Source organism: Anguilla anguilla, chromosome 7 (genome assembly GCF_013347855.1).
Source record: "Anguilla anguilla isolate fAngAng1 chromosome 7, fAngAng1.pri, whole genome shotgun sequence".
NCBI classification, from domain to species: Eukaryota; Metazoa; Chordata; class Actinopteri; order Anguilliformes; family Anguillidae; genus Anguilla; species Anguilla anguilla.
In genome coordinates this window covers 46376099-46448187 of record NC_049207.1, presented here as the reverse complement: position 1 = coordinate 46448187, position 72089 = coordinate 46376099, and the positions used below count along the sequence as shown (strand labels likewise).

The 72089-nt window shown below is 41.9% G+C and overlaps 1 protein-coding gene across 2 annotated transcripts; it reads left to right on the top strand.

Annotated features, from left to right (window-relative positions):
- The first annotated feature begins 37355 nt into the window (after positions 1–37355).
- LOC118231122 (protein Wnt-7b-like) lies at positions 37356–66418 on the top strand. Of its 2 annotated transcripts, none has more exons than XM_035424640.1 (4): positions 37356–38178; positions 46407–46633; positions 57997–58268; positions 61555–66418. In XM_035424640.1, the coding sequence occupies exons 1-4, from the start codon at positions 38108–38110 to the stop codon at positions 62032–62034; spliced, it is 1050 nt and encodes a 349-aa protein (XP_035280531.1). In that variant the 5' UTR covers positions 37356–38107; the 3' UTR covers positions 62035–66418. The 2 variants fall into 2 exon arrangements, with proteins under 2 accessions (XP_035280531.1, XP_035280530.1); XM_035424639.1 differs by lacking the exon at positions 37356–38178 and adding an exon at positions 40351–40898.
- Positions 66419–72089: the final 5671 nt, after the last annotated feature.

The window sequence follows — 72089 nt, the reverse complement described above, 5'->3', positions numbered from 1 at the left end:
TTCCCCCCCAGTCTGATACCATTGCCCTGTAAGCCTTTGTGACTGGAAGAAATGCAAATAGCGTTGACCTGCTCACATGCAGTACACTTCAGGCTATTGAAATGAGTTCCCTCCTCCCCCTGCAACAGCGCCCCCTGCTGCCAGCAGCATCCACAGCCAGAGACGACAGCATGATGTCTGAGATCCAGCCCCCCCGCCCTGAACCCAGAATCGACATACTCCATGTCCTCCTCCGAGACATCCTCCTGTCTCTCCCCCAACCCAATATCACTCAACACCCCCTCTTACTTTGAATGGCCTAATACTCCATCTCACTTATTTTCCCCCCTCCTCCTTCTTCTTCTTCTTCTTCTTCTTCTAATTACTTAATTAATTATTATTATTATTATTATTATTATTATTATTATTATTAATATTATTATTAATATTATTATTATTATTATTATTATTGACACGCAATTAAAAAGGGATTAAATGGTTTTTTAAATGTCCTCATCAGATGAGTAATTTATATGTTCTCCTTTTTATTCTCATTTGCTCTCCTTCTATAAGTATTTAGTCCATGCTGTTCTTCACACTGCGCTGTAGTCCTGGATGTTTCTGTTAGGTCTCAACAGGTTTAAGCAGTGTATTTTTTCACTTATTATCATAACCTGCACACACAAAACTTAAGATTCTTCTTACACTGCCAGTGTACACATGCAGGAGAAAAAGCTGAGTACACAAAGATATTAAAGCCGCAAGATCTAACAGCGATCCTCGACTGACACAGTGAGACTGTGCACATGCCAAGTCCTTTCAACACTGGTACAGTGGTTATAGAGTTCATTTTTTGTTTTGTTTTTGGATAATAAAGCGTGGCTGTAAGAAACTTCCCTCTAAAGTGTGGCTGTTACAGACTTTCCTCTGCAGTGTTGCTGTTAGGGACTTTGCTCTAAAGAGTGTGTATTACGGACTGCCCCCTGCTGCAGATTAATGCAGGGGGCCAGATGCTCTGGTGCAGCAGAGCACAGTACACTGTCAAGGCCATGCCATAAATCTGCGATATAAGAGCAGTACATTCTCTACAATTCCTCCAAAACTGGAGCCCCCCTCTCCCCGCCAAACCCTACCTGGGCCCTCCCCAGGGGTCTCTTTCTCTTGCCTGGAATGGGAGATTACTGTTCGTCCCCAAACGGGACACGTGCAGCGGAGCAGAAACATCTGGAGAACACCTGCTGGGTCACATGACCCAGGCCTGCCCTTGGAGAGTGTTGGAGCAGCATGAGGAGAGACGGCGAGAGAGACACTAACCTGCTGATTCAGCGCCTCCACACTCCTCCGCTCTTATCTAGCATCCGTTACCCTGTGCTCTCATCTAACCTCCATTACCCTCTGCTCTTAACTAGCCTCCATTATCTTCTGCTCTTATCTAAACTCCATTATCCTCTTCCTTTATCTAACCTCCATTACCATCTGCTCTTAACTAGCCTCCATTATCTTCTGCTCTTATCTAAACTCCATTATCCTCTTCCTTTATCTAACCTCCATTACCATCTGCTCTTAACTAGCCTCCATTATCTTCTGCTCTTATCTAACTTCCAATATCTTCTGATTTCAGCTGTAACCTAACCTCCATTACCCTCTGACCACCCCATGTAAATATCAGTACTAATTTTTATTCAAGGAGAAATAAGTTACAATTTTTACAAAAGAGGCCACATTACACAGTAGAAGGAAAGAGTTCTAAAGAAACTAATAAAACAAACAAATATGGCAGTAAATAATATGACTCTGGCCTTCTGACCATAAGTACGGACATGCACAGTAATGCTTCTTTATTGCTGTGTAAAATTTCATATTAAAATATATATAGAGAGTACAAACAGGAAGTGGACAGAACTGTGTGAACAGATGCAGCTCTGTTTGGGGAGGGGCAGCTCAATTTGGTGGGGGGGAGGGGGGGGTGCAGGAGGGTACAGCTCAATTTGGAAGTATTTAGAGCGGTTACAACCACCACTCTGTACTTCCACATTTAATAATAAAATAAACAGAAACGCAGCCATATTTCCAGTCATTAAAATGATATTTACCACCCTGCTCTCTTGCGGAAGGGCAGGGTGCTATTTCCCATAATTCTAAGCCAAGGGTATGCAGACCTGTTTGCCCATGATGCTTAGTTGTCTCAAGGGGGTGGAGGGTTGTCTAGGAAAATTCTGGAAAAAGAGCCATGGGATAAGGCCAAACCATCTCCTACACATCCACCTCCTCATTCATGAATACGGAATATGATGAAACTGACTTTTCTGCACACTGTGTATGGAATGGTACTGCTGCGTTTGGAATGAGCCACAGTGTGTGACTTCAGACAGTGTTTGCTGAGCAATACTTGCCTGTGGCTGATGTTCATCACTGATGTGTCTCAGCAATGAAAAAAGTACCCAGTTTTCCCCCAGAACTTCTATATAATTAGATTGGTTGAGAACGCACAGACATCTACAACTCAGGTGACGTCAGCAGCAGCGAGTGGCAGACTCTCACCTGTATCGGTGTGAGAATTCTCGGTTCTGGAGTGCGTGTTGGGATCTGGTGCTCTAAGGGAAACAAAGACAGAGGGAGCATTAGTTCCATGAAAAAACAACACGTCTGGCTTTTGCTCTGCTGATGACAGGCTTCTAATTTGTGCACGTAATCGTCCCCTGGTTTAATTTTAATTGCCTCATTATTTCCTCCCGATCCAGCTCAGCTGATGTGTGGTGACTGTTCTGGGAGCCTCTGCAGATAATGATACATCTCTGACTTAAACCTACACACACACTCACACATACACACACACATTCACACAAACACACATATGCTCAGGCATACATGTGCATGCACATGCAGAGACATACATGCAAATGCACACACACACACTCAAACACATGCATGTATGCGCATGCACACCCAAAGAAACACATGCACACACACACACACAATTTGTGGCTCTCCACAGGTGTACCCTGAGGGTCTGTTGCTCTGTTTTTTGGATTCCAAGACAATTGTTTCATTATTTCATTAAACCCAATCACATCATCTGACACTGTTAATAAAGTCAAGAGCTACAGCTGCAGAATGCTCGTTCATCCCTGGCCTGATACTGCAGTGAACCAGAACTGTTGTATACAGCTGTTTAGAAAATTAAGCCAGAATAGTTGGTTTGCAAAAACCAATAAACACACCGGTCCCTCCAATAGCGGAGTCTGCCAGACCTAATTCAAACCCAAGATTTGGGACGTGTTAAAAAAAAACCTCTATATTAATTTGCAGATTCAAGCATAAATACATTGAAAGGACAACGATAATAGACACTCCTGGAGAATAACATGTTTTAGAAGAAATCTTTGGAACACAGCAGATTTGTAAATTTGGTGAGCGCTGACCACCTTTATTTAACGAAGAGACATCACGCTGTTAGCCTCTGCAATTGCTCGCGGTCTGCAATTACTGTCGGTCTTGGAGAGGAATTTGCAAGCATCAAAGCAATCAAAGCAGTTTTCGAGCGTCACGTCGTGCTCAGTGGCCATCTGCTACCTGTGCAATAATTTCTTTCCAGTTTCCACGGTGAATTACTTTGCAGCATTTCATTCGTCGAGAACAAAAAAATGACAGCAAAATTTGAAAAGATCAAAACCGGCGTTGCTAGATTCAGTGATGTAGCCGTCTCACTCTCGGACCGTGAACCTGTACAGAACTAGCATCAGAGAAGCATTTCAGGATCACTTAAAATAAAGGAGGTCGCAACCCCGCTTCTTCAAAGCCTGTTGGGCTTTGCAGCACCACGACGACGCAAACAGAGCCGTTCGGAAACCCGGCGGCGCGGGTCAGGTTCGTGCGGCGCGTCCCCCCGAGACTCGAGTCGCCACGCGGCGAGGAGCGAGCGAACCCCCCGGCTAAACGTGTGAAGCCGCAGTCCGGGGAGAACGCAAGACCGCCAAACCCGCTCCGCGAAGTCCTCTCTCCCCCGTAACTATGACAGCAGACAGACGGTGTCTGGGTCAGGGGCTAAGCTCGGAGGGAAAGGGAGGCCGCGTCGCGGCTATCTGCTGACAGTTCATAAAGATCGACCCGAGAGGGCGCGTCTGCCGTCACGGGTCACAGGTGCCAAGACGAGGAGGAGGGAGAAAAAACGAAATAAATATGTGACTGAATAACCAGTACCTATATATTCAGGTCTGTAGGTGCGTTTATAAACAGATCACCCATGCCAGTAAGATAAGGCATGACAATACCAAACAAAACATCTGCAATAAATGACCAAGGACCATTTCATGTCATATTTATTGCATTTACGTTAAATGTAAATGTTTTCTACTTATTTATACATGCATGTTTAGTATTACTCCATTTTAAGTTGACATCATTTGTTCTTTTAACGTTCATGCTTTACCATTGGAAAGCCAACATTATTTATCAATTTATAATATAAGTATGTATTGTATGTAATATACACATTAAATAAGTACGCATGTAGTTCCATTCCTTTAACACTTCAGTGCTTCAAAGGAAGGAATTCGAGGAGCTGAATTGTTTCCTGAGTGCTATTAAATGCCTCCATCACGACTCCTTCAGACATCTGACCTCAGATATTTGAAAAATCAAAAAAAAAAACCAAAAAAAAAAACACAAGACTAAAAAGAAAGACACTCAAGAGAGAAGCAGAACTGGAGATGAGAGGTGAGGTTAAACTGGAGAAAAATAGGCCCCTTGGGGCAGCAAACACACACATGCACACGCACAGACACATACACACACGCATGCGCGCACACACACATACAAACACATGTGCACACACACATGCACTCACACACACGGACCCTAAGTGTGCACCTGGCTCTGCCCAGGTGCACTCTTAGGGCCTGTTGGTCTGTTTTTTTGGATTCCAACACACGTCTTTGTCTGGTTTAATAATTAACAGAATCTTAGCCTCTCCAGCTGCGAGATGGCTGTTGATTACCATGAAGCAGTAAGAATACAGAAGAACACAGGCTGACACCAGGAGAGAAACTCAACAGTGTGAGTGTGTGTGTGCGCGCGTGTGTGTGTGTGTGTGTGTGTGTGTGAGCCTGAGATTTTTCACTAAACTGCTCTCCTTGTTAGTGCCCGTTTCACTCAATCCATGTATTCTCTGTTCCAAACGTTTTAAAAATGTGAAACACCTAGAGAAACAGGTGATGCCACATTCAGTTACAAATTCCTGTTCAAAACGTGATGTGAATTATAATTCTTGGGGGGCGGGGGGGCAAAAAATTTTTTATCATACTGTTCTTTGCCTTCTGATTAGAAAATGACTGATATCAAATTGACCAACAAACAATGATATTGTCAGCAGCTGAAAGACACCTGGAGATCCGCTGTGCTGTATAGCTTCAGGTTCATGGTGTCATGTCCTTCAAAGATTGAAAGAAAAATATAAGGATGTTAAAAACAATGATGTGACACCAGCAGACCAGAGCAAAGCTAACAGGATGGATAATAATGATAATAATAATAATAATAATAATAATAATAATAATCTTTGCTCAGCTCCTTGATCTGCACAATAGCAATCTGTTTTCTCTCTCTCTCTCTCTCTCTCTCTTTTTCTCTCTCGCTCTCTCTCTCTCTTTAGTTGCTATGATACAACTCATCTGAAACACTGGCTTTAATAAGTCACCACCGCATGGGAAAACACATCCAAACACACGAGGGAAAAATACCAAAAAAACGAAAAACAACGTGATGTCACAGATGATTGGCGAATCACACTTATTAAAAGAAGAAGGCAGTCGTGGGTTTATATTCTTCTTCATGTGCCAGAAGATCTACCACCCAAATCAAGAGAAATGCAGTCCAGCCAGGAGTCAACTTCTGGCACATTTAAAATCTTACTTTAATATCCACCTTCGTGGACTTGATCAAAATTTCAAAACACTCATAAAAATTATACTTTGCACCTGTTTAAATCATTAAAATATGCTACACTATTAATGTTTTTCCTAAATAAATCCAAGTGACACTGAAAGAAAGAAACCACTCTGTGATTCTACAATTCCTACTAACACAGATGGGCGAATAACACATACTGAATAAATACAAATCGTGTTCTCACATAAATGACTACAAATTGTGACACCTTAAAATCCATACTATAAACCAGGTCACCAGCAACATTACATAACAGTATATCTGACATATTTGTCATTATCATTTGAATACCAGCCCATAAAATTCCTGCCGTTCCTTCTTGTGCATTTTCCACAGAGATGAAGGGAAACTGAAAGCATTTCACACAGCCTGCTCCTCTCCTCAGACTTAAAGTAACTGTTGCTCGAGCTAAATAAGGCCCACTGAAGCCAATTAACTTTCGATTGTTCCATATCAAACAGACAAAAACATCCATGGCTTGCAGACGAAACAATCTCAGGGAGATGTGAGTGTGTCAGTGCTTCAACTAACAGTACGGTGCAGGACCACAAAGAAGGAACAGCCTTAATGTCAGGACCCAAACGTTCAGCATGAAGGCGCCGTTTATTTGAAACCATACACAGTACTACACGTGGAACCAGTGACTATTTTACACCCTACAGTACTACAGGAAGCAGCAGTGACTATTTTACACCCGACAGTACTAAAGAAGAGCCAGTGACTATTTACACCCTACAGGACTACAGGACGAGCCAGTGATTATTTTATACCCTACAGTACTACAGGAGAGCCAGGGACTATTTTACACCCTACAGTACTACAGGAGAGATAGTGACTATTTTATATCCTGCAGGCCATACATAGTACTACAGGAGAGCCAGGGACTATTTTACACCATACAGACCACAAACAGTAATACAGGAGAGCCTGTGACTATTTTACAATCTACAGGACTACCGGAGAGCCAGTGACTATTTTACACCCTAGAGGTCACCCAGTTCTGCAGGAGAGCCAGTGACTATTTTACACCCTATAGGTCACACACAGCACTACAGAGAAGTGCTATTTATTAAAGAACTTGTATCTGTGTGGGCATAGAACATTTTTTTAAACTGCTGACAACTCGCATTCTGTAACTCCAAAAGTTTTCACCGGTGTGGGACTTACCTAATCAACTTCACTTCTTTTTTTTAATTAAAAAAATGTATCTCAACGCAGAAACAGCTCAGCCCTCTCTGGTACCAGGAGCGGGAAAGAACAGCCAAACCCCACAGAGATTTATTCCATTAGCCTCTGGGATGCAGTCGACTCAGGACCTGGCTCTTGCTTGCTGTAACTTTAAAGGACCTGAAGTTGCTCTGGCAGAAAAAGGCAGAACTACAAGTTCAGCCAAAATAGACAATAAAGCTGTTTGGTGGAACACGCCAAAATGCAGCAGGCCCGTTTGGTCCAGAGACCCATTTTTCCTAAATGATTCACAATGGAAAGAAAAGCACTTTTCTGTCCTTAAATGAACTTTTTGTGCTTTGCTGTCAAATCTGGCAAGGAAATATTCAGGGTAAAAAAATGTGTCTCTCTGAAGAAACCATTAATTGCAATTTTTTAAATAACTATATATATTTTTCTTGAATTTATTTTCTGCTCCCAGTAAAAATTAATTCAGCCTCATACTGCAAGACAGACATAAATACATTTGCAGAACTATGAGCGATATCCAAACCCTACTGTACTTTCTGCGGTCATATTTAATCGTCCACACTGGAGAGAGAGGCCGTAGCATGGTGTACATGCTCATGTACATCTGCCTTTCCAACAGTGAAGTTCATTCACATGGAGGAAAACCGCGCGGCTCCAGCGGAAAGCCGCCATGCTCCGCGCGCAGTGCGTACACGTTTCCTCTCACTCTACAGCAGATTCACCAGCCTCCCCCCCCACCCCCCGCACACACACACCCCGCCCTGAGCTTACTCAGCACCTGAGCAGAACCACAGCCCCCTGAGACCAAGGCGGGAAGGAGTGAGAGAGAGAGAAAAAGTGGGAGGGAGAGAGGGAGGGAGGGGGAGAGAGAGAGAGAGAGAGAGGGAGGGAGGGAGAGAGGATGAGAGAAACAGACAGAGATAGAGAGATGTAAAGAATGTTCAACAATTAACTCAGTAATTAGATAATAAAGGAAGCAGAAGTTTGCCATTGTTCCACTGCCACTTTAACATTAACGTGTTTATATTCTTCTTTTTTCCTTGTTCAGCATTTTCCAGTATTGCCGTGAATCTGAACTTGGACTTGGGGGAGAAAGGGAGAAAAGAGAGAGAGAGAGAGAGAGAGAGAAAGGGAGAGAAATACAGACTATTGGTGGTTTGTGTGCGCTTGACTGAAGGGATGTAATTACCCTAAAGATTTGAGTACGTGCCACAGAAAAGCTCAATGATTAAAGTCACGTTGGATAAAGGAGTGAAACACTTTTTAAACCCCCCTTTAGCACCCAGTACACCGTCTCTAAAAAAGCAAGACAGCGAAGCGAATCAACACACCAGCACTGAGCAGCTTCAGAGCAAGCCGATAACACAGATAAAGCCAGAGGTTTTATTCCAATTTTCCACAGATATTGGCATAAAAAGTCTCTAATATTTTGATTCATATCACTGGCATCATAAAATCCCTGTATATCCAAAAAGGTAACATTTTTTGGAGTTATAATGTTTAACTATTACATTACATTACAATAGGCAAGTTCTGTCTACATTGTTTTTTGAATAAACTTTATTGGTTCCAGAGCCATGAAAATCTGACAGTACACAGAAGATTCAAGCTTTTCATTTATATAAGCACCCCGAAAATGGCAGAAATTGAGCCGTACAGTAGGTTTTTATGATGCTGATAATATAGGACAACAGAGAATTCACATCCCACAGGAACAGATCCTCAGTGGAGAAACAGAGTGAGCAAAGAATGTACAAAAGAGGCAGGATTCACAGACACAATTAAAGTGAAGAAATTCAATCATGAGATCCATAACTGCCAGATTATACCCAAACTGAGCTCCAGAAAGAGACAGCAGTCTGCCTCTTCAATGTGATTCCATTTTCCTGATGAAATGCTGTAGTTATGGAAACACGACATATTTCATTCCACAGTGATATGGTTGATTTAAAGAGAATTAGAAGAGACAAATTACAAGTTTTCAGCTGTAGTAATTTTTTATACATGTGAAAACTATTATATATATATATATATATATATATATATATATATATATAGTATAATACATACAATTTATTGCAGTATCTATAATAATGAAAATTATATCTAATTAAAACAGCACTGTGGTTATTTTGATTGATATCATTCTTGGCACTTAAGGACTATATTTGAACTTGTCAATCTGCTATTATAAGATCATTACTGACATTAGAATAAATGTAACTTTAGGGAAGTGTTATTAGCACAGTATCACTCTAAGTAATGGCTAAAGTATTTGTTTTTGCCATTTTTGCTTTTTTTCTGATTCATTTAGCTTTTAGCAATTCAGTGAATGCAAAAGTGAAAAACTGCTACATATTAAACCATTATTCTGACACATAAATCAATTATGTTTGTCCAGAAAAAGATGACATCCATGCCTTGATATTTAAGCTATTCAAAGTTCTCTCACACACACAACTGTGAAAGTAGACCCCCAAACCCTGAGATACTGGATAATGACACCGTTCTAATAAGAGGTTCTTTTTTGAGGAGATCAAAACCAAAAATGTCCGCTCAAATCTAAACCCGTCCCGCGCGCCTGAATCCATGCACGGTCCTCCAAGGAGACGTTTGCTGCCTTCAAAAATTTTTAATCGAGTCGGAAGTGGACACGCAAGGAACACGCAACTTTCTGTTACACGTGCCCAGAGTAGCATGATACCACGCAGACAAATAATCTTAAGACTCGGTTGTGGAATTGAAAAAGGCCGTAAAGGAACTGGCATTCCCTCACATAAATAAATCAGGTGAACAAGTTCCCCTTTAAAACGAGCTAGCTGTGCAGGTTAGGATTACTAGAGAATGTCTGGAGTCGCTGAGGGACAAAAATCCCCACCAAATCGTTCAGGACCAGAAATCTTAGGGCGATAGCGTAGGTCAAATATGTATAGACCATAACCCATGAGATAACAGAGGCTAAAACGATATAGATGATAAACCATAGGAGATAACACAGGCCAAAACTGTCTACACTATAACCCATAGGATATAAAGCGGGATAAAACTGTCTAGACCATATATCATAGGATATAAGAGGCCAAAACTGTATAGACCATAAACCGTATGAGATAACATATGCAAAATCTGTATAGACCACATGAGATGGCATAGGCCAAATCCATATAGACCATAAACTATAGGAGATAACACTGGCTAAAACTACATAGACCATACATTATAGGATATAACAGACCAAATCTGTATAGGCCAGAAACCATAGGCGGTAACACACAATAATTCTGCATAAAGTATAAACCACAGCAGACTAAACAGGTAACAATAATACTATGAATATTAGTGGGACTCTAGAAGCCTGATGGATGGACACAGTGAATAAAAATGTCCCAGGTGACCTTTATGCTAACGCAGGTACAACTGGAGTCCAGTGCAGACCAGTAAAAGAGCGAAACAGGTATGTCATCAGTACCTTCAAACCGGTGAGGCTGCATTTCTACTGCACAAACACCAGTTTAATGCTTAAGTAACACTATACTGCTGTAAAACCGGGTGTCATAGGGCACAACACACAAAAACAAAGTTATAATAATAATAATAATGCAACAGAATGGTGCTGAAAAATGTGTAAAAACGTATATATTGTTCAGCTTTTAGCTAAAATTGGCAGACTTGATAATGCACAGAGCTGAATTTTACAGCAGTTCATTAAAACTGATAATGACAAGTACAGTACAGAGATTTACAATGTGAAATGCAGTCTTGCAGGTCGCTTTGGCTGAAAGCATCTGCTAAATGATTAAATTGGAAATTGCAGGGATGTACTATATATAATATCACCATGTAGTTATTTTTTATTGGAAAGAAAGAATTTTTATTTAAATCATCTCACCCAGAGTGAAGCTTATGAAGAGGTTTGTAGCTACAGCATCAATCTCTTGCCATAATGTAGTTCTCCTTAGACACATCTGGGATAAACAAAAATGATATAACATTTTATCAGAAATATTAAGCGCCATGAACAACATAGTAAAAGGCTTCGATGGCATATAGTTAATTACAATGAAATTCACTTACAGCTACTTTTGACGAAAACCTCTTGAATAAAACCACAGAACATACGATAAGAGACATATGCATTCAAGTGCAGTCACTAAACTTTAGACCACAATCATCTTAAATTGGCAAACTGAAAATCTGATATTTGTAACGTCTCAAAGAACACCTTGATTTAAAAACACTATTGCGAGAAGGCAACAAATGAAAATGTTACCGTGTGGAAGCATCTGTATCCCTTGTACACCAGTAATTCAATGTCTGACTAACCCTGTACCTATAAGTTAAATTGATGTATACACCTCATTTTTTATGTACCGTCATCTTCAGAAAAAATACATCGCAACAATTATCTCGCCTTTAGTTAAACATCTTAAGCTAGTTAGATCAAAAAGCCGTTCAGAAAATACTTTTATACTGGAATATCAGACAACCTTAAGATGGAATGCATGACTTGTGAATCATAAAGCATTGTAATTCAAATGTGTGTTTGTTACCTTATAGAGAGAACAAAATATGTTTGGTTAATCTTTTAATCTGAAAACAGAATTACTCAAGCTGCAGAAGCTAACACTATAATACATCAGGTGCATGGTATTGGCGTTGATGCATATTGTTAATGACTTGCCCACGATTGGAGGATTATTATGACAAATTAGCAACACTATCCTCTATAACATAAGCAAAAGCAAAATCGTAATAATAACAAATAAACACCAATAGTAATAATTGCATTAAGTGAACAATAAGATGACCACCTCGCACAAATGTGTCTTCGTCCTGCGGGCGATTTCTTTTTTGTACTTAAGAATATTTAACTATGCTGATACTACACTAAAATGTGGAAACTAGTAGGTAAACTACACTAAAAATGTTAATAGAAAAGAGCAGCATGTCCGCTCAAAGCACGCCCCTTCACTCCTTCACAAAAGGTTCAAAATATTTTTCACGACAGTAGGCTGCTCAGCATAAATAACTGTGGTTTACTGTATTAATGACGAAGAGAAGAAAAAACATAGGCTACACTAAAACCTGAAAGAAAAAAAAATACATTCAAGGGTTCAATACCAACCAAAAAATAGGTTACAAGAAAACTTACGTAAAAAGTATATCCGCGCTGCTCCAAAAAAAAAAATCAGAACATATTTGACTTGGTAAAGACACAACCGGGCTAGATAAAGAGGAAGCGAAGAAGAAAAATAACTCGAATTTTAATTCCCTGCTAGTAAACTGTTGTCTTCAAGTTCAAGATCAAGTTTGTATCCGCCCCGATCTCTGTGCCGTGCAGAAATGTCATTCTTCACCGTCAGGTTTGTTGTCCTCTCGGTTACTTTCGCTGGCTTAAAGCGGTTGGACGACAATGAAACGCGTGAGAAAGGCTGCTCTGCGCCCCGTCCCCTCTCCCCCGGAGCTCGCTGACAGTGAACCCGATCTGCACTAGGCATTCAGGGCGAGTGACATCCACCAACAACGAGAGGCCCTCTGTCTGGAGGCAGGCTTTTATTCCTAAGAATAGCTTTTCATCTATCGCCACATCAGCGACGGCTTTACCCTAGACTACGGCTTGCCGTTCCTGGGGACGATTAGAAAAGTTCATTTAAGGTGAACTGAGATTCAGAGCGAGACCATCTGACGGGAGCCAGTCTGCGGGCTACCCAGCTAACGTGAACTGTCGTGAAACACGGATTCTAATATTTTCACAGAATATTACTGTAGCAGACAGGATTTTGATATTGTCATTTTTGTTCAGACCAAAAGCCAAATGAAAAAAGACGTCTATGCTTAAAATTGTTTGCTTGCAATGTTTGCTCGCGGTGAAATTCATGCAATTCGTTTACATCAAATCCCGTAGATGGTAACATTGGGTTTATTCTTTTGTTTATTTTTCTGTTATTTACACGCGACTAGTGATTTTATTAACCAACAAAACATGTGGACGTGCGTGCATCGCTGGGCTACGTGATAGGAAACCCACCCATATTTGCCCCTTTTGCGTTGAATAGCCTAACTGTATTTTAAAAGGAAATCCAATGCGTTAATATTGATAAACACGTTTAGGAGCGTAAATCACTGGCGCAGCGTGATTTGCGCTGAGAATCCGTGGCTTTTCAAGTCAATATAGCGAGTCCACCAAGAGACATACCATGTTCTGTTGCTATTACAGAGGAGAGTGGAGCCGCCATTCGCTTAAGTAGAACGACAACCTCCTCCACGTTCGAATTATTATTTTCTACACCAAACTCGACAAGAAAAATAGCCTTTGTTTGTAACATTTAGTGCATGGCAACACACGCCTCAGGAAGCAGAGGCGCGCAGATTGCGTGTTTGCACCTGTTGTTTACCTGCTCTCCCGTACCCTGGCCCAGCGTGGATATCACAGCACGTGTCCACAGCAACTGGGCCGCTTTCTTGCTGCTGATAAGCTAAGAAATCTGCAGAGCGCTTCGGGTGATTTCTTGCCCAGACTTGTTCTGACTCGTTTATCTACCTATTTTCCACATATATGGTTCACTGCTTTAGTATCCTGATAATTTGCAGTGGTCTGACCGGACAGTAGTAATGCATTTTTGATCATTTTCATCATGTACAGTTAAATGAATTAATGTCCATACAAATATAAACATATAATATTTGTACCTTTAAATCAGCATGAATGCAACGATACGTTTTGGTTTAGGTTAATAGATGAATATAAACAAAACCGCTTTATATGCTAGTTTTTTTAGCATAGCATTTCACCCCAACTGAAAATACTGAATTTTTCTTATATATTCATGGGCACTATACCCACATACAGAGATAGCCTACACCTTACCACCAGTTAAATACTTCATTGTTATAAAAGTAATTGTAAAACAGTGAATAGCAATGGCATATGGTTTTATTCCTATAACACATTTTATTGGCTTATTTTCCAATAATAATGTGTTGACTATGGTTATTAATGTGACTATGAAACTTGACTGTAATATAATGATTTGATATATATATATATATATATATATATATATATATATATATATATATTAGTCGGTATATACTGTATACATAGTTAGGAATTTTGTTTCAGTATCTCGTGTATGGTAAGAATGATTGTATATACACGCGTGGCTTTTTACAAACAGTAAAAAGCTCGGTGTTACCGGTTTATAGTCCAGGAGGGATCAAATGCACTCTATTACAGTGAAAGGTACTCTTTCACAAGATTTTTTTTTGTGAAGGTTTATGTGGGTCTGTGAAAATGTATTGTATCCTGTGCACCTAGACACCTGTATATCAGAAAGCTCAAAGGAAAGGAGATATATTGCTGCATATCAGGTATGTAGCTCAGTCTCCGTTAAGACTATAAAACGAAGTATAGGTTATTACACCATGGTTACTGCAGCACTTTTTAAATAGACAATGACCTTGCATATCCCCATATCAATCATTTCCTACCTATAAGGGCCACAAAATGACAAAATCTGAGTATGTGTTTCCTATTTAATTGGCAAATAAACACACAATTTACGGTTCAGTTAGAATTAAGCATTGTGCTTTGAAGAAGTACTATTAAAAAAGACATAAAACTGTCCTTTCTGGGCCAATTAAATCGGCTCTAACAGATTACAGTTATAATTTAATTATAATTATGTCAGTATTTCTACAATTCCATGCTAAGCACCATACATTTCAATTCATCAGCTAAACAGCTATGATGAACATTATGATTTATTTATGGTATTTTGAAGTTTAAATTTAATTTCAAAACTTTTCTCATCTTCAAAGATTTACAGACTTACAATTTTGAGATGATATTTTTTGTTGTTGTATATTATTGGGTAGCAGTGTGTGTTATTGTCACTGTTGGTAATAAACAAAAGAGCTGGGATTCGCTTTATTTCAAAATTGTGATTTAGACTGTAAAATGAAAGAAGATTTTAACTTTCACATAACTTTAAAGTGTATAAAGGTAGTGTAGTGTATTCTGCAGGTACAACCTTTGTGTAATAACTGATGTTTTTGAAGTGTAAAAAGAAACTACAGCAATATTTAAGAAGTGTGCATTGCATGTAAAAATGAAGCCAACCACAATTTTTACATTTTTAGAATAGTTCTGTTGGTCAATATGCATCCTACCTCGCTATATTTGATCTTTATGATACATATTTATTTACATAATATATAAATCACCTTTTTAAAAAGTCATTGTTTAAATTTATAAATGAAGCAAAGCTGATTTCTTTGATCTGATGTTTCTTCCGAAGCTGTATAAATTCAGCGCATTCCATAAAGAAACAGACAGGCCAAAATTCAATCCATATTCCTCCTGAACCTCGGTAAACAAATAAGAGAATGAACAGAAATACAGAATTAACTCACTGAACTGTCTCCGGGGGTGGGGGTGGATTTTGTAGGTCATCTTGAGGACAGATTGATCCTGACTGTATTGAGAAGTGCTCTGAACAGTTCGACAGTAGTTTAGCTGAAATAAAAACTGATCCAATTGTTGACTGGTCGGTCTACGGTCTACAAGGCAGACAACATTACAAGTGGTGCAGAAATCCCAGAGAGAGAATTGTCCCCTAGTTCTGCTTCAGTCTGCCTCCTTTATTTCCTTACTTTAAAAAACAACTATACACTGAAGCTAGGTACTCTCTTCTCCCCTTCCACACAGGTTGAAAGTCCTTAAAGAAAAATGTAGCCACATGTAGAAAGATCTGTCCTCCTAGTGTGGGGGGTGAATAGTTCAGTACTGTACAGAAAGTACATATCCTTTCCAACTGTCCAGTGCAAGGTTATTAGCTACAGCCCATTCTAGCAAAGTAGCTTCATTGTTTCAATATGTATCTGATCAAAGTCAATCACTCACACAGAATAACCTGTAATAGAATTGCCATCGACGTTGCGCGGGCGGCTCGGACGTTTACCTGAGCTGAACCCGCCGAGGCAGATTAAAAAGAAACTTAAGAGCGTTTGGTTTCTGACGTCATTTTCTCCCGAGCGACGCCGTGCACTTGCGCTGCGGGAGGGAGCGTGCGAGCGAGCGGGCGGCGAGGACAGGATCTAGACTAGAGGGATTAGACGGGAGAGGTGAACAGATTCATGTGACCCGACGCTCAGGTCATACATCGGGCAAGAAACACGGGAGTTACTCCCTGAAAAAATAGAACATCTCAGATGTTCATGTTAAAAGACATGTTCTCTTTGCGCGGCTAACTAAGAAATTGATTTTAAAAAATTAAAAAAACTAATAATTTGAACAGTACTGTTCACGCTTCTCTCAAAAGTAGAACTCAGTGAATCTATTCTACCATAAATTATTCGGTGTATTCTAACCGTTTGTGCATGCCATTAAAATGTAGCCTACAAGCTGTGAAAACATCCTCATTATCGCATGACAAAATAAATGCTTTCTTATACTGAGATTTTTTTTCTTCTTCCAGCAATATAAACTGCACCTAAATAATTTCTCATCCATAATTTAAATTGTGCTGATTTCACTGTTGTTCTGTTAATAGCCTGCAATTGACTTACAATGTAATGGAACAGTGTAATGTTCCATTACACTGCAAGTCACTGTGGATAAGAGCATCTTCTAAAGGAGTGGAATACAGCTGGAAATAATGACTGCAGCAGAACTTTTTTTTTTTTTTTTTTAGATTATTTGATCTAACGGCAGGTATTGTCCCCTGTACGGTGGGGTTTGCCAGACCACTTACCAAAAGGAAAAATGTCTCGCATGTGTTTTCAAAGTGTGAAGTTATTAAGTGCACCTCGGAGGCAAGGTTCAGGCCAGGTAGATCTTCATCATTGTTGAAAGCCTGGTCAAAACATTTGGCCAGATAGTGTTCCTTTTTATAATCTTCCCTTTGCCCAGCTGCTGTGATTACTTGTGTATTTCCGTTTTGCATGCCCTGTTAAAAACATAAGCTCCCGCAATATGGGGAAGTTATATCTCTGCATCTTCGGGCTCTCATGAGTACAGTGATTTAGTTTTTAGGGGCTTTTTTTTCGGAACACGGTTCTGAAAATCCAGTCTCTAAATTTAGTTCCGTTTGATAGACGAAACAGATTTTTCCAAACCCGAGAGTGCACCAAAAAAAAAAAACACCCCGGTGTTTACACAAATAAGTGCACACGACACTGATGGTGTGAAAAAAACAAAAAGCTTAGATGAATGTACCGTGGGTTTACAGAACGAAGTCAAGCTAGCGGTGAGGAGAGGGTGGGGGTGGGGTGGGGGTGGGGGGTGGACACAGTGACAGACACGCCGTAGCCCAAACTCCAGCGAGCACAGCAGATGTGGGGGTGACCCGTGAGGTCACCCTTCCTGGCCTTAACGGTGCAGAGCGGAGGAGGACGGGGATTTATGGAGTGCTGATGCTCTCAGAAGGGAAAGTCCACTTTCCACAGCTCCTCGCTGGCGCTCTCGCCCCCAGACTGCTTTTCCGGCACCTCCAGGATGGCCCCAAGGCGCAGGGGCCCCACCCGAATCGCTATCACCGCCCGCGGGTAAACTCAGTCATCCAGCGGTCCAGCACAGGGTACCCCAACCCCGGTCCAGGAGAGCAGCAGGGTCCGCTGGCGTTCCCAACCCCGGTTCTGGAGAGTCACAGGGTCCACTGGTTGCTGTTCTTGCCTTAAAATCACAAACCATTTTAGGCCCAAAAAAAGCAGATGAGGTGAGTTAACTGTCTGATCAGCTGCTTATATTGAAGTGCTGAGAAATTAAAGGGGAGTGAATCTGCTACACTCCAAATAAAAAATAAAATCTGACTCCACTTAGAAATGAGCTGAAAGTCCTGGTAATTTTTTTTTATGACGGGTATATTTTTTCCTGAAAGGAAGAAAGAGTTTGGTTCTTTCAGGGTCTTTGGAGGTGAATGCTACGAGAGGAAATGGGTGCATCCGTTGCCGTGACAACTTCTCGGCTCAAACGCCAGTTATTTGGACCAGGATGAATGCTGCGACTGCACCCATGACATCTCAATTTAAAAATGATGCAATCTGCCCGAAAATACAACCAGCTATTACATCTGTCGGTCAGCTTCGAATAGGCCATACGGAAACCAGAATGTGCCCGTTCTCATTTCTCACCCCTCCCATTTCTGTCCAGTTGGGACAGAAAGCTTTCTCACACAACCAGACACTTAACACTTTACCTACATGTCAAGCACAGGGGATGCACATATAACAATAAAAAAAAAAACCATCTGCATTCTTCACATCGTTCTGCAGGCTGGGATGACATTAGCTTCATCATTAACATTCTTAAAATAATGTTTTAGCCAGAGGCAGTGAGAATATTTAAACTGTGCATCATATAGATGCTTTAATGCAGAATAAAGCATATACTTTAACACAGTATCTCTCCACGCAGGTTGACATTTGCTTGAGGCAATGCAGCCTCAATAGCTTTGCTAATGAGCACAATGGCAATTCCACATTTGAATCTGCAACCTCTAATTCCAGGTCCCTGGCCATTTTAACAACACTACTGTACTGAGCCATATACTCTTTAAACTACGTACACACAGGGCTAGCAGGTGTGTATCTCCCACTGAAGGGCTGATGGATTAATGTAAGATTCAGTGATTAAGGACACATACCCTATACCCAGCAGGCCCAGCCCAAGGAAAATGATTTTATTTCTATATTTTTCCAAATATAGGGATAGCCGCTAACACCCCCCCACCCCCACCTTCCTGACAGTCACCACTCCTTTCCCCATGATGTCCCTGTCCCCCTCTAACCCCCCCCCCCCCCCCCCCCGTTGGGGTTTCCATCACTCTTAATGCCGGTAATTAAACATCGAAGCGTCTGCGTTTCTCTAGCTCTGTAGGGGGGGGGGGGGGCTGTCCCTGTAATAACCGCCCTTCACTGGCCCCGCAGACGACAGCTGACGAAGGATTACCCCGCAGGCTGGAGGGGCGCCGCACTCCGCCTCTGTAATCTTCAATTAGCCAAATTCAGCGGCTGCGCGTTCGGGCGGGCCTGCCCCTGCCTCCCCCCCCCCCACCCCTCGCTTGTGAAAACAGCCACGCTTTGGTCCGTACCAAGGGGGCCGCGATGGACCGGCCCGCCAGCCAATAGCGCTGCGTTTGTGCCCCGGTGAGCTTAACCTCCACGGGTAACAGTAAGGTGTGCAGCTTTTACTCTTCCCCATTACGAAAAACGACAGCCTGCAGTCAATTAGCATTCCTCCTTAAATCTTATAAGCAAATAAAGGCGGTTTTGTTTGTCTCCTATTATTTTTTCCCCCCACAAACACCTGATTTCACATGATTACCAAAATGAACTGACCATTATTATTATTATTATTATTATTATTGATTTAATTTATTATTGGACAAGCATTTATGCATGAAAGGTAAAGAATTTTGGAATTCTAACAAAGTAATAGTCATAGCGGTCGTAGTCATAGTTTCATGCCAAAGAGATAAATCATCAGTATTTTGTTTCTTTTGTTGAGAAAAACCTTTGATATATCACACTGTGCTTTTGGACAAAGTGGTAACATTGACTCTATTTCCATTTCATCTGTTTCTTTTCATTTCAAGTCCATACACACACACACACATACACAAATTAGTTTCTAAGGCTTTCAATTCCCATGAATGACTGAATGAATAAACCTTGGCTGAATATTAATCATTCGAAGAAATGTTTTTTTTTATTTGTTTGTTTTTGTTTAGTTTTTAAATCAAAATGGCATCATTTTTATATTGAACGCAGAACAGTTTTTGGGAGAAAGAGCACATATCCTGCAGGACTGCTCTCCCAAATGATTCGATTGGCTCAGCTGAGTTGCAGGGTTCTATTCCCAAATGATCCAATTGGCTCAGCTGAGTTACAGACTTTGGCCCCTGGATAGATTGTGTTCTATCACATGCAAACATCTAACAATAATGAGACCGTTATTGTCGAGTGCATCTAGTTTTGAGCAACAGTGAACACAAATGCTGTTCAGTGTTGTTCAGTCAAGCGGCAGATGCTGAAATTCTGCGTCTGCTGGTAACCAAAGCAGGTAGGTTTCAGTTCAGAGAGCAAATGCAAAGCGCTAGCCATTTCAGTTCAGCTGAGATCCACTGAAATTCATGAAGAGGAAAATGTCTGTGATGATTTGTAAAGAATTATTCAGTCACTGAATAGAATTTAAATGAATTTCCTGAATTGGCCGAGTTAATTGGACCCCAACCCCAGTAGCTAATACACAGAGTGAACTGTGCGTGTGTCTCTATGGCTGTATGTGTGTGTGGCTGCATAAGAGTATATATGGGTGTGTGTATGTGTGTCTCTTCCTCTATGTGTGTGTGAAGGAGTTGTGTGTATGCATGGCTGTTTGTGTAAGTGTTGGTGAGTATTTGTGTATGTTCATGTGTGTGAGTGTCTGTATGTGTTGGTGCTTGCTTGTGTGTGTGTGTGTGTGTGTGTGGAGGGGGACAGACAGGGCCCCAATGTTCTCAGCCAGAAAAATGCCAGACTCCAAGATTCACCATTTTCTTTCTTTTTTTTCTTTTTTTTTTTGGTGCCTGTGACCTAATTTTAGGAAGAAACAGCGCACGCATTGCCAAAGGGCTCTTTTCTTCCCAACAGAAAACCAAATCGCACAGTTTAACTCTTTACTTTAACTGAAATTTCCATCTGCAAGTCCCAGAATAGGCCTCAGTCAACAAAAATGTGACACAGCATAAACATAAAAAATATGAATAGCAGAAAGCACGTCCATCCAAACAGAAATAACATGGTTTGCAATAAAAGGAGTCTAGAGTCTGCCAACGGCCTCTTCTAACACACGCATACAAATCCAGGGGTACAGTTCACAGCACAGTGTTAATTCAACTGTAATAGAGTTTATATGAGTCCAATATTGTTGGACTAGATTCTGACTGAAATTCACAAAAAAACCAGTGCCCCTTCCAGGATCGGAGTTAAACCTTCAGACACTGTGGCCCTGCAGGTCTAGAGTTAAACCTGCAGACGCTGCTGCCCTCCAGGACTGGAGTTAAACCTGCAGACACTGCGGCCCTCCAGGACTGGAGTTAAACCAGCAAACACTGCGGCCCTTCAGGACTGGAGTTAAACCTGCAGACCCTGCCGCCCTCCAGGACTGGAGTTAAACATGCAGACCCTGCGGCCCTCCAGGACTGGAGTTAAACCAGCAAACACTGCGGCCCTTCAGGACTGGAGTTAAAGCTGTAGCCCTCCAGGACTGGAGCTAAAGCTGCAGACACTGCGGCCCTCCAGGACTGGAGTTAAATACAGTCAGCAATGCGGCCCACTGCGGTATGAGCACATTTAAGAGGTAAATGCAGAAAGCGTAGAGTCACTGTTATTGGAGTTATCGGGAGGCCCGTACAGGCCAACGGTTTTGCGGTATGTCTGAACTCTCTCTCTGGCCCTGGGATGACCCCACCACTGGGTCTCCAAGGAAGGCCACGCCCGGGGGGGGGAAGCTAACAGTGAGATTACTGTATCCACTGCCCTCTGTTCCCAGACAACCACAAACATTCATTGTAGTGGCATTCCACCGGAACAATAAAGAGACTTTGTGCCTCGGTCGACCGTGACCAGGGGAGGGAGGTTAGGACAGATTAACCACGGCAAACCGACGGTCACATCAGGACTCTGACATCACATGATCATGATATTACAACATATTGTTACCAGTAATAATAATTATAATTAAAATAATAACAATAATAATAATTATTCTTCTCCTTATTATTATTATTATTATTACTTTTATCATCATTATCAGGAATAGCGAGAAGATTTGTAAAAATTCAGCACACTCATACATTTGAAATCAAGAGAAGTATTTCTTTTTTGTCTTTTACTTTTTTTGCATATTTTTGGTTTTGGTGGATAACGCCTTAAATTCAACCAAGGTCAGCAGGCTGTGGACGCCTGAATCGGACAATCTCTCTCTGTTCATCATCTGAGAGGCTATCCATCTGATACCTCTTTCTCTCTCTCTTGCACTCCCTTCCTCTCTCCCTCTCTCTCACACTACCTCCTCCTCCTCCCTCCTCCTCTGCTCTTGCCTCTCTCCCTTTTTCTCTCTCATGACATCATTGCACATCTGTCACAACGACAGCCCCCCACACCCCGCCCCGCCCCACCCCCCTCCACCCCACGCCACAGGGACTGCTCAGAGACAGACCTCTCACACTGGGATGGCTTTCTCATGCCAGGGAACGCGGAGGGACAGAGTTCCACAAGACGAATATCACACCACCGAGAGAGCCAATCAACTCACGCTTGCTGTTGGAGGAAGTATAAAACGCTGCCTCAGGCGCCCTTCCAGAATATTCCATAAAAGCTGGATTGGCTTCAGATCTGGCGAATGAGAAGGCCATGACATTGATAATGTCAGTATCCTGCTCCTCAGACCACTGGACGACCACGCTTGCTCCGTGAATGGGGGCTTTTTTAAATCTTTAAAAACGCCCCCCTCCACACGAATTCAGTGCCAATAAGCAACTACTGACATCAAACATGCCTTCTAAGGGTATTAATTCACCAAACCCATGCCAGGAGGACGTGCCCAACACCGTTGCCGAACCAGCAGACCCCTTATACATCCCCGCCGTGTGAACAGTCAACCTGTACATGCGTACAGTACACACATTCTGAAGGGTTTATCTCTCTAAGCCAAGTGCAAACAGGACACATCTGGACGGTGTGGAGTGGCTTTAACCTGCCAAATGAACTGGAGAAAAGTGCAGCCCCCCTTTAGCGCCGAGCGCTCCTCTGGCTCCTGTGATTAAACACAAACTCAATCAGCAAGTTCAGCAGTAACGCGATACGGTTCTGAGAATCAGGAACCAGGACGTGCTCTATCGAGGGGTTCCCGAAGACCGAGAGAGGACAGGAGAACGTGTGTGTGTGTATGTGTGTGAGAGAGAGAGAGAGAGAGTGTTCATGTGCCATTTGTTATTGTCATTTCGTCCATATCCTTTTGCCATTTTAATGAAAAAAATACTCTGTAGAAAAAAATCTTGTGATTAGGCTCTCATGGATATATTAATGTCCGTAATAACACAACAGTAGGTGCAGCCAGTTCCCCAGGGTTTATAAACAAGCTCTTATATAAAGGATGCTATTATAGTACATGTATAGTACATTATAGTACATGTATTATATATAATTATATATATATATTGTTGTACGTCGCTCTGAATAAGAGCGTCTGCTAAATTCCTGTAATGTAATGTAATGTAATGTAATAGCACCTATCAGAACTTGGTCAAGTATGTATTTGTAATGCTTTAAAGGCATAGTTTGATTTCTGGGATTTCTTGATATAATTTCTGTTTTAGTGCATGCATTGTATTGGCCTGGGCAATTTGTGTGTGTGTAATGAAGGATATTTAGAGAGGTTTTGATGACCTGCTTGCTTTAGAATGGTATTCAGTGGTTCACTGCCTGAAGCAAAAAGACATACAAAGTAACTCAAGAACAGCTTGTACAGTGAGGTTACACCTCCAGAGGCCATACATGCAAATATTACCCTATTAATCTTCAAAAAATAATGTTTAAAATGACATTTGGTTGGAACTACTTTGAAACAATATCCTCACAATATAAAAACTGATATTTATGGTTATAAATATAAAAATCGACAATAAAATGAGTATGTTTAAATGTACAGGCACATTAAATATTCAAAGAATTTGAGTGGTTGTCAGATTTGTAGTTTAATAACCAACCGGGGAACAGGACACATGAAGTAGCCCTAAAATTTCAGACAAGATTTTACAAAAGGTTTCTTCTTACATCCTGTCCAGGGATTTTTTCCTTGCCAATGTAGGCTCTGGATTTTGTGGGGGTTCAGACCAGGGTAAACTGTGAAGCGTACTCTGACAGATTCTTTGTATAAAAAAAATGATTGAAAAGAACATCATAGACAAAATACCATGTCCCAAAAAACATAATGTAAAATAATGCACACATAATATGATAAAGTATTTTAGCAGAATTAAGATGGACTAACCCTTTCAGTCAGCAAATAGTTCCTCTCTTCTGTGTTCCTCAAAACATTTTTAAGCGGACCGGCTTGAGAAAAAAAATCTGTATAATGTGTAAAAGGCAGTTTTTTCCAAAGTGGGTACAATTAAGATGGCGGAATCGCTGAAGGACACAGTACTGCCACTCTCTGCAGTTTGGTGGAGAGAAAGGTATGCTCATTTGCACTCTAAAACATGGTGGTGCAGAGCCACCCTGTGGCATGTTTGGGTAATGCACTGACCTTGAACCATGAGAAGAAGTAGCGTTTGTCATAAATATGCTAATCCTCATTACTGAATTCTCGGCATGATGTAATGTGTGGGAAACACATACAAATGCCATACACCCCCTCAGCCCCCCTCAGTGCACACATACTCACACGCACGCGCACACAAACACACATACACGCAAAACACCCATCCATCCAAACACACACACACACACACACACACACACACACACACAAAACACCCATCCAGCCAACCACACACACACACACGTACACACACATACACGCATGTACACCACACAAAAGTGGTGTGTTTCTCTTAGTTGGAGTTTCTGTCTATGGATTTATATGGCAAAATCAAGAGGTCAACAGAGATGCCACACAGATGATTAGTTCTCTTTGTGACATGGAAGGGGCTTGCGCATGTGGATTCATGTGGGTGTGGTTAAGTGCATGTGGGTGTGGTTAAGTGTATGTGGGTTCTTGTGGGTGTGGTTAAGTGTATGTGGGTTCTTATCGGCGTGGTTAATTGTATGTGGGTTGTTGTGGGTATGTTGAAGTGTATGCGTGTTCTTATGGGCATGGTTAAATGTATGTGGGTTCTTGTGGGTGTGGTTACGTGTATGTGGGTTCATATGGGCGTGGTTAAGTGCATGTGGGTGTGGTTAAGTGTATGCGGGTTCATGTAGGTGTGGCTAAGTGTATGTGGGTTCTTGTGGGTGTGGTTAAGTGTATGTGGGTTCTTATCGGTGTGGTTAATTGTATGTGGGTTGTTGTGGGTATGTTGAAGTGTATGCGTGTTCTTATGGGCATGGTTAAATGTATGTGGGTTCTTGTGGGTGTGGTTACGTGTATGTGGGTTCATATGGGCGTGGTTAAGTGCATGTGGGTGTGGTTAAGTGTATGTGGGTTCATGTAGGTGTAGTTAAATGTATGTGGGTTCTTGTGGAAGTGGTTAAGTGTATGTGGGTTCTTGTGGAAGTGGTTAAGTGTATGTGGGTTCGTGTAAGCATGGTTAAGTGTATGTGGGTTCGTGTAGGTGTACTTAAATGTATGTGTGTTCTTTGGGTGTGGTTAAGTGTATGTGGGTTCTTATCTGCGTGGTTAATTGTATGTGGGTTGTTGTGGGTGTGGTCAAATATATGTGGATTCTTGTGGGTATGTTGAAGTGTATGCGTGTTTTTATGGGAATGGTTAAGTGTATGTGGGTTGTTGTGGGCGTGGTTAAATGTATGTAGGCGCCTCTGGGCGTGGTTATGTGTTTGTGTGTTCTTGTGAGCACTTAAGGTGCATGTGGGTGCTTGTAAATGTAGTTAAGCATATGTGGGTGCTTGTGAATGCAATTAAGTGAAAGTAGGATTTTGTGGGTTTGGGTGTGTGTGTGTGTTCCTGTGGGTGGGGTTCAGTGTATTTGTGGTATGAGATCCAGTTATTTTGGCTCACAGCTCAAGCAACAGATAACGAGAGGCAATTACAATGTATGTATGTGTGTGTGCACGTATGTGTAGTGTGTCCCTGTGTATGTATGTGTGCATGTTTGTGTAGCATGTGTACATTTGTGTGTAGAGTTTTATTCATTTCAGAAAGTCAAAGACAGATTTTTCATATTTATGGTAATGTGCTGCATGGGGTCCGCAGTAGGAGGAGGTATGTGTGATAGACGCCCTCTCGTGGCCACATCTCTAAACTGCGCCAGGAATTCGTAGATAATCTGTTTCACCTGCTCTGTCTCCATCTACTGGAGCTTCAAGGAACTCTCATTCAAAAAAAAAAAAAAAAAAGATTTCTTTCTCACGTCAAACTTCGGTTTTGTGACTGAAAAGTTCCCATAACGAGAAACCAAAGGTCGCACGGGGTGAAAACCATTTAGCCACGGTTCCGGCTGGAATACTACGTTTACTCTAAGCGGTTTGCAAAGTTTTGCAACCATCTGAGATATTTTTGCTCTGGTTCGGTGGGCTGTAACCAGAAGCAGAGAGTGACGTTTTTAAGAACTGGGGTCACATGGTACAAAATCGCCCTATCAACAGCCATACTAACAGCGCTGTGCAATTGGACATTCACTAGACGCAAAAGCACCGTTTCAATTCATAAAACAGTTCGCAATGTTATGTTCATTCTGACCAGTCGCCCTGGTTGCCAGTTGTATTTCCATGGAGATGTCTGAATTGCTTAAAGTCAATATTAATTACAGTGCTGCTTTAACTCAGTGACTCTGGAGTGAAATATAGAGTGGATTTTTTTCCACTGGCTGCAAAGTCGACCGCAGAATGAATTCAATCGACACATGTCCTTAACTCTGACTTCAAATCAATTCAAGCGTTTCTTTCTTTCTTTATATGAACGCAGTTCAGAATTTAGTCAGTTCAGTTAACAAACTGTGTATGTGAAGAAGAAAGAATCTGAATTAAATTCTAACTGGCACTTAAGGACAAATATCAGAGGAATCCAGGCCTAAAGCAGAATTTAAATTTTATGAGGACTGTGTAGCTCGGGCCTGTGTTTCCCCTACGTGAATATTATATTTTGCATGTAATACATGCTAACAAGTCAAATTATTAATTGCAGTTAATCTAACACAGTAACACAATTCACATATAATACAAACCATCTCATAATAAATTGGCATGTATTGTCAGTGAACTGGGGTGCAGGATGGACATTCAGTAGGATGCCAACGGTGACCAGTTGTGCTTTAAACACGTGAAAATTGTGAATGTGTGTCACATGATCATCACATGGCACACCTATAGGCTCCTGTGCATACAATGCCTAAACAGCTACGTATCATTGACATGAATGAACTAGGACAGGGACATATATGGTTCAATCTTGGTCACATTCAGAATGGAAGCAAACATGCAGCTTTACTTAGAACATAAAGCTCATTTCCACATTTAGGTAATTACATGTGCACCACCCATAATTCCTTTCTTCCTTACATTATTATTGTTTCCACTCTGCGAACATTGAGTTAAACATGGACGCAGACATTCCAGTTAAAACTTCTTACCCTCGACTATTTCAGTCATAAATAGTTAATAAGGCGGTTTCTTTGTGTTTCGCCGCAGTAAAAATCCTCCCAGTAGAAATGTATGCTTCCTAACTTTTGTTCCACGATTTTTGAGAGGCTATTACAAGAAAAGAAATAAACATTTATTGCCGTGTTGACTCATGGTTAAAAAAAGGGGCTCTGCATAATTTCTGGGGCCCGTCCTGCCCCATCTGCTGGACTCCACGTCGTCTCTTTTTGCCAGTAAGCAGAGTAAATGACTTCAAATTCCAGTAAATAGCGTTTGACGGCTTTCGTGACCTTAACGGGAAAACGGACTGCGAGGACAAGATTATAACTTCTGTTAAACCGCTGGTCAGCAGGAACGCCTAAGAGCCAGCTCCTCCAGCCCTCTCCCTCCGTTACGATGGTCTCGCTTCCCTCTGCGAAGGTCCGACCAGCCCAAATTTTGACCAAAAACAAATAAATATGGTGGGAAAAAAGTAATGTTGCATCAGGGAGGCCCTGTGCGGAGTTCGAAATGCCCGTCCGCGTAACCCAAAGCTTAGCTTTGAAGTTTTCCTTGTAAAATTTTCCATATTTGCTTTTCCTTGATAAGACAACCGCTGACAGCAATATTTTTACAATGAATCACCCATTAGAAATGCGCATCTGTGCTGCATTTTGGGGTAGGGGCCCTACTCACATAACAATGTACATCAATATCACCGCTGCTTCTAATTTATATGTTTTTCCCCCTAGCCTTCTAACAATCTGTCATTAGTCAGAATTCAAGCCAGCGCCACCACCTAGCTTTGTCGTTAGCACCCCCTGGCTGTAGATGGGTATAATTAATGGTGAGTAAGATCTATAATGCAAAACCCGGAGGCCTGTTCACCTGAGCCAACCACAAAGCATTGTTGACTTTACTTGACCTCTGACCTCCATGGATATTTTTAAAACGTGTCACTCCTCAACATCACAGATTCATAGCAAATACATACTGCAAATTCAGTAACACAAATATAAATCAAACAAAACTTTATTAACTGCATGATTAAAGTACAAGGTTAATAAGGACACAAAGGACACTGTAATGGGCTGTGAGACAGTACAACATTTTACAACCAGAGGATTATCTAGAATGTTGAAAAGTGCTTCAGACCAACATTTTTTGGGGACAAATGAACCCAAAATGTGTTTTTAAATTTCAGCCGCACAAGTCGGACGCCCCCAGAAAACGTGCTTATTTAACCGCGCGAGAGCGTGAAGCAGAAAGCTAAGGGCTTGCAGCACCGAAATGCGGGAAGTTTAAATGTGGCATTACAGCCCAACCGAGTGTCATTGCCATAGGAGAGGCTGAGGTAAGAGTACCACCCACCACACCCCCCCCCCCAAAAAAAAACCCCTAACCTGACTACCTCCATCAGTGAGACTCAAATAAAAGAAATTCCAGAGGAGGGGGGGGGGAGAAAGGGAGAGTAAAATTAAAAGAATAGAGAGGAGAAGAAGGAGTGTTAAGGAAAAGACAGCAGAATTTGGGACTAGATAGGAATGCTGGCGTAAAAAAAAAGTAATGGCTCCAGTTTTTCACAGTCCCTGCCGCAATCCCCTTCCCTCCTGGGGTACAGCCAGCCTTCCGTCCATTCTTTCAATCCTGCTTAATATCCACAGACTGACAGAAGAACAAATAGACAGACAGACAGGCAGGCAGGCAGGCAGGAGACTGAAATCAGGAAGCCTGCCTGCTTTGGTTGGAATCACAGCCATTTTTCGGAGTTAACTGAACCTTACTGTAATGCTCCATTACTAAAACACAGTGTAGATTTTCAGCGCCTGACAAACCCTCAGTCAATGAGCAGCAAAGTGGTTTAAGGAACAGTAAGAATAAATATGCGTGAAACCAGGGGATGTGAACGTTTTAGCTGCGTTTCCCTTGTCCTTATTTTGGGCTCGTGAACAGTTGAATTAACAGCCTAATGTTTTTACAATAAAAATAATTGCTTTGAGACTACCTAAGTACTCAGCTTCAGTGGTTCCTAAACCAGGGGTTATGAAAGGGGGTGGAGATGGGTCGCAAGATGATCCTCACAAAAACGTAAACGTGCTGCACGCAAAACACCTTCCGCAGACATTCTGCACCTGTTCCGTGTACACTAGTTACAGTCAGTGTACAATCAGCTGTCTGTATCCAAATATTTTAATTACACGTCTGGAAAAATGTCATGCCAAGCTTTAATCAGAGGTGGGTGGGTCACAGAAAGTTTACCCGTTCACTGCGTGGGTCGTGGTCTCGTAAATTTTCAGCTCTACTTGGTCATGGACACAGGCATTGAATCTAATGGCAACATGCTACGCTCGTTTTAGCTTTTTGAGAGTGATTTCTTAAAATATTCCACCCGTGGAGAGGCGAATGGATGCCGCTGTGACCCTTGGCGCAAATTTCTGAACCCAAGGTCCGAGGAAAACATTAGGCTCGCGTCAACTCTAGTGGTTTCAGCAGAACCCAGCGTGAGCGTTGCACATTAAACTAAACATTCCATTGTGTTCGAGGCCCACGGAAGGGGTTCCGAAGGATACGACAAAGAGAGCATTTGTATTTCAACACGAGACACTCTGCCAAATCCTACGACTGTGCTCAACACGGCTCGGGAACGCTGTCACTGCTCGGGAGAATTGAGACAACCAAGCTTTTTGCCCAAACAACCCGGTAAAAGAACATCCTTTTTTATTATTATTATTATTTTTAAAATATTGAAACCGTGCTTCGATTAGACGCAGCGAGGGCAGAGGCAAAATTAGCTCTGTATAAATCGCTCAACAGAACAGCGCAACACAATGCGCGAATTGTGCGCCGCGACTGTGACGTCAGAAGCAGTATTAATAAATGTAGGGCGCATCTGCCCGAAAGCTGCGCAGACCAGATGTGCGATGTGACCAATCTGAGCCCGTTCGTTGTGAATTAGCTACATGTCCGGGAATAATGCTGAGCGCTAAGAAGCATTCGGTCCACATATGCGGACATTAGTCGGCCTTGCGTCAATGAAAGAGGAGCTGCCAAGCCGCCAACTGACACGGGAATAAAAATCTCCAGGCCATGTCAGTATTCCCTCTTTGGTGTTTTTATTACATGTGAAAGGACCTCCAGTGACCGTGCCAAATAACGAAACCGCAATCTTGCGTTTGTGCAGCCAGCTACAAAGGGTGCCATGCTGGAAGAAGGGCCAGTGCTGCCAAATCAAACGTTGAGAATAATTGTCCGGATTAACCGGGAAAATTGAGCACATTATACTGAAATGAAGAGATGGGGGAGTAATTGATACTTCCTTCAGGAGCCGAAGGGCTTTAGTCTGTCCCCTTTAAAGGGGCTTACTGGCCTGTGGTGGAAACTTAGATGGTAATATTCTCTTATTACAAGCTTCCTTTTGTATTGCCAGTGTCGGATCCGTGTTACAAAACGCCAGAGTGTACTATTCATACAGCACGGCAAGGTAGTGATTCACTGGAATTGATTGCGCATCTTTCTGATTTCAAACAATGAATCATCTCTCTGTTGTTTTTGACTTATCTTTGCTCCACACAACACTTTTTTGGAAGAGGGAAGTCTTTGACTGGGTCTTAAGACTGAAAGAAGGCCTATTTGAAGTAATCTCCACACTGTAAACAGGTACTGTGCTGGTTTCACTGAACACACTACAGGCACTGTTCTTTATCCATTGAGAGCACAGGCAATTTAGGTAGCATAGGAAGGTAGCATCATATTCCAGAGTGAACAGTGCAGTGCAGAGGATAGAGAGACACACACATATTAGCCTTACACCCAGGGCTGCTACTGTGGTTAAGCAACCAAACACAGTACAGATCTTATATCATGTGCTCATTCAGTTCAATTCAATTCAGTTCAATTTAATGTGACATCCACCATACGGTAGTTACGAATCAAAACGAAACCACTATTACACACAAAAGTACATATAGTACAAGCACATAAATACCGCTAGCTTAGAGACGGAACCCAACAGTGACTGTTTCTGTAAAGCACTCAATATGAATAATGGGTGTTTATGCAGTGCTGTCTCAGGGCTGAGGCCCCAAAAATCTCCTCTATTTTCTAATCGATACTGCCCAGCACGGACAATTACACGGGCACTGTGAGAGGGCCAGGTGCGCTCCTGGGCTTTGCAACTGCGTGTTGTCAGATAAAAGCGTGAGCGTTTCCCTCAAACCCAAGAAGAGCCTCCGTTGTAATTAACCAGTCTCAGAAACATCGTTCAAAACAAATACATAAATGTAGAAATAAATCAAAGGATGCCTTCGTGCACAAAAAAATAAATAAATAAAAATCACATTTAAAAAAACTTGGTATCTATGCAACTGAAATAGATTTTTTCCCCCATTTTTGCTAAAAGCCATTTTTTGGATATGTTGTTGCAACAATTTTAAATGTCCCCAGATTTTTTTGTTTGTTTTGTTTTGGGTCTATAATTTATGTGACAACACATTTCGTTGGAAAATGATTTGGTACAGTAACAATGTGGATTAAATGATGACTTATTTTATTTTTTGCCAAAAGGCATTTCTGTGTTTTGGGGCAATTTTTAATGTCTGCAGATGTTTTGTTTTCTTTGATTTATGTACATCTGTTTTGTTTTAAACTCATGAGTGATATTTAAAAATGCATAAATTGTTCACTGCCCCTTTGATTTGGTTACATCTGTACACACATTTCTGTGTGCCATATTTTTGGATGTTATTTAATATTCATGCGCGAACCAACGATTCAATCTGTAACCATTAAAAAATTGATTTAAGTATCAGGATGATAGTCCTTACAATATGTTCTGCCAGACAGTGACGTGGCACAGCAGCCAGAGAACTGAACTTGCAGGTTCAAATCCTAAATACAGCTCTTCTGTTGTACCCCAGTACATCCCTATAAAATCAGTTTTTGATGCTAAATTGATCTCTTCACTCTTAATATGGTCAAACAATGCAATAGTTTTAACATACCTTCCTGATATCCATCTCACAGCCTGGAAAAATATTGGCTTTAGTGATGTAATTTGTGTCACCAATATAGCCCTGCCCACTCTGGTTTGTGATGCATAGTTGAGTCACTGAGGCCTATTTCAGATGCACAGCCAAGTGCAAGTTCAGTAGACAGCCATCGCTATTAAAAATCTAGGGGAAAAAAAGAGAAAAAATTTAACCCTCCAGCAACTGAGGGATAAATAAAATACAATGACATCAAATTAGAATTTATTGTGCTCTAACTAATATTGAAAGCCTAAATCATTTCAGTAGGCATTAATCTGTATGCTTGATAATCAGTAAATTGATAATCAGTCAAATTTGAACTATGTAAACAGCCTTGGATGAGTAAATCTGTTCAGCCAATGAAAATGTCTTACCTTCCCTGGTCCATCTGAATGAAGAGGGATCCACACTTCTTTTCATAAACTTTTCTTAATCCTCACATCATCTGAGGTTGATCTGTACTTTCTTTCACAGCAGGAAGACCCATGCTCACTAAACATAACACAACAATGTCCGTCTTCTAGAGCTATATTGACTTAATGTCTGTTAAACTTTGGTAGAAATGTCAATTCTTCCCTTTCACATTCAAATCAGTGTAACAGGCTCTGAATGCACGGTACCGTACATCTCCATACACTGTATTTATTGTTTTTGTTGATTAATTCACATGAATTCGTGTTAGCTTTTAAATTCTTTTGCCCCCATCTACTATTAAATCAAAATGGATTCTGCTCTGCGGTTAAAAGAAATATTAAATAAAAAAACAGGACCCTCTTGCGAGCATTCTTCTTTGTCACATACCCCATGTGTATAACACGTGTATTTGAAAAAAAATGTTTTTCTTTCTGTGGGGATAGCTTTCTGTCCACCTGACTTCAATTTAAAATGTCTGGATGCAGAACATGTGACTAATCCTTTCTATAATGTCTAATGGGTTTCCAATATCCTGTATAAAATTTCCGATGGAAGTAGTGCTGCAGAAAAGTAGATACATGCACACAACCTGATTATTTCCAGATTCTATCATCCCTGAATGTTGAGATTAAAAGTTACCAAAGATGCCCTAGTCCACAGCTTTGGATAAGGATGCTAGAGTTAATTAGCTAGTTAGATTTGTTCATTATGTAAAAATGGTTTGTAAAAAAAAGACAGGTCAAAATAGCTCTCAAATAACACAATCCATTAAACAACAAACACACTCAGTGAGTTTGCGGGTATTCCGCAGATTTAACTTACAATGCATATAAATTACAATACATTATTCATGTCCCCATGAGTACCACAGAATTGAATGTAAATGAGGGTAAATGTATCTTAGATGACGAAAAGGATCTGGTGAATCTTCCAGAATCCGGTTTCATGATTGGCCTTCCTGTAAAAAAAGGGTGGAGCTCTTGTCATGCTACAGTGCAGTCCATCCCATACTCCATGTTCTCTGTTTAAGTTCTATACTCCAGCAGATTGGATCAGAAATGAAACAATGAACATGCGGTTAATTTGTAGACAGTCAACATTAATTTGATGGTATTTACATCCTTTTCAGGTGAACCTTGTAGGAATTACAGTCCTTTTATATATAGTTCCTCCATTTTACAGGAAAGAAGAAAGTGTGGAGAAAGAAAGAAATTGCTGAGGATCCAAAGCATTCCCCTTCATCTGTGAAACATGGTGGAGGTAGCGCTATGTTTCAGGCATGTATGGCTGCCACTGTAACTGGCTCATTTGTCTTCATTCATGATGCTACTGCCGACAGCAGCAGCAGGATGAATTCTAAAGTGTACAGAAAGGTCTCATCTGCTCAGATCCAACCAGTTGCCTCAAAACTCACTGGACGGCACTTTACCTTGCAGCAGAGCCATAACCCCAAACATACTGCTAAAGAAACCAAGGAGTTTTTCAGGGCCAAAACGTGGAATATTCTTGATTGGCCAACTCAATCACCTGCCCTGAATTGGCTTCATTTGCTGAAGACAAGACTGAAGGGACAAAGCACTCGAAATAAACAGGAACTGAAGACAGCTGTAGTGCAGGCTTGGGAAAGCACCACTAGGGAAGACACTCAGCATCTGGTGATGTCTATGGGTCACAGACTTCAGGCAGTCATCAAATACAAAGGATCTGCAACCAAGTACAAAACATGACCCCTTTTTTGAGTTCATGTTGATTTTTCCAATTACTTTTGGTCTACCTAAAATGGGGGAACTACGTATTAAAAGGGCTGCAATTCCTACATGGTTCACCCAATATGGATATAAATATCCACAAATTAAACCCGACAGTCTGCACTTTAAGCCCATATTCATTGTTTAATTTCAAATCAAGTGTGCTGTAGTACAGACCCAAAAACAAAACAAAATACTGTATCTGGTGCTTCTGTTGAGTCCGTGGTAAAACAGAATTCAGTATCTGGTGCGTCTGTTGAGTCTGTGGTAAAACTTCCATGCAGGCGCTCAGCCCTGAGAGAAATGGGAGATTGAATTATTCCAGATACAAACATTTCAAATAAAGACTACACGTCATTTTGGGGGTTTTCCAGCCCCAGACCAGTTCTGACGCATGCGTTCCTCGAGGGAAACCGACACAAGCGTCACTCTGCTCCCTCACGCTGAATCGATGCGGACACCCTCCGCCTCATCTCGCAAAGCATGCGCCAGTTGCAAGATGCTCCAATTTGATGTGCTGGCATCCGTCCATCTCTGTGACTGGCGCAAGGACCACCATTTTAAATGTGCAGCAATCGAATTGTGGGTTGAAAATAAAACGTGGACAAAACGCAGCTAACGTTGTACTTAATCTGCACTAAATCTCTGCCCAAACACTGAAGGCGGCCGGATGCCTTTGGCAGGAAAGAGGGGACCTCAGGAACCGGCTTCCCACTGCAGAGACATGGCCCAGCATTTCTGATTCCTGCTAATCGGCCAGTTATATACAGAACAGCTTAGATCAGGGGGCTCCAAACCCTGGTCCTGGAGAGCCACAGGGTCCACTGGGGTCCCCAGTCCTGGTCCTGGAGAGCCACAGGGTCCACTGGGGTCCCCAGTCCTGGTCCTGGAGAGGTGCATGGTATGTCACCCTATGTGTAGGGCTGTGGAAACGGTCATCACCGGTGAAGTCAGGATCAGCTTCTGGTGCGTTCGCGATTCCGAGGCCTAGCACTACGACTGAACACGTGACCCCACGTGACCCCAAAACCCCAGACTCATAACCCCCAGACTAAAGCTAAACCATGCAGCCTTTCCTGTCCGACGTCAACAGACCCGAAGCGCTGAACCGGTGATCGCGTTCGTGATCTTCAAATTCAGCCACGTCTGACGCTCCAAAAAAACACATATGGCGTACTTTCTTCTTCTCAGTGGGCAGAGGGTAGTCCAGGGAGATCGGCGGCCTGTCCGGAGTGGGGAAAGGGTTAGAAAGCCTGGGGGGTCTTGGAGGAACTGTTCTGCTTGAGCAGTTGTCCACAGTGCCCTGTGGGGAGGGCGAGATGCCTGCTGCAGGGTTTGGCCTCCCTGTAAAAAAATCTTTTTTCCCCCATTCAGCCGTGAGCCAGTTCCAATTGACAACACTCCCAAACAAACAGAAAGATGCCCAGTCGGTCTTCTTATTTAGTTTCTAGTCAAGAGTACTTAATATTTTAAAGACAAGGAGACATACCCTCTGACCCGTGCCAAAAAGATCCTTTTTTCTTCTTTTTTGCGTTCTGCTTCAAAAAAAAGAGAGAGAGAAAACTAAAGGGACACATTATCTGTGGAACTTAATAGCACTATTGTGTAGCCTTTGAACAGTTAATTCACTGCTGAACTTGGTTCTGGCTTAGGAAAGAGTGGCAGATCTTGGTTAATGTGACTGTTTTTATGAAAAATCTCTTCTGTGATATGAGGGCACATGTCTGTGTGAATTGCTGTCACCTAAAACCAAAATCTGCATCTGTAGGCCACCTCCTGTGGCTAAAAGAAAAGCATTGAAATGCTTTGTCTCAGTAGTCTGCTGGGACATACTGCATAAAACCATTTGTCTGTTGAACACAAAAGTAAATTAAAAACACCCTCCCCCATTAACCACTTCCACCACCACCATTTCAATGCACACAAGCTGTCACATATGTAAAAAGAACATTTTTTTGAAGTGGGACTCTTCATTTCATTCCCTGCAGATTTTGTGTTTAAATGAATAATTCAAAGAGCATGTCCAATAAAACAATATAAACATCTTCTGTGTTAAATCTCCACTTATAGAATGAATTACATCCGTTTAAACATATACAAAACTATTTCATTTTAGTTTGACCTACCATTGGACGTGTAGGCCCCTATATTGCGAGATAGGACAAAAATCTACTACGCAAAACGAAAATCATTAGTCTTGGATTTATTTTACGCAGTTCGTATTTTATGCTTCTTAATGCTGTGACTATCGTCCGAACGCACTGATTAACGCACTGTTGGCGTTGAAGTTATCACGCTCGTTTTGTGTTTCACATTAGGGTTGTTCTAAAGATAATTCACGCTTCTCGCCACACGGGGGAGTCCTGTTGCGGTTTCAAACATCAGAATAATCACCCGAGGGAAATGATAGGAACCTTGATTCCCAGGTAGGCTACTGAACGGTATTTATGGGCGTCTGTTAAGGGGCTGCGTGAACTTTCTCCCCTCCTGTCATATCCTGTCCTGTTTCACTACCACAAACTAATGCCTCCATTTACAAGAATACAAATTGGCAGAAATTAATAAAGACGTAAATTTAACAATTACAGTTGAGACAATAAATATTTTGATGACCAAATTAATCCTAACACGTTGTTCTAACAACCTCGAGTCAATAGTCCTGCTGGAAACAAAGCGGTCTCTGGTCATTTTTTGTCCAGACGTCTCATACTTCTAGATGGTGCCGGAACACTGCGTTCTCTAGCCTGATACAGCAGCCCTGCAACAGTTTATATTTTCGAACGGGGTATTATTGAGAAGGATTGGTTAACATATATCGATGGCAATTCATCAGGGAATATGGCTACACAGGTTTAAAGAGACTGATCATTTCGTTAATTAATTTTTATCATTTTAGGAGCAAATTAAGAATGCGCGTCATTGTTAGAAATTCCGGGACTAGTAGCTATACAACAGCTGCAAGGCTTTTTCGCTGCCCGCCCCAAATTCCGAACATCTACCATGATTAAGTAAAGGAGGCGTGGATTGTGTTTTCTGTTACCTGCTTAATAATACCTGCAGCTACACGGAAAGAATTTAAGATGTCGTCGAAGTGCAGGGACGCAACTGATGCCAGGGTCTAGTAAAAAAAAAAGCGTAGCACGTCCCCGGTCACAAATGTGGAGACTGCGCAGAGAGAAGTTTACCTGAGGAAGGTAAAAGCGAGAAGACACATCACCTATTTTGCTTTTTTTCTTCTTCTTCACAAAGTGTGGGACAAAACAAACAACTTATTAGTTCAACTAATTCCGCGCCCCAATTTTTGGCTTTCGTTTTTAACGCCTCACTCGGCTCGGATCAGTCTGCAGTCCACTTGAAAAGCTGTGTGGTTTACCGTGGATTTTTTAAATCAATTTGATTTCGCACTCGCATGTTTTAAAGAACTTCAACATCTGGTGGTTAAGGCGAATTCCAAATATGAAGACACGCGGGACCAAATTTGCTTCATGAAGGGCTCGCCTTGAAGCTTCCAAGAACATGCACAAACCTTTTCGGCTGTGGATTCCCAGCGTGTTTTTGTGTTTCAGCGTCATCTACTTACGACTTGGGTGAGTGTAATTAACCCAAGAATCCTGCAAACTACATAGAAACATGAAGGGGAAAACATGTCCTTGTGTGCTGGTGACACCACCTGTAGACATGCTACTACTTACATGCTTTTGCTCACCTTTTTATTAAAGGATTGTTGAATGTGCGTTCATCTTTTTAGAGAACTATGTTGACACGTTGTCGAAGTATTAGACCAGAATAACGGACACCATGACGCACGTTAAAAGAACGACCCCCCCCGAAATCCTCTTGCAACACCGAGAACCTGCGCCTGTGCGGTAACATCCATCAAACCGCTCTGCTGAAGTGAACTTGACACCGCTCTGCCTGTGGGAGATGAAAGATCGTGCGCGCGTCATTTATTAAAAGGTTTGCGATATGGTTTTGTTTGAAGTACTAAACGCTAAATTTAACTTTTCATTACAGAAGTGTCAGACACTATTTGTCCATCTATTCACAACCTGGCTCTACCTGCTGTCTTCACCCGGTTCCAGCACACCTCGTAGCATACCTTCATTAATAGCGGTAGGCTGAGTTGTATTTCCACATTCCTTTACACAAATTGAGTTTTTTTTTTTTGTTTAGTTTTTTTTAATACCTGTTTTGCAATACCTCGCATTCCTTCTTGACCGCAATAATCCCTTTAATCGACATTGCATCTGCATTGCACAATTTATTAGCTTAAAATAGGCATACATAAACAAACACGTCACAAAATTAATAGCTTTTAATTTTTTTATCTTTGGACCTGTCAAAATAAAAACACGTTCGGATTTAGATTATAGTATTTTCATTATTGCATATGATTGGTTAATGTTTTAAAAAGCTCTTGTGGACATTCAAAACAATTCCAGTGTTGGGGACAATCAAATGAACTGTGAAATCTTTGTTAAACCTACTATATTCATATTTCGTTCATACTAATGACAAGTCATTTTTTTATTATTATTAATGCATAAATGCGAGCATGTTCTGTGCAATTCTAACTGAATCTCCTCACTCTCCCTTACTGTACTGTCGCGTTTTAGCTTCTCCAAGAAGAATTTTTCATGGATAAAAGTCTTCGTGAAGGCCGTCAGATAAAGATAAGGGGAAAACCACGGTCAGTTTCATTTACACAGTCTAGGCAACATTGCGGATGGAAATTTATGTTTAATTGTATAATTCGAAAAATATTTCACGTTGTCATTTCCAATATACTTTAATAAAGAGTAGGCCTATGCAAACAATTTGTATTAGAATTATTTTGGTAGGCCTACGTGATACGTGTAAAGAAAGTTATATTTCTATTTATGATATCTGATCCATAAATGCAATGATTATCACTGTATTGAAATGTACATCCGCTGGAACGTCGAACTGAAAATATCATTCCATAGGCCAATAGGGTATGTCTTATAGTTTTTACCATACAAAATAGCCTATACTATAGGAAGTCGTTATTGACGTCCTTACCTGGCTGTGACCCCATCTATATGACAGACGTGAACCTGAACTCTGGCAATCTAACATTCTTTTTCCGCACGAACCTTGACATACAAATAGTGCACAAGGTCATAGAGTTTCTTTAGTATTCCCGGGTCTTTGTCCCAGGGTGATTTGGACGCATCCAGTTCACGCCAAAAGCAGCATTGCCAGATACCTCACACTTTGACAAAGGCTAGGCAGTTGTATTTACATCTGGCCCACCTATCCTTCTTCTGAGTTAGCCACCCAAGTTAGCAACGCCGCGAGCAGGAATTGCGGACTTCAGCATATGGAAGTCTGAAATTTTAAATTAAGTGTCAAGATATGCAGGCTTATTTGTGAAAACATAAGAGTGCATTTTCATTTTGTATATTCAATAGGCGGAAAATTAGAGCGCTCAATTTTGTATATTCTTTGAAATAGCTGTGTGTGTGTCATATCCCCATTTCCACTGGAGCGAAACATGCATTCTTGCCATGCCTGCATTTGCATATTGTGTGATAATGCCGCAGTGTTGGGTTATTATACTTCAGAAGGGCAACAGTGACAAGTGCAGGTTTGTGTACCGAAAAAATAGAAAATGCACACGGAGTACACGCAGAAGAGGTGCTGAATGAGAAGTATCGTAGGCTACAGTCTACATAGTTCAGTAGTAACTTCGGTGAAGGTTGGTGAAGTTTGTTTATACAGTGTTGATCCGTTGAATGGGCGAAATGGTTGCGGGACGCCAGATGAGTGTCGCCCTATTGTGCCGTAGTGTTTCATAAGTGGGCGGATTGCAGCGTCTCCCTGCCCAATGGCAGCCCCGACTCTCACGACAGAAGAGAAAGGCACGTTTCTGCCGTCCAAAATCCCTTAAACCATCATTATTCCGGCTCGCGAACCACACTCTGTGACAGCCCTCTGCAGCGGAGAGATGACAGACTCAGTCCGCGAGCCCGCAGCTCCGTCACGGCCCTGGGCGCTTGGAGCGGGGCAGAACGAGCGCTGAAGCGAACGCCGCCGAACGGATCAACACTAAACACGCGGAAAGGCGGTGCCTTTTCTGCTCTGCAAGGAGACATAAAAAAGTGCAAGAGGAATAAGGAATTACATTTTTCTGCAACTTATTTTCCCTTTCTTTCGTTTTGAACACGGCCAAAGGAAGCGGCCGTTTGTTCAATGTCACCATGATCATCTTCTCGTCACGCAGTGTACTGCTGTCAGTGTATTATCCACAGATATTTCTCATCCTCACTAGCGGTAGCTACCTGTAAGTTGACCTCATTAAGATTTTAATTGCTTCTGTGTGCTTGCATTTCATTTATAATTACAATAGGTACGGGGACTGGAATTTTGAACATGACGTTTACCACTCTTTATTTTATAGCATTATAGCCTACGCTATTTTAAACTTGCAAACATGCAATGCGCATGTTGGATGGCTGATCAAACTGCGAAAAGTTTAATGGACGGATAGTTTTTACATATGGCTAGTGATTGTGTGTAGTCTAAAGATAATTCATCATTCATCATTTCATGTTAATTAAAGCAAATATTCTATATTAAATATTTATATAAGCATAATTAGGTGGACCTGTTGATATTTCTGTGTCGGAGTTCGCCACTAAGGCAGGTCGAGTTTGTAAACTTACTTCGATGTAGGCTATAGCAGAAATCATGAACGCATCAACATGTTCGTGTTTTTTGTATTATTTTTGTTTTTACCCAGAAATGCTGTTGCTTTTTTTTTTTTTTTTTTTTTACAACCTACAAGTTTTTTAAATTGACAGTTTTTTAAAGCGATTAAACTCCACGATAAATGCATTCCACAACAATATTTTAGGTGTTATGGGCATATGTGTATATTTAAGAGAATAAATATAATAAATAATTGTTAGCTTACTATGTACTGATTATAAAACATTTTAAATGTCTCGATCATTTCCCGTATCTGATTTAAAAAAATGACTGCACAGCAAAATGTTCAGTGTAAAATCAACTCAGATAGATTCCTTTTAACTATAAAATAATATAACATCTGCTAGTGGTGATTTAACACTGGAAGACGTTCAGAAAAAACGAGCGAAATGAGCAGGAATTCATTTTTTTAAAAGGGAGGAATGATGTTGGTGTATTTGGGCCTGTTCGCTTTGCGGTGACTGTTACCTGTCAATGCTCACGGGAAAGGACTGCGCCTAATTCATTACATCACCGCGCGCTTACACGCGGCTCCCGGAGATTATCATTTAAAAGCCACATCTGGAAAAGCGGTAATAAAACATGGTCACAGGCACGCTGCCTTTGATTGACACAAGTCCTCGTAATTACGTCGTTATAACAGAATTTAAAAATCCAGGTCTGGATCTGGTCGCTGGAGAACGTTTATTTTTCGCCTTTATAATAATTACTGAACCATACCTTTAATCTTTGTACTTAAATCCAGACTCGATGCTAAAATAGATGTGGTTTATGGTTAGAATTTTGTTTTAAAAAGTGGGCATGCTTATGTTTAGTTTTGGTAGAAACGACATACCATTGTTTGTTTTTATAATTTAAACCTGCTTTATTCGGATTATGGCAAATTTGATACGTTTTTAGGGAAGGGGGTTGTTTCAAATGTGCGTGGAATATAAAAGAGCCAGGATGTGGTTCTCCATCCTTGGGCTTTCCAACTCCATATCCAGCGTTTTCTGTGTTTTCTCACAATGATTTATGGGGAACATGAGTGGTGGGCCGCATAGAACGCTGTCTAGAGCGCGAGGCGTTGCTAAGGCCTTATGTACTGTAGCAACAGGATGTGACAGTTAATCGGTCCGTAAGCAGTACTGCCATTATCCTCACCTTTAAGAGAAAAATACCAAGGTGGTTAAAATCAGCTTGAAAAAGCTCCTCGAGATGCTACAAAGAGTCAAAATTTTAATTTCACAGTGTTAAACCAACTATGACAGAGTACATTTGATCCCTCTTAGACCCATACAAACTCTGTAAAAGTTGAATGAACACAGCCTTTTACTGCGATTGATAGATTACCGACTAAAGACATTTATCATTTTCCCTTCTTTTACTGTAAGGAGCATATAGAATTTTTTTTTAACCCCATACAGGTCTGAAAATATTTGTTGGACAAATGAGCAATGTTCAGCATTTTAACAACTTAAATATTAACACAATATAACGACAAAATCCAGTGAACAAGAATGAATGTTATTGCGTTTCCAGTCGGCAAGACCGAAGAAGTTTTGAAGTGTTGATAGTTCAGGATGCTTGTTCCATATTGCATACATGCATTTATTTCAGTAATGCAAAACTACTTTACTGAGGCTTGGAGGTCTCAGTCTCAGGATGTTGCAAATTGGCAGCCTTGGGAACATTCATTTCATGTATTTGATTTGAAAGGATGTTTAACACAGACACAGGTTTAGTTTGGTCTGTGTGGTGATCTCTGGGTTAAGCTCAGTATATGTGGTGCATTCATGCATAGACGCAAATGGCAGACACCCTTGCTTACACTCACGGCTTTGGCACACTGATGCACCCAATCAAACAGACTGTACAGTGCACGGGACACTGCACCACACCGCAGGATTTTCTGTGGAAAATCAACTCCGATAGAGTAATTTTGACTGTAATAGAGTACATGTGGTCCCTTTTGGACTCGTATGGACTGTTCGTTTATCCAACGCTGAGAATGTTGCTGTGTACTGCAGAACACACGAGGTCGGTCTGTTATGTGGCATGCTTTTGATCAGATGTGGTCTTGCGTGTGCCTTTTGCTTGGATTGTGTAGTATTTTTTTGTGTGTGTTTTTTTTTTTTGTGATTTGCTTCTATGTGATTCACACAAACCAGAACTCTGGCTACTCTGCCGACCCGTGCACGAGTCTGATGTTAAATAATCACCACAGGAGACGTTCAGGGGATGGGAATGTGAGTGAGTGAGGTTAGTGAGTGCACGAGTCGGTTCATTGGTTCATGAGTGAGTGAGTGAGTGAGTGAGTTAAGTTAGGGAGAGAGTGACTGAGTTATGTTTGGGAGTGAGTTACATTAGTGAGAGAGTGAGCGAGTTAAGCTAGTGAGTGAGTGAGTTAAGTTAGTGAGTGAGTAAGTGAGTGTGTGAGTGAAGTTGGTGAGAGAGTGAGTGATCCAGACTACTGGTTCAAGTCATTGCATACATATTTGTACACTAAGCCAGGCATAGCTAATTCAATCAAATGGCAAGAAGGTTTGCCAGTAATATTGAATAGAAACTTATTTTTGTCATGCTAAATCTCAGAATGACAATATTAAACATAATAAAAAGCCATAAAATGCATAATATGTATATAATTGTGTGAAAAACACTTGATTATGAATTTAATATATCCAGGCCTATGTGGGTTTGTGCACTCTGCAGAATGTTTTCATTGGCGGAACAGTAGAAAACCATAAATATCAGATCTGTTTTTCAAATAATTACATGACCATTCAAATTTTCATTATGAAAAATCCTAAAACAATATATTTATTGAATTATATTATTTACTCAGAATTATCTCCTCATAATAATGGTGCGATATATAATAAGTGCTATGTGATACAGTGTCTGGGGTTGTGTGGGCACCGATTCAATATCGAGTAATGAATCAAAATATCTTTACATTAGCAAACCGCAGAAAGTAAAATATACCTTTTAATTTCAATGCAGTAGATGAGCTCTCTTCTTCTGCAAACCACATTGGTGGAATTGGAAAGGGGACAGGAAAAAGGCAGTTTAAAGTCTGGTATTGGCCTCCCCAGCCTGAGTGAGTGGTGAATAAGCCCAGGTGGCTGTACTGTACGGCGCCTCCTGCCTGCTTAATCTAAGAGGGCTCTGGTGAGGACAGCAGGAAAGAGAAGAGAGACAGTCACTCACCTGTAGGCAAGCAGAACAGCATCAGGGCCACGCCTACAACACCAATCTGTAGAACCAGAACTTGTGTGTGGGTGTCTCTGTGCTGGACCGGTCCAAGGTAGAGACTTACAGTGGTCTTAGGGACACCGGTTTCTGTTTTCACCCTAAAATCCAACCAGAAACCAATTCAGACCCAAGAAATCAGGCGAAGGGGAGTTAGCTGTACAATCAAATGCTTTAACTGACCAATTGAGTGTTGAGAAACAGTAGAAAGACCTTGTAGCTCACCAGGACATGTTGTCTGTCGGTCTGGAGGGCTGCGACGTCTGAAGATTTAAATCCAGTGCTGGATGGCCACGTTGTCTGCATGTTTAACTCCAGTCCTGGAGGGCCACAGTGTCTGCATGTTTAACTCCAGTCCTGGAGGGCCACAGTGTCTGCATGTTTAACTCCAGTCCTGGAGGGCCGCAGTGTCTGCAGGTTTAACTCCTGTCCTGGAGGGTCACAGTGTCTGCAGGTTTAACTCCAGTCCTGGAGGGCCGCAGTGTCTGCAGGTTTAACTCCAGTCCTGGAGGGCCGCAGTGTCTGCAGGTTTAACTCCAGTCCTGGAGGGGCCGCAGTGTCTGCAGGTTTAACTCCAGTCCTGGAGGGCCACAGTGTCTGCAGGTTTAACTCCAGTCCTGGAGGGCTGCATTGCTTGCGTCAGCTGAGGTGGAGAGGGCAGAGATTATTAAACCAGGTAATCTGAGTAGATGAGTCGATGGACAGGATGACAAGGCCCGGTTGCCAAAACACCACAGAACCCTCTATTCCTAGAAATAAGCCCCATAAGATGGTTCATTTTATCAGGTCAGTGACCATAGGCCTACTTGCTAAGTACTGCATGTGTCCATGTGCCATGGACACGCGTCCAATAATAGAGTAAAAACATATTGTGTGTGACTCCTTGGATATGAACTGAACCGTGTGGCACTTTGTGGCACCTCATTTGTGCCTGGAAATAATTCCAACCACGCTACAAACCATTTGCGTCAAACCGCACTGTCACATGCCAAACCCTCACTGGGGGAGCACTGGCTGAAAGGAATATTAACAACATGTATTCATGTTCTGCTTGGGGTGCTGTTCTTTGGAATCGTTTTGCAAAGGGATGCATTCCGCTGGCAAACAATTTAGAATTTGGAATAAGAAAAAAATATTGGAATTAGTACATTGATTGGTCGATTGACTGAACTATGAATTGATGGGTTGACTGATTAATGGATTGATTTACTGATTGCGTAATTAACTGACTGACTGATTTATGGATGTATTGGTCAATTGCTTCAAGCAGCTTCCAGAAAGTGAAATGTGGAGTTAATTTATGGTGTCGATGCTCAGAAGTAAAACATTTTTAGTCATCCTGGAGAGCCACAGTGTCTGTAAGATTTGCAGTCTGCTAGTCTGTTTGCACCTTAAAATCAAGACACCAGGTGAGGTGGGCTACCTGTGTAACCAGCTGCTTTAACAGATCAATTGAGTGCTAATAAATGACAAAACCTGCAGACCCATAACGTTCTAGGACTCAGGTTGTTGACTCCAGCAGACACATGGCTCTCCAGAACCAGGGTTTGGGACCCCAGCAGACCCTGTAGATCTCCAAAACCAGGGTTGGAGATCTGAGCAAACCTTGTGGCCCCCTGGGGCCAGGGCTGGGGATCCCTGCAGGTCCAGTGACTCTCCAAGACTAGGGTTGGGGACCCCAGAACACCCTGTGGCTCTCCAACACCAGGATTGGGGACCCCAGCAGACCTTGTGGCCCCCCGAGGCCAGGCTTGGGGCCCCCTTGCTTTAAGAGAAGACTCACCCAGAGGTGTGGATCTGTACAGCAGTCCTGAGCACCGCGTTTGTCTCTGTCTTTCCTTGACAGGGCGCTTTCCTCAGTGGTGGCACTGGGGGCCAACATCATCTGCAACAAGATCCCCGGCCTGGCCCCGCGTCAGCGAGCGATCTGCCACAGCCGCCCGGACGCCATCATCGTCATCGGCGAGGGCGCCCAGCTGGGCATCAATGAGTGCCAGTACCAGTTCCGCTACGGCCGCTGGAACTGCTCCGCCCTGGGCGAGAGGACCGTCTTCGGCCAGGAGCTGCGAGTAGGTCAGTGTGAAGCCGCCATTCGCCGCTGGGGCCCGATGGGGCCCGTCTTTGGAGTCTTTGGTCTTTTCTGTTCTGTTATGAATATAGAAAATGGAATTTTGCACATTCTTTCTCCAAAGTCTATTGTACATTAAATACATTTAAAAGAATATAATCAATAATAATCAGCTTCATAGAGATTTTTGGAGGAGAAGAAAAATTCAGTGGCTTAGACAGTTTTAGTGTTCATGGCACCTCTATGCTTTTTTGGTGCGTTTGGCTCTGTTATAAATGAGTAAAAAGTGTGTGTTCATGTCTTAATCTGTAGTTTTCGCACCTCCAAAAAAACCAATAGGCCTAATTTTTTAAATAATTATTTGCATCTTCTTTTTTTTATCTTTTCATTTGAGCACTTTTAGAGACGGAGGGAGACTCTTTTCCTTACTCGTAGCATTCTTTATCTGCATTCCCCTCATCGGTTTGGCGGCAGGTCCTGCCCTCTCTTGCTTATGCTGTTCTGTTATGATCGGTTCCATTGCTGTGAACTGCGGTGCAGTCTGGTGCAGTGTTTGTGTTCAGAGCAGCGCATGGTTGGTTGCACAGTAAAAAAGGCGCGTTTCCTGTGGTAAGGGAAGAGGTGCAGGTGTCGCGGTTGTTGATGGCTCTACGAAAAATCTCTTGTTTTTCGGAGTGTGATGACTGACCTTTTTCAAAGGTCACCCCTTGTTTGTCCTTTGTGCCGTTTTTGTAACAGACCTGCTGATTTCACAGTAAAATGTTCAGGGTTAAATCCTTATGCAATTCCTTTACAGTTTTAAGAACATTTGCTCTTTAGGACCTAATTTGGAACTTCCTCATCCTCACCTCCATACACAGTAAATTTATGAGGTAATTAACACTCATCACTTGTTTTGTAGGAGAGGATGTGCTTATCTACACCTGTCTACACTCGACAGTATAGATATCAGCTATGAGCCAGAACACAAAAAAATGGGATGATGTCATGAAACTTGCTTTTGCCATAAATATTCCCATTACTCTCAGGAAAAGAAAACTCCCCCACAGACAGGCAGAGCATGCCTCATCCGCTTGTACTCTTTCATATTAACCCTAGTTTCGGACTAAACTCTTCATCTACTTCCCAACTGGAGAGAGAGGTCTGACATTATTATGCATGAAAGACCAGAGAAGCGCATTGTCTCTCTCCCTACCTTCCTCCATCTCTCTCTCTCTCTCTCTCTTACTCTCCCTCCCTCTCTCCCTCACACTCTGTCCTGCCTTTACTCAGATACTGCTCAGTTGGTCATTTTTTAGTTCAGCCGAATAACATTTGCGTTCCAAGAAGGGAATAATCAGGTTATTGTGTGTTACAGAACCCTGCTAATTCTGATTCAAGGGAAAAAAATTAGTTTCTGAAAATACCTGTAATTTTACATTCAGGCCATTGCAATTGGAATATTGCAACTATAAATACATTTCATATAAGAACACTCCATGGCTGGCAAGCGTCCTTGATTGACAGGATGTCACGTATGACGGATTGATGGAGCAATAGATCAAAGCCTCTTTACAGTGGTTTCAAATACCCTACAACAATTTCTCCATTGAGGAGAAAACTCTTCTGTGTTTTCCAAAGAGATCAGACTGCCAAATAAAACCTGCACAAAGGGAGGCATTAACGTGGGAGGGGGGAGGGAGTCCGATGCTGAGTGCGTCTCACAGAGGATTTTCTGGCAAGTGTGCATTTCAAACAGGTGTGTGACCGGCACACCTCGATCCGCCGATGCGTGTCGAAAACAGACACTATGTGCCAAGTGGATAAAAAACTATAAATGAGTAATTGTACGACACGCAGTTCAAAGACATGCAATTAACTGCTTAAGGCTTTCAGCTGTTCTGGTTCGGTGTATCATTTCAGCCATCAAAAGGATAAGGAGGCAAACCTGCACAGGTAGATTCATATCACTTCTTACACAAGTATGCATACCTGGACTTAAAATGAACCAGCGAAAAAGTAGTAGGAGATTATGCGCAAACATGCATATAGCGCCTTTTATTGTACTTTTTAAGTGCTTTTCAGGGGCGATTTCACGGGCGCAATTATACCCTGCACTTCCTCATAACTGATGCTTTCAACAAACCGTCGTGGAGTTTAAATGTAGAAAAGCTAACGGCCCCATGTCTATGAACCCATTCAACCCCCCCCCGCCCCCCCCCCCCCCCCCCCCCCCCCAATGAGTTATAGCCGCGAGACTGACTCGGTGAGTAACCCCCGGAGACGGCGCTCCGCGGCACGGTGGCGACGCGGCGCGTAAGACACGGGCGCGGGTATCCTGGTGACGTCGCCATGGCGACCTGAGAAACGTGGGAGGTGGGGGGTGGGGGGTGGGTTTGGAATGCGGGGGGCCTCCGCGGGTTACGGAGTGCGGAGTGTGCGGTGCGAAATGTAGGCGCGCTTACTCGGTCTACCTTCGCTGCCTCGTAAAATGCGTGGGACGGGTTTGGCGGGTGATGTCAGCAGAGGTAGAGACATCTCTGGGTGCGTGCGCCAAGGCTCGACACAGCGCTGGCTAAGCTCTACAGCAGGGGTCTGTAACCCCGGTCCTGGAGAGCCACAGGGCCTGTTGCTTTTCCATTTCAACAACCCGTTCAGACCCAGAACGCTCAGCGAGGAGATAAGTTCTAAGTTGCAACGAAAACCAGCAGACCCTGTGGCTGTCCAGGAAACCAGGAGCACAGCCGCGATCGTTTAATCCGCCTTTTAAAAAGCTGCTACCTGTTCTGCCAAGTGATTGCAATGTAACGATTGTAAAACGACATGCCAATACATCACAAATATCTTAACTTCCTCGTTTTGCATCCTTGATTCTTGCACTACACAGCAAATGGCTTAGTAATGGAAATTTCTCTGCCTGTCGTTGAAATCTCCTTTTTTAAATAAAAAAAAAACAAAAAAACCTGGTATTGCATTTTTACATTTTGCGCTCACAAAAAAAATGTTTATCGTCTCGGCTGAATGACAGTCATGTCAATTATTGTATAATCAAAGCTGTGTTTACGAAAACCAGGGAAGACAGACGGTATGCATTAAAGTCCGACGCAAGTGCCCAGAACATTGCGCTAACGCAGCGGCACTTATGTTTTCACATTTAGTGAATTGCATTCCTGCGTATCGGATATCTGAGATGCGAAGGAATTTGGCACGGTGCGATTCCCTTTTTTTTGTTTATTTCTCTGCGCAAACTGTATTCTGCATTTCTGCATTCCTTCCAATCCAGCGCTTTTATTTTTAAATCACGAACAATAAGAATCAGAACTGGCTTTCTCATGGCCAATTGCAGCATAAATTGATTTTAAAAAATGAGCCACCGATGGAGATTATAATGACATTGTCCATTTTCGCATGGATATCGTATGTGAATATGTGGCTGAAAGTTTGTTCCATAGTGCTCATCCACTGTGGCTCTGTTATTAGTAAAACTGGCTCATGACAGGAAGCTACACCAGGAAACACAGGGCTATTTACATTCAGGCGTTTAGATGATTCTCTCACCCAGAGTGGCTTGCAGTTGCCATGGGATTAAGACCAAAATTTCATATTTCCCTAAAGTATCAGGTATTAGAAAAAGGGGTTGACAGCCTCCAAAGGAGATAAGAGAGTAGCCTCCACCTAAACTATCCGTTCAGTCAAGTAAATGAGTAATTACGGGATAAAAAAACTTTAGAAAACCAAGCACCATAAAATCAGCCTGATTCTAAACTTAGGAGCAGGCAAATATGCACAGGAGACATTGAGAAACGCTACCATCGACATTTACTGAAACATTCCTCTCCTCGGTGTGCTTTATTTGAGCTGACAGGTGAATGCGGCAAACCAAATAACTTCAGTAAAATGTTATTTTAAGGTTACAGAAGGTTGCACTTTTGTTTGGTGACAAACATGTCCTTTAAACATTTTACCGTGGGGGGGGGGGAAAGCACTTAATCTGGACCATTTTACTACATAGCTGAGATTGTGTCAAAGACTGTATCTACAGGGAATGGTGTTGAGCCAAATATTGTATTTCCACTACTGTATGTGAGTAATAGACTGTGTACAGTACCTATATTATTTGTCATAGACTGTGTACCATATCGACCATATACTATTTGAGTCACAGGCTTTACCGTATCTATCATATACCTATTTGAGTCACAGGCTTTACAGTATCTATCATATACTACATTAGTCATAGACTCTGTATTGAATCAAACTCGCAACCTTGGTGGTTGCAAGCCCATTGCCCAAACTATCAAGCTACATTGCCGTATCGTTGGCTTTCTGATGTAGTTCCCATCCTATGAACCCGGACAGTGACAACAGCGCGCGCGGTTTTTCGTACATTCCTTTCATCTCTGTGTGGCTGTGCCCGCAGATTTTATCACCCGCGGTCAGGGGAAAACTAGCCGCCCACACAGAGCCAAGGAGCGAAGCGCACAGACGGACGGCTTTGTTCTGGGAGAAGCGAGCAGGGTCCTTCCTGGCTTATCAGGTATTGGGCTGCACCCCCACCCCCCACCGCCCCAGTGTGGGCTGTCTCCTGTGATGTCCTCTGCTGGTCCGAGCCCCCCGGCCACACAGAGAGGCGTTGGCCGTCTGCCGACGGGACAGGGCGGGGAGGGGAGTGGGGGCGGGGGGGGGATTTTGGCCTGGGTATTGCCGCTCGGACCCAGTGCCCCCTGCGATGTTATCGGTGAGATCTGTGTCTGTCTGCGTTCTCCTCGCCGGCCCGGGGTGGGTGGGGGGGGTGGGGGTGGGGGGGGCAGGATGTGAGAGGATCAGCGGCTCAAAGCGCCCCTTTGTCAAGAACAATCCGGAACGGCAGAAACAGACTCGCCGCCGCGCAGCGGAACGTTCCGGGGTTTACCGGAGGTAACCGCGGCTACGGCGCTTGCGACAGTAACAGGAACGGGAGCTTCCAAAATACAGGAAGCTGATGGTTTTAAAATTCCAGTCTATTTGACCTTCCTCTGATACTCTGAACGGCGTGGGGATGACCACCGTCCATGCAGTACGGAAACACGGAAGGAAAACTCAGTCAGATGGAGTGTCACCTCTCCTCTGCTGTCGTTCTCCCTTGTGATGCTACATGACCTGAGGTGGAGATGACCTATCAGAAATTAAAACAAAACCGTATGGCTGTTCTGATCTGATCTCAAAGATCTTTTTCTTTTTCCAACCTCAGAATTTACACTGTGGCAACAAGTTGCTATTGCCTTGAAGCCGAGAAGGTGACTAGGACATTAATCCGGCTGCATGCTGGAAAATAAAAAGTTTTTTTATGAATGAGTCTGTCTGGTTTTGTGCCGGGTGTCAGCTCTTTGGACCCAGATTATCATCTCAAAGTAAAGAGATTATAATCTGCCTTTCACAGGCCTGTCCATCTCCATCACCTACACCCATCATGGCTGCTCATTTCATATCCCATACAGTATATGCTGAATATGCAAGTCCTGCTTGTGTTTATATTTAATAACCCAAGTGCGCTATGTGTATAGTTCTGGTTCAAGAACATAACTTTATTGAACAGGGACACTGGTGTTCTAATCCCTGCAGAGATCATGAACTCAACTCAGCCCTGCTTTTGCCTGTAATTGGCAGTGAGTGTACAGTATGTTCATAGCAACGGCGCATGTAACTGAACGGAAACAGCAGTAGCAGAGTGGAGATTACTCAGCCATGCCAGTGATCCAGAGAGATCCAAAGCAGTTTAGCCATGTTTTTATTTTTTTTAATGGGGCCCACATGGAAATTTTAGGAGCTACAGTGTTGCGTTTCAGAGTGTGTGGATATTATGGCCTGGGAATATTTGCACTGTAGGTACGCAAAGAATAAATGATGTTAACTGTTTGCCATCAGTGAGAGATATTTCTCACCTGCGGTCGGCACTAATTATCTCCTGTAGTACTGTGTGTGGCCTGTAGGGTGTAAAATAGTCACTGGCTCTCCTGTAGTACTGTGTGGCCAGCAGGGTGTAAAATAATCACTGGCTCTCCTGTAGTACTGTGTGTGACCTGTAGAGTGTAAAATAGTCACTGGCTCTCCAGTAGAACTGTGTGTGACTTGTAGAGTGTCAAATAGTCACTGGCTCTCCTGTAGTACTGTGACCTTTAAATAGTCTCAGACTTCAGCTTAGGTTATCCTGGTGTGCAAATGCTGTTTGTACAAGGGTAAATCCAAATGCTTAATTAGTGACTCCAAATCGGACCGGATAATAATGCATATTGCTGTCAGAAAAGGCATCAAATTATTTTTCTGTATTTTCTTCCATATGAGGTATTGTAGTGAGAACTTGTTACAACCGTCTGATGTAACTGATTTGCACTGGTTTGTGGTCTGGGTTAGCCATGCCAGGTATCAGATCATTGGATTTGCGGGGTGTACCTGAAAAGTCACCTGCTCTGACTGTCCGTGTCACATTTATCTGAAACGAAGTTCACCAGCACAGCCAGCAGGTGTCGCTTTTATCTGTCTCTCAGCAGCATGTCAACATGACAAAAATGATTTGCACTGTCATATTCTGCTCTTTAAAATATGATTGCAAACTACATTCCACAGACCAGGCTGTGGCAGCTTAGTCTTAGATTTCAGCTATTTGTGTTCTTTTTCTGTCTTCTGTTCAACAAAAGAAATTTGGTGAAACTCCAGCACAAGATAATTTAGCTCATAAAGATTTCAATCAATATTTTGTCCTTCAAATTGAAGTATTTCTCTGTTTTTTCTTCCACAAGTACAAGCAGCAATTTCATGAAATGCACCAAAATCAACCTTCCAAACTATGTTTGTCAAGGAGAAAGTCAAGTTCGAATGTTGACGGTCCAAGTTACGGAGGGATACTGATTTGATTCACAGAAGATTGACGCCAAGGATGAATGTCGATTGAATTCCGTGAATTTCTGAGCTGACTAGAATTACAGCCTGAAGCCAGTTTGCGCTGGAAGCAGCGAGCCTCCAGTGTTGCCACAGTTCCAGAGTCCTCCTACTCTGCTGTGGCAACATCAGTGGAGCGTGCAGCCGTTTGGGGCGGAGGGGAAAATCTCACAATGCGTGTTGGGAAAACTGACTGTACGGTTTCAGGCCGTAAATCTCGTTCGCTGCATTTGATGTGAAATGCGCTTCAGCGGTTTGCTGCTAGCCCCTGTTTTTTTTCTCCCTTTTCCTTCCCTCTCGGGTACGGGCCATCGTAAAAGCCGCCACCGCATTCGGAAACGTCCCAGCCCGCTCTCTGGCGGATGCCTTTTCCAGGCCAGGAAAGTGGTCACCTGAGGTGAAGGCCGCACCCCCTTCGAGCACCTGCCAAAAAAACGCCCGGCGTTACCTGCCCTACGTATAGAACCGCGCCGCGCTTAAATCGCGCTCCTGGACACCGTTACAGACACTTGCCCCAAAAACCCTATTAGACATCTGGTTTAATATTTCCTCCTCCCCCCCCCCCCCCCTTCTTGACCCTCGTCTCTGAACCTGTCCAAGTCCGCTGAGGTTTTTCTGGTCAGTCCAGCTTTTGCCTGGCAGCTTGCTAGGATATCCCAGGGTGGTTCTTGTGGAATTCATTTCAGGGCACTGGGCTGGCCACTTTACCGCACATCTGCACAGCAAAGCTCCACAGGGCTCCCACACACATCCTTCACAGAGCCTCACGCCAGCTGCTGTTGCCCCAGTTCACCTATCTTTAATGGAGGTTCAGGGGTGAAGATGCCTAATACACAAGTCATTCACAGAAGCTCAGCACTGAAGATCCCCAGTACATAGACTCTTAAAGTATCTCAGTACTTTCACAGAACCCTACGGGGATCAAGGTTACGCAGCACTCCTGTCCCATCCTCCTCAGAACTGCAAAGCAGAAGCAGTCCCCAGAGTATAGATCCTTCACAGAACCTCAGAGTGGAGGTCCTAACCATGTTCTGCCTTCACATCTACTCGCAGGAACAGAATTTACCCTGGTGCGCACATCCTTCACAGATGCTGAAATCCAGCATATTCCCATGTACACCTTCACGGAAGCCCTGAAGAGCCGAGATTCCTGGGAAATGTGTGCATATCCCATCGCGCTAGTGACTCTGCTGATCGGACTGTAGTTCGCATCAGCTGCGCATTACGCAAACCCCTCCGCAGAAATAACTGCGCAGTTCGGCTGGTGGGAGCGAAGACAAGCAGCCGCTGGGGACATGCACCTCGTGGGAGATTGCGGGTGTGGCTGCGCCCTGCCCAATCCACAGAGGAAGACGTACAGATGGCGCTGGACTAAATGTAAGAGCGGACACTCCAGGTTGAGTGGAACATCGAAAAAACATGCTTCCCAAAAACAAATCATTTAACAAATCCTGGTCACCATGGTGAACGGAGCACTGAACGGATATGAGTCAACAAGCAGTGTAGAAGACATTAACAGAAATCTCTGAGGTCCACCCCAGTTTGGACAACTGACCATATAGTAACTGACCACAGCCTAGCGACAGGGAATACAGAAGTGCAGTCCATTGCAAAGTCCCATGTGCCTCCACACCCCACCCCACCCACCCACCACCACACTGTCTTTTTGTTGTTCAGTGGGAGTGCGACATTAATAGAAATGGTTACAGGGTTTTCCTTTATGCCCCTTTAAAATATGGTTCTGTTGCATGCCATCATTTCCACTGTAATATGTACACATGACATCTGAACTGGAAACAAAAAGTCGCTGTCCGTGCGGCTCAACCGGTAATGACACCGGCCTCATGCATTGTGTTCTGTGGGTAATTCATTCTTGTATTATGACAGTGCCTTTTCCTCCCAACCAGCCAAAGCCACAGACTCCTGGACATTCAGACAATTTCCCTAGAAAAAAGAAAAGATCCCTGCAGCTCTGACTCATTTAAACTCCCGAAAGAAGAAAATTCCACGGATTTCCAGTCCTGAAACTCCCACTAGCAAGAGTTACGCACTGCAGTGCATGAACTGCTAAAACATCCGGAAAATGAATATTTGGGAAGTTTCATATTTCTGCTCTGGTCAGAATTGGGGTTCTTTGTTTTAAATGCTATGCAAATATTTTAATCCCCAAATTATAAATGTGGAGTCATTCTTTCGAAGCCAGATGAATGCATGAGCAAATTGGAAATATTTGAAAGGAAATTTTTTTTAAAACTAGGAAATAAAAATGAGTTTTGGACTCTTAATGGAAACCAGAGCCTCAAAGGCATCGCTGACACATTGATTTTCAGGGTACTGCAAAAAAAACTGCAAGAGCAATGCAAAGAAATCCTCAGCTTTGGAAAAGTGCAAATACAATCAAGTGCAAATGCAAAAGCAAGTTCCAAAACAAAATCCTGCTATGCAAAAGCAAGGCCTCTCTATGCCCCCCACAATCCCACATGCATTTTCTGAAGTTATGTGCATCTCTGTCCTTCAAGCCACATCTACAATCTGTGGAAAAGCATCCTCTTGGGATGCCAGTACTGTATTTATCTGTCTGTCAATCCTCCTGACTGCCTCTCTGTCTGTCTTCTGTCTATGTTTAGATGTATTTGTCTTTCTATATATATACCTATCTGTCAGTCTATGTATGTGTGTAACTGTCTATTCATCTAGAGTAGGTGACTGTCAGTCCAACAACATAGAAAACACATAAGACAACAGGCTTCCTGGTTTAGAGGAAACCAAGACCCTTTTATTAGGAGATCAGTGTTTAATCACACAATGAGCATACACAGGATACATGCTGCCATGTGATTACTTATGAAGTAGACTGGGAAATAGTTCTTTAATTTCTTTAAGTTTACGTCAAATTGTCTGTTCTATTGTAGAACTGACAATAAAGATTTGATAATGCAATGAAAGACATTATTCCACTGGGACTGTACATCATCAGATATTTTCTGTCAAATCATGCCATTAGATTGTCTGGTAAATCCAGAAGGATGTCAGTGTTTGTAAGCAGGCTAACAGACCTTGCTGTTATAATGTGGCCAGTTTGTAAGGTGCTCGTAGGAGTAATTCAGCACTTTGGACAGCACCTGCAATAGTTTCAGCCACAAGTGCTGTCTTCAGGCTCAGTGTAAAATAACCTTCCCATGTGAAAGTAATCCACAGCATTCAGTGATAGCATGCACTATAAAGGCACAGGGAGGATGGCCAAATAAATGTATTAATATAAGGAATGTAAGGTGTCGCTGTACACTCGAGCGAGAGTTGTGTTCCCATTCTTGGCAAGTTAAGTTCAATGTGGGTGTTGGACTCCACCATGGGTGTGCCTTGTTCCTGGTATTCATCGACATAATCTTAAGACTGGTCTCGAGTGAGTCTGGTTTGGGGACATAGGGGTGGTATCTCTGCTGTTTGTGGATGATGTTGTCCTTTTGGCCTCATTGCAAAGTGACCGTCGATGTGCATTAGAACGGTTTCTGGCTGAGTGTGATGTGGTTGGGATGTGGCCTTGGTCCTCTCCCTGAAAATGATGGCTTGTCCCTTCAAGTGAAAGTGGAGCACCAGCCCCAGTTGGAGGAGTTCAAGTATCTCAGGGTCTTATTCGCATGTGAAGGTAAAGGGGATTGGGAGATTGGCCGCTGTGTAGGTGCAGCGGCCGCAGTAAGGCGGGCATTGCATCGGACAGTGGTGGTGAGGAAGGAGCTGAGCCAAAAGGAAAAGCTCTCGATTTGCCAGTCGAACTTCATCCCTAACCTCACTTATGGTCACAAGCTATGGGCAGTGACTGAGTGAGATCACAGATACAATGGCCAAAATGGGGTTTCTCCGCAAGGTTGCAGGGCTTATTCTCCTTGATAGGGTGAGCTCAGCCATCTGGTAGGAATTCACAGTGGAGCCGCTGCTCCTCCGCATTGAGAGGAGTCCGTTGAGGTGGTTCGGGTATCTGATAAGGATGTCCCCAGGGACACCTTCTTTTGGAGATGTTCCAGGCAGTTGGGAGGAGATCCAGGGGCAGACCTAGGACACACTGAAGAGATTACATCTACCGGCAGGTCTCTGACTGCCTTGGGATCCCTCAATATGAGTTGGGGGAAGTTGTTGGGGAGAGAGACGGTTGAGCTGCTTTGCTTGCCTGATTTGGACTAAGTGTTCTGAAAAGTCATAATACTCTGGTGGGAGCTCTTCTGTCTTCTGTACCTGTCAGTCCAGTTGTCACCCTTCCTGTCTTGCATTTGTGCAAAAGGCGTTTTTTCGAAGTAAAAATGGAAATTCCAGGTTTAAGTTGCGTATGTATCACGCCTCCAGAACATTAAGTTCCAGGCTTGATCTGCAAAAGTACCACACCTCTCCAGAACAAGTCGTCTCAGGTTCTGATGGCTTCTCTCCCTTCCTCTCTCTCTCGTTCCCTCTCTTTCTCTCCCTCCCTCTCCTCCTCTCACAGGCAGCCGGGAGGCGGCGTTCACCTACGCCATCACGGCTGCGGGCGTAGCCCACGCGGTCACAGCCTCCTGTAGCCAGGGCAACCTCAGCAACTGTGGGTGTGACCGCGAGAAGCAGGGCTTCTATAACCAGGAGGAGGGCTGGAAGTGGGGAGGCTGCTCGGCGGACGTCAAGTATGGCGTCGAGTTCTCCCGAAGGTTCGTAGACGCCCGCGAGATCAAAAAAAGCGCAAGGCGGCTGATGAACCTACATAACAATGAGGCAGGAAGAAAGGTAACTGCAACAGTTAAAAACACAGAAAACAAAACAACACGATTGACTTTCAATTAAGCGGATTAGTAGGAAATTAGTAGAATTTGCATATGCTTATGTGTTACCATTAGTTATCTGATTGGTTATTTATTTAATCTATTAAAAAGGTCCTTTTTTTGTTCTGTTTGTTTCTGTTTGTTTCAGATAATTTTGTGTGTGTGTGTGTGTGTGTGTGTGTGTGGTGTGTGTGGTGTGCGCGTGCATACGTGCATGGGCCTGTTGAACATTCTAAATCGTTTCTAACTAGGTCTGGACTATAATTTCTTTTTTTTTTTTTTAAAGGAAAAAATTCCCGCCACAGGAAATGTCATTTTTCAATTCATTTCTCGAGTTCACCTTTATCTTAACTATTGTTACTTCTTATGTAAGAATAACACTAAGGTCAATAGGACAAATATAGCACAACATCAACTGGTACTCCCGGCGAGCTTCGTCCTGTACCCAGCACTCCCTCCACTGCGGGTGAAAACGATGCTGAAATTACAGGCTTTCCCGCCAAAAACTTCATGTTTGATCAGAAGCGTCTGCATCGAAAAGACCGTGAGCGCCATTTCCATAACACACGTCTTTACCCGGGGAGTTTACCCATAGCGGACCCCGAATTTGATTACATGTAAGGGAATACACTTCCGCCGATTGAAATGGCGTTCGGAATTCGCAATAGCGATGATCAGCCAGCGTGCGTCTGCGTTTTAGGCGGGAGTGACCGCCCGCCCGCCCGCTCCAGGCGCTCCACGCGATTGTTTTTCCGCCACAAGCAGACGGAGTCTTTTCCCCCCCACGAGCGCCACATGAACAGCCAAAAACATATGAAGTCAATTTTTTCATTCTTTAGATGTTGGGTGAGTGATCTCTGTAAGAAATCCTAATTCCTTCCTTTTTTAACTAATGCGTAGCAGACGACAGATACAGATGGACACCATGTTAAGTGAACATTTCTAATGGGTTCGTCAGCTACATTTCATTTACAAAAACTGCAGCCTGTTCCATGGACTCCTTCCTCAAACTGCACCCAAAAAGGTTTGCAAACGGAATCTTCTCCTCCATTTTAATATCCCTTCCAAAGAGAATCCCAAGGATGTTTGTCGAATGAGAGAATTAAATTTCGGGTCTGAAGACAATGTGGTTTTTTTTTTTTTGTATGCGCCGTATGGCATGTTTTGAGTGGATTAAACAATTACTTTGTGCAAGTTTTTCGAAGAAATCATTACTGCCCTTTGCTTGCTGCCAGATAAAACAAGGGAGAAACTTGTTTTTTTTTTTTTTGACGAAAGAATTATGAATTTAATACGAGCACAGAAATCATATTATGCATCCCTGTTCCCTTGACCCGCGAGGGCAGGAACGCATCTAGTTATACTGGATCAGCCAGCTGTTTACCGCAGAGCCCTGATGCACCGCCGAATAAGCCACAAACCGAACTGCGCTGCCGTTCAATCACAGATGCCCCTGGCCTGGAGAAACTCAGCGTCTGTTCTTAACTGAATCACACAAGTGAATGCAAGCGTGTCTATTTTCTCCACAAGGACAGTCTGCACAATTGACTTTGGTTGATTGCTTAACTCACCACGCTGTGTTTCTGGGGAAAACAAACTTTTGCATATGTCTGTAAGCAAAGGACGAATGTTGATTGAATCCAGGTCTTTTTTCGTCTGAAGAAAGTCTGACTGTGAGACTCTGGATTTGTGTATACGTGTATTTACTGGACGCCCATGCATGAGCAAGTATCAGATTGAACACTATGAAGGTTAGATTGCCACAGATGTATTTCAGATCACTTTCAGGCTCCTCATTACTAAAATAAATGACGGGACTTTTTATATGAATGTATACTACAGTAAAAGTCAGGGACACGTTTGATTTAAATTAATAATATATACGCATCAAGTTGCCTTAAAGCTCATTAATGTCCTTCAGTAAGAACTATTGTACTTTCTGGAACAAATTTAAAATTGGCTCTCACAAGTATCAGCCTGATATTTATTTCCTTAATGCCTTTTCCCAAAATGCACAATGATCCAGATGCAAATGGTTCATAGTCATCTGTCTGTGCAACAAGTCTGTTACTGAATAACCAAAGACTCCACATAACTTTAGAATAATAGTATAAAAGTATGGTCATATGAGATCTACGTTTATTTTTTCAGACATTTGATGTGCTGTTTTGGAAGTTAGAGGGAATTACAGAGTGAAGCTTAAACAAACAAATGCATTTTCCTTATATTTGACAGATATCTGGCATCAGTGTTCATTTCAGAATTTCAAAAAAAGTAGAAAATGGGGTTTTGCTCATTTGAGTATACACATGTAATAGATAGTATTTCATCCAATGAATTGGATGGTTGAGTTTGCCAACTGTTCCAAAGGTTAACTGGGGAATTATCAGACAACCAATAAGAATGCACAAGTCATTTTGAGCAGACAGTTTTTTTTACCAAAGAAAAGCACACATTGACCTGTAGGAGGGACAGAGTTGAGTAGGCCTTGCCAAACCTTCAGTGTAATAGCATTGATTTGACTCATGTTGAAAACATGCATTATGGTGTGTAAAATACAGTTAAGTTCAGAATGTCCTGTTATAGCCTGCATTTTAATAGCTTTTTAAATGTCAAATATTTTTTATCTCATTTCCCCCTCTGAGTCATACTTCCTTGTTAATTTTTGTTATATTTTGCAGGGACCCTGAAAATCAGAAGACAGCTTGATTTCTTGATTTTTTGTTTGTGGAGTCTATCTTTACTGCTTTTGAAACAATTAATGACATTTCAAAAAAGTCCATATTTCAGCATTCAGATTAGTAAACTGAGCTAGGTACTATAATTCTCTCTATCTGTCTCTCTCTCTCTCACTCTCTCTCTTTCTCTTAGATAAATACAGATGTAACACATCAGCAGAACTGGAACATAAATTGTAAACAATAAAATGTAATTCCACATGTTAAACCATTTTTTATTAATCTTTTTGTTAGCTACTCACATGGATGCACCCAAGGAACAGAAGTGAACTAAATTCTACAGTCTTCAAGACCAAACTATTTTAGCTATATCTTTAGGTTATTAATGTTATTATTGTTTAATTATTGTTATTATTGTTATTATTGTTATTATTATTATTATTATTATTATTATTGTTAGTATTATTATTATTATTATTATTATTATTATTATTATTATTAATAAATCATTAATAGCATAATGTGAAAGCTGGTAGGCACTGGTCTGACACGCCCCCTCCATTCCCCCATCAGGTGTTGGAGGAGAGGATGAAGCTGGAGTGCAAGTGTCATGGCGTCTCGGGGTCCTGCACCACCAAGACGTGCTGGACCACCCTGCCCAAGTTCCGGGAGATCGGCTACATCCTGAAGGAGAAGTACAACGAGGCGGTGCACGTGGAGGCGGTGCCGGCCAATCGCCTGAGGCTGCCCACCTTCCTCAAGGTGAAGAAGGTGCAGAGCTACCGCAAGCCCGTGGACACCGACCTGGTCTACATCGAGCGGTCGCCCAACTACTGCGAGGAGGACCGGTCCACGGGGAGCGTGGGGACGCAGGGGAGGCTGTGCAACCGGACCTCGCCCCACGCGGACGGCTGTGACCTCATGTGCTGCGGGCGGGGCTACAACACGCACCAGTACACCCGGGTGTGGCAGTGCAACTGCAAGTTCCAGTGGTGCTGCTTCGTCAGGTGCAACACCTGCAGCGAGAGGACGGAGGTGTTCACCTGCAAGTGAGGCCCGAGAGAGGGACTGACGGACCAGCCAACAGACAGACAGAGGGACCCTGGAGAGAGCAGTGCGCACTGGGGAGGGGCGAAAAGAAGAAAGAAAAACAAAGACCTGAGAATGAGAATGAATGGATTAATGAAGAGAACAGTCACAGAATGGAGATCTTGATGTCAGCTCTTGACAGACTAACAGATGTTGGAGGTTGCAGTGCATGCTGGGACAAAAAGAGAGAAGAACGGAAAATGATACATTTTGTAAATGGTTCAAGAGAGTGGATTTTAAAAATGGGAATAACGCTATCGACTTGGACAGATGTACGAATGTTTGAGGGGCAGTGCATGGTGGGATACATGGGAAAAACTGAGAAAAGAATGGAGAAACGAAGAGGAAATTTGGAAATGGTTAAACAGCTTGGAATTAAGACTATCGACTCGTCTTGGCATCTTTTGCACATCAGAATCTATTTGCTTTAAAATACAAATATAAAGAAATAAATTGGTAAAAATGGCTATAGATAATTATCTATTAAACTATTAGATCGCACATCTTTTTCTGGAAAAAAAGATGTGTTCTTATGCACTGATGAATCCCAAACTGACTGGAAATTGTGATATAATAAGAATTAAATCTTGCCTCCAGGTGGGAACTGTGCAATGCACTGTGGGATTTGTAGTTCTCTATTTTTATGGAACACTTAAAAAAGGAAACAGAGGGACTTTGACTCCCAGGATGTTGTGGAGCAAGACAATGAAAGTATTCAGCAGAAAGACTAAACGGGAGAAAATTATTCCTCATTACACAGACTGGTCTTCGAATGCAACTCTTGGGGGTTTTCTTGGGGGAAATTGAAGTGTGTTCTATTTCAATGTTCAAAATCTTGTTTTTTGAACATTATCAAAAGGAACGGTACATTAGTTTCTCACCTTTTGGGTACTTTTGAGAATTGGAGTCTCTCCACATTAAGTTCTCTAACTACCAACTGGAAAAACATGGTGGAGTATCTTTGTTGTCCAGTCACACTGGAACTGTCTGTTTGAACACTGAAAATAAATTATTTATGTTATAGTATCTTTAAAACAAAGCACTAACGGGTAGAAATGTCTTATTTTATACTAAGTGTAAAAGAACAAATGTGTAAACTCTTGACTGAAGGTGCATATATTTTAGAATATCTCAATCCTCCTCTTCCTCCTCATCTTCCTCCTCCTCACAGTGGTTTCATTGCTACTAGTATGTTGAACTTAAAAAAAAAAATTCCTGTTATAGTTTACATTTTACAAGCAGGTGAGCATGTATCCCCTAGCTCATGTGTGGCCTATATATAGATTACAGTCACATAATCAATATGAATTATTTTGGTTTATTTTGCATTCACAGCCTGTGGTCAGTAGGTAGGACAATGGATTCTGGTTTCTTTTTTGCTACATATTTCTTCCTCCTCAGTCCATTGAACGTGAAATCAATTACAATGCTGGATGTGTTGTCACGTTTTGGACCGAATGCTTTCTTTTTGTTTGTTTTTGCTGTGATTCAGCTCAGATGAAGATGGAAACATCAGTTTATCGAGTTCTGAAATTCACCGAGAGACTATGAATATAGCAAGTTCTTAATCTGATCCTGAAACACATTCAGTCAAAACTTGTATTTCAGTTATAATTTGAAAATAAATGCACACAATTTAAAAATTTATTTCACAAACGCAAATTGCCAAGTTAATGCTGGACTCATTGCCGAACTCTCCACTGTGTTTCCTGGAAAAAGAAAAAAGATTGAATGCACTCGCATTTCACTGTCAGTCAAAGTTATTGACAAATGTTGGTTGACTGCTGGCTGCAGCCTTTGGCCCAAATTTCAAAACTATTTTCATGATGGAAGAGTAACTTGGCCGTTGGGCCTCTGTGTTCATTGAGTTTGAAACTAGAGAAGTGCTCTATAAGCTGTGGAAAACATGGAAATGATATGTGTCTGATATGTGTCAGATACCCACAACTTGTCCATTTCCACTAGTGATGGAAATATGACATTCAACATGGCTGCTGCTAGTATTGGCCAAACGACACAAAAAAACTGATGCAGCTTTTTGTACAAGAAACATAGGCCTATATACTGCCTAATTTCTAGCAAAAAGATTAGAAGTACATTCCAATATTGCCTGAAATATAACTTCACATTTCCAAGGACTGCAATACAAAAGATTAAGTGAAAGATTAAGAAAAATAAACAAAACCTATTAAATCAAATGTTTTTTTAAATAAATTTTAATGTGTAAATTAAATATATATAATATGTGTATAAAGGCATACCTTTTACATACACTGCATGTTACAATGTTGGCACTTTAGATTATTTATATACAGAGAAATATATTTCAATCTTTTAATTAATATTAGTACTGTCTTATTTCAAAATGTTTTCTCTTTAACTACACTCTTCTAATTAAAACAAGTGTTTGAATGTTGTTGTTGCTGTTTTACTGTAAATGAAACCTAATTCAGTCACGTATTAATGTGAATTCAAATGGAGCCATGTTTATCAGACAAAACACTTCTTCCGGCTGTTATTTGTATTTCAAATGCCAGCAATTGCTTTCTTTCTTTTGAAACTTGGTTGCACATATTAAATAGTCTCCATTTAGTTGATGTACTAAGAAAAGTGGGATGTGTATTCACGTTATATGGGTAGCATCAGGTTGCAGGTTAAATCAATAACTTATTAGGTGCTAGCTGTATCAAATTTTGATTGTTGAGCAAGATTGCTGAAGTTCAGGAATATTCATTTACCCAAGAAGTTTACAGTTTAATCATAATTCTACATGTGCACCAAGCTAACAGTTAGTTAAATATTTATGTCAATAATGCATCTCTGCTGTACAATATTTGCATTTCATTATTTTAATTTCTATGGCAGTTCCAAATGTACAAAACTAGAAATGTTTATGCTTACCACATTTACGTAATAATACACCAATTTATTTTTAAAAGCAGCCCTTTTAGAGTTATTACAAGTTTTTTACATAAGAAACTCTTTTCCTGCAGATAATGCTCTTTCTAAGTGACCGAATTATTGGTCCATAGAAGACATTGAAAATCAGGAGTTAGCTGCTGTAGCTGTATTTCCAAATAGCTTTTAAAAGCATATAAGTTTGTTACTGTTCACATGATCTGCATATCTAAGACCTAGTGAATTAAAATACGATATGATACCTTCTTGCAATAGTATTCAATCTGCCTGCAGAGTGGGAATAACTTTAAAATGGAGATTGATGTTTCTTATGTTTTTTCCCCCAAGGAGACAGCAGCCATCTTGGGACAAAAATTATGTTCTCTAGCATTTAATGCATTCAGATCCTCCTGTTGTAAGCAACACAATTATTTGCTTTTGTTTATGATTTCAGCTCTCATTTTAAATCTCAACTGAATAAAATAGGCTTAATATCACAGTATTTCTCTATTTATTTATTAATTTTTTTGGCTCAGTCTGTATACCTATTAAAGAAGGAGGAGGTCTGCAAGGCCTCAGGATAAAGTGTTTTAGTTCTATGTGGGGCATTGTCAGGGAGCCCTTCAGTGTTTAATTATCAGTCCAATAAATGCACTGCCCACCTGCTGCCACCCGCCCTCTCGAAAAAAAGTCAACCCTGAAACCCACAGCCGAACTGCATCATGGGAACTACCCGCAGCCGAACTGCACCGTGAGAACTATTCATAGTTCATCATAAATTATGAAAACAAGTTAATTGTTTTCCCGTCTGCATTGACAGTGTTTTTTTCTCTTTCATGATATGACATTACAGCTAAATTGGTTCAATTGCATTGATCAATCACACGCATGGTCAAATGAGTGATGCCAAATGCACAAATGCAAATGCAGATATCCAAATGTGCAAATGCAAATTAGAAATGTATTCAGCATTTGACCTGAATCTGAAAAGTTGGTGAGCTGGTTCTGTAAAGCAGTGTTGCATAGCCCATGGTTCTGGGGAACCAAGGAACCAATCACCTCTCTGATTTATCTCATTATTCAACCAATCAGTGCCTGATTCTCCCTCTAATTAACCAATCACTGTCAGGTTCACCCCCTAATGCAATGAATCACTGTCTGTTTTACCCAGCTGAGATGATTCTCTGTCCTGATATGAATGTTTTAAATGTTTAAAGAGGGCTGCAAAAACTGCAAGACTGTAGACATCCAGGGTCGAGGATATAGTTCATTTCTACCCTCCTTGGCTTGCGTTTTGTTTTCAAGTTTACTTGGGGTGTTTTCATAAAAATGACTACCCTGGTAATTGGTTTGGTCAGTACTGTGGAGTTGCTGAGCACTGTAAAATCTACTGGCACACATTGTCTGTGAATGGTTTTCCTAAAATGTTGATTTGTCAATGTTGTTCAACAGAGCCATTAAAATATCTGTTTGTCATAGTTAATCTAATGGAAGAGACAGAATCTTTTATTTCGAAGTCAAACAAGGATATTGGGGGGAATGCTGTTCTTGCTGACCGCCAACCTTAATTATAAAGCAGAGGAAAACAGCATAAATGTCATTGACCATTTAATCAATCACACCAGTCATAAAAAGTAATAAAATCATAATTCAACAAACCATACAAAGGATTACTGACATGGCTGACAAAAAGCCAAACTCTGGAAAATAATGTACATTTTCTCTGGAGCCAAAAAGCTTGAGTCATAAACAAAGTAGGAAGAGGGGTACACTGAGGTTTATAAATATTCCAAATTTTTTGACAAATTTAAATCAATCCCTCCTGCGAGTCAATGACTGCCCATTTACAGCATAAACCCAACAGCAGGTTCATTTCAAACGGAACATTTGGGAGCTGCTCTCTGTAAACTGTGAATAGAGGCTGTGCGCTACTTTATTCAGTTGGTTTACGGTCCCGCTCCTCTTTCCTGTGTCTGAAAAGCATTGCGCGCAGCCACCAGAGCAGAAGTAAGCCGTGTTTTGTTAGCCGTCTGAAACCCGGAGTGCCGGAACCATGTAAGCTCACGTTACTATACCCGGGGATTGAGGGAAAAATAAATCCGTTTGTTTCTGACAAACATTTTGTCATTAAAAAATATGAGATAGAAAAACAGGCTTTGCGGCTGCTGTGCCCGTCCCCTAAAGCGGCCATTGTGGAGGTGTCAGATTCATTAGCTCACCGGGACACGTTCTGCAAGCTAATGCTTCTGGTCTGATTCACACCGACAGGGACTCCGCCTGCTTTTTCACAACCAGCCCAGACAGGACGAGGAGAAGGAGGGGGGAGAAAGCTGCACAGTAACAGTGCAGTTGAACTGGGCGGCGGACAGTATGACTGGACTGCAAAGTATCTGCTGTTAGTTTACATTCAGTGGCCATCGTACAGTTGAGTTTGTGTGTATGCGTGTGTGCTAAATCAACTCTGAAAGAGTATTAAACACCTTTACACACTAAGGCTATGTAAACTTCAATGGGAAGATTGTGGTTTTTTCATGATGAAGACAATATAAAGCAAATTAACATGCTAATTTAAATCAGAGATGTTATAGTAAACCTATTTTATCAGTTCTTATTTCAGTATGGTTTCAAAATTCAAAAACATGCTTTTGAAGCCAAATTATTCAACCTTATGTTCAAAGAACCTACTATCTGCTCTGTGGTTGTATTGTTTTGGGTTTTTACGTTTTTCTTTTGTTTAGTTTTTTTACATTTTAAAGACACATCAATCACAGAAATAATGAACACTGAGACTTCCCTTATTCTTTCAAATAATTGGTTTTTATTTACATTACTGCCATTCAGCAGACGTTCTTCTACAGAGGAACATACAAAAATGTACATTTTAAAAAAATTTTTTTACAAAGTATCCAATTTTCAGCTGGACATTTACTGAAGCATTTAAGGTTAAGTACCTTTGCTCCAGGGCAGAACAGCAGCACCCCAACTGGGCATCCAAGCCACAAACTTTGGGTCGCAGGCCCAGTTCCCCGACCATTACACTACACGGCGGCCCATTTTCATTTCTCAGCTCGGAAAAACAATTCTTTTTTTTTTTTTTTTTTGCGGTAATTCAATATTGTGCATTCGCCTGGAGTCCCAATTTCACAGCAAGAAAAGTTTGATGGTTTTCATCTGGTATATCGCAACACATATTTATTTAGTTTTACTATTTTCATAAAAAAATACATATGTTCCATTTATATCCTGCAGCATTCCACCACAGTTAAAATGGCTGATTTTTTTTTTTTTTTTTTTTACATCTAATGTTTGGTTTTCATCATACATATTTTACATTGTTTAAACTTCTGGTGTTTTCTGAAAAACTGTCATCCGGGGTTTTTAAAAAAAAAAAATCATCTGGTTGATATTAGCGGTGAAACAAAATTTGGTTATTCAAAGGGACAGGCCTGTGTGGCATCATCTTTAACCGCAGGATGAAGTGGGCACATTGCTCAACTGCTCAGTTCGAAGTCAAAAGTCTGGAAAAACCTGATTGTCTTCGTGTTATGGAACCTCATTCTTTTTGCTCATTAGTTATGGAAAGTCCCTAGGTTCAAAGTTAAGATGTTGGGGGGAATTGCATTGTTCATTTCTTTTGTTCATTAGCTGCACAATGTCATTCTGAAGGGCAACTTACTGTATCAGCTCAGAGTTCAGATTTACCGCCCCTCAACTACAGGCAGTAACATGGTCCCCATTAAATCATCTTTTGTCCTTACGTGACCAATTTGGTCTTACAAATAAATGTGTTTCAGTTTTCTTTTCTTCGTAAAACGGCTTGGCAAGTTAATTGCAGTGATTACTTAACATGCCAAACTGTGTCTGTGGGGGAAACAACTAAAAACAACTAAATGCATTTATCAAATGTTGGCTGAATCAGGGCCAAAAGGAGGTGTCACATGGCCCATGACCTTAATCAACACTTTATTTCGAGAAATGTTTTCCTAAAGGAATTCCTCGGTTTACCCGTTCGTCATTTTTAGGATATCTGCTGAGCAGTACTCATTTTATGCGAATGAGATCCCATAAAATGTGCACAAATCTCTTTTTATATGAGAGGCAAATAAAACAAATGACATAGAAGGTAAGCATATGTTCGTGCTTACTGGATAGCACATTTGTGAAGAGCCTCACATAAGGATTGACAGATTTAAGAATGCCAAATCTAATGCAACTGCAAATAACTGAATTTATTTATTGAGTGGGTGGTTAACAATGAAAAGCAGATGCTAAAGATCGGAGTGTATTCAATAAGGCATGGCTAGGGCAGACACACAAACACACCATGTAATGATCCTGGCCAGAACCCCAAGTCTGTTTTTTCTGGAACAGAGGAGGAGAAGTCCTGGTAAAATATGTTTTTTTTAAGCAGATCAGTTTGTTCTGGAATAGAGAGAGGTTCTGATAATATAAGTCTGCTCTGGAATAGAAAGAGGTCCTGGTAAAGCAGCTCTGTTCTAGAATAGAGAGTTCCTGGGAAACCAGCTCTGTTCTAGACTAGAGAGAGGTCCTGATAAAGCAGTCTGTTTTAAAAAAGAAAGAGGTCCTGGGAAAGCAGGTTTAATCTGGAAAAGAGAGAGGTCCTGGTAAAGTAGGTTAAATCTGGAATAGAAAGAGGTCCTGGCAAAGTAGGTTAAATCTGGAATAGAGAGAGGTCCTGGTAAAGTAGGTTAAATCTGGAAAAGAGAGAGGTCCTGGTAAAGTAGGTTTAATCTGGAATAGAGAGAGGTCCTGGGAAAGTAGGTTAAATCTGGAAAAGAGAGAGGTCCTGGTAAAGTAGGTTTAATCTGGAATAGAGAGAGGTCCTGGGAAAGTAGGTTAAATCTGGAATAGAAAGAGGTCCTGGGAAAGTAGGTTAAATCTGGAATAGAAAGAGGTCCTGGTAAAATAGGTTTAATCTGGAATAGAGAGAGGTCCTGGGAAAGCAGGTTTAACGGTTTTCACCTCACACTGCGGGTAGGATTACCATTGTGTGCACCCATGTGCAATTGTGTGTCTGTGTGTTTGTGCATGTGTACATTTCTGTGTGTGTGAGAGAGTGACAGCAGGTCCTTATAAAGCGCGTTTTACAGCAACATGTCAGTAGTTCCAGGGCAGCCCCCAAATGCCCCCTCTGACTGGGTTACTGTTCCCCAGTTCACCAGGCCACAGGTTCTCCTTCAGCACATTTCCCTTATTTTTCACCTTTTCTTTCTCTTGGCTTGGCTTTGATGAATGGAAACGTGAGGTTGTGGTTTTGGAGAGCAGAGACCACCTGAGACGGACCGAAATGATTTGAAGGAAATACCCCTCTGACAATGTTTCATTTTCATGTGAGGTCTTCTGCATGCTCCTGTTTGAACCACACCAGCTGGAAAACAGTATTTTTATGTCTTAAATGTCACTCTGATTTTCCTCTGAAAACTATATGTTAATGAACTGGTCAGGGAGGGATTCCACTTGAAAATGTTACTATTGTACTGCAGTGTACTGTAGAAACACTCAAAATGAAGCAACGCTCCCAAATGCTGTACTGAAAGGTATGATGTAGTGAAACACTCACAAAAGTGAATCCATTTTGTTTTCCCAACAGCTCTTACAACAGTTCTTCTCAATGAATACAAGAAAAACAAATGTAAACAGAACTAACAGGAGGTGAATTATATTTCCTTTCAAAAGCCTTCTTAACACCAAATCAGTTTAAATAACATGAAGGGGAGGATGGACTGAAATAATACAGAGTATGGCACAGCACATACAAGTATATATTATACTTCCACAAGCACGGAAAATAAACACTGATAAAATTAATTCTGTGTCATCTGATGGACTGTAAGAAAAGCCTTCAAAAGGAAGAGATTTATTAAACTTTTTTTCGGTGGGAAAGATGACACAGAGTGAACCGTTCCATCCCAGATGCAAGAATTATGACGTGCTGCAAAAACAAGGCAGTCTGCGAAGTGACCAGGAGCACCGGACGAGGGTTCCAGGGCACGGAGATGGCTCACGCTCATTTCAAACACAGGACTCGACTGGACCCAGCATGAGGCCAGAGGCGTTATGACAGCCGGTCAGAGAGCTTTGCAGGATTACAGTAAATCAAGGCTCTGCTTGAACACAGACTGCAAACCATCACGGACTCCGGCTAATATTTATACAGTATTCCAGATCAGTCAGGCCGTCGGAATGAAAAATTATGCAGGGTCCACGTAAAACCTCACTTACTATAGCTTTGTCACATTACATAAATTCAGCAGATAATCTTATCTTATCCTCTAATGGGAACCTATGCCTTTTTTTTTGTTCTGAATGATTTTTTGGCCATACACACCAAGCAATAGGACATTCTCAAGCCATATCTGTGGGTTGGTTATAGCCACTGAATTAGCCTAATACAACACAGCAAAACCTTCAGCGTTGAATCAATTCCAGCAGAGTACATTTAGGCCAGACGGGTTCCATTTTACCCCAAAGGGGACTCAAATAGACGGCGTTAGGGTTCATTTAAATAACACTTAAATAAGGACGCTTAAGAGCCAGCTCAAATGGCATTGTTTAACTTGTGAGGACCCGACCTGTGTGTGTGTCTGTGTTTTTCAGACTGAACGCACTCCACTGCTCTGCTGAGCTGGGACATGGCATGAGTTTGACACATTATCACTGACACAGTCATAACACGGCCCTCAGAAACTAGCGCGCTCACAAAGGGAAGTTCCCACAAGGAAAATATGAAAACACATTCTTCGTAAAGCAGGGGGACATCACACGGGCCAAAACCCCACCAGTTATTCCACGCACTGGGATAACTGTACGATAAAAATGTGGCGCAAGGAAGCCATTTCCTCTTCATGAAAGGATCCCTCTTAAACTTTGACAGATGTAGAGGGAAAGAAAATGTCCAAGCCACATCGGATAAATGTGAGATTTGGGGCTATTCCTCGTGAGCCCCGACATTCCAGAAATTCCCCTGAGACTGGGAGACTAAGGAAAAGGGAGAATTCCTGAGAGAACAAGAATTCCAAAGATAATAAGAAAATTAAAGAATTCCTGAGAGAATAAGATAATTCTTTAGAGAATTAAAAGTGGCATCCTTGGTATTTCAG

Coding starts and splice junctions, on each gene's coding strand:
- LOC118231122 (XM_035424639.1), top strand. CDS start 40,816: ATGATCATCTTCTCGTCACGCAGTGTACTGCTGTCAGTGTATTATCCA. Junction 40,899..46,406: donor CTCACTAGCGGTAGCTACCT/GTAAGTTGACCT, acceptor TTTCCTTGACAG/GGCGCTTTCCTCAGTGGTGG. Junction 58,269..61,554: donor ACAATGAGGCAGGAAGAAAG/GTAACTGCAACA, acceptor TTCCCCCATCAG/GTGTTGGAGGAGAGGATGAA.